Here is a 72089-nt window from a genome sequence, read left to right as displayed (position 1 = left end):
GAAGTACAAGGCAGGTTGACAGGAGGTGGAAAAACACTGAAGGTCTCTGAGTAGGGCTTTTCTAGCACTAGGAAAGGTATGACCACCTCCTTGAGATGACTTATAGGTACTAGAGAATATCTTCCTCTCTACAAAATCTCTCTCCTGAACATCTTTTTGTTGTTGTTGTTGTTGTTTGACAGTCTTATTCTGTCACTCAAGCTGGAGTGGAGAGGCACTATCTTGGCTCACTGCAACTTCTGTCAACCAGGTCCAAAGGATTCTCATGCTTCAGCCTCCTGAGTGACTGAGACTAAAGGCATGCACCAGTATGCTTGGCTAATTTTTGCATTTTTAGTAGAGATGGAATTTCAGCATGTTTGCCTGGCTGGCCTTGAACTCCTGACCTCAAGTGATCCAACTACCTAGGCCTCCCAAAGGGCTGGGATTATAGGTGTGCCATGCCTGGCCCTGAACATCTTTAACAGATGGTAAAGACCTTCTTCTGCACCTTATTGTGAAATTGGAAAGAGAAATAAGGATGCCTTTGTCAGAGGATGGTGTGAGTAATAAAAGCCACATACTTATCACTGACAAAATGACAAGCCTAATATGGTTTATATTACTATGAAAGCTCAATGAGTGAATTAATATAATCTCTTTCTATTGTGTAGAAGAGTATATAAAGCATATAGTCCCCTAACAATCCAAACTTTTGCCCCCAAAGTGAAGTCAAACATTCAAGTAAGGGAGAGGAGATATAGGACAAGGTTTTAATCTATACTCACACCAGTGAGGCTACCAACCCAAAGGGCTCTTGCGTACCTAATGAAGCTCCAATGGCTAGCATGGAGTTATTCTGGGAAGAGGGCATGCTGGTGGCATTGCTGTTAGATTCATCCTTTTCTCCAACAGATAGCCTCATTGTTTATTTAGATTGAATTACAACACTGAGACTAAACTAACAGAGATCTTAAAAATACCTTGGTGCTGCACAAAGATTGAGAACCCTGGCTATTTACCAAAGGGTTGCCAAGATCAAAGTCTTGTCTTTATAGAAATCCCCTGATATTCTAGTAGTCAGATGGAACCTTATGGGAAAGCGAGCACCTGAGGGGAGATGGAGACTGGAGCTTGAAACCCAGGAACGATTATAATTGCACCTCCAAACATATGGACAAGACTGCCAACATTCTTGGGATGGCTAGAACAGCTTGGGAAAACTGTTCAGGAATGATAATTATCAAGAATATTTCAAGAAGGCTCATGTCTGTAATCCAAGTACTTTAGGAGGCAGGGGTGGGTGAATTGCCTGAGCTCAGGAGTTTGAGGCCAGCCTGAGCAAGAAGGCAAGACCCTGTCTCTACCAAAAAGGCAAAAATATAGCAGGGAGGAGTGGCATGCACCTGTGGTCTCAGCTACTCAGGAGGCTGAGATGGGAGGGTCATTTGGCCTTGGGTTGTAGGTTGTGGTGAGCCGAGATCATGCCACTGCACTCCAGCCTGGGTGACAGAACAAGAGACCCTGTCTCAAAAAATACATATGTTTCAGGAAAGATAAGATGTCCCATTTTAAAGAAGGAGATCTGTTAAATGGATATGTACATGTGCGGCAGTAGTGGCAGAGAGTCTGCCATAATCTCTTCATTCTCTCCATTCTGGCCTGCTTTGAGTATGCCAGCTTGCAGATGCCAGTCTGGACCAGAGGGACTGAGGTGAGGACAGGAACAGAGCAAATTATCTGACCCATCAGGGACCTGTACTTGAGACTTGATCCCAGAGCTGTGTTCAGCCTAATCACATTTTTAAAGTGAATGTTTAGGGCCTGCCTGCAGAGAATAACATCTCTCAATTTAGACAGAAGTGGTGAGCATGTAGAATGTAGGAGCTACTGAGAGACTGATGGAGCTTTATTTTTCTTATCGAAGGAGCACTTACTGGCTATATCCACAGCAGAGGGGTCTTCCTGTGCATCAAAGAGGAAGGCATTGCTGCTGGGAAGCTGGTGGGAGTCATGGCAGCTGGAATGAGTCAAATATTGTTCATCTAGTGAGTCCTCCAGGACTTCATCCATTTCTTCCTCCTGGACCTCCCTCGTGAGCCAGGTGGAGTAGGCAAGGCAAGGGATTAAACCAAGGCAGCCTGGAACCACAGCTTCGTAGCTAGTTCTGATCTGAAGCTCATGGAAGAGGCACCAAAACCAAAAGGACCATCACATCAAAGAGAAAGTATACAGTCCACTTTTGACTAGGAGTAGAGTGTGCCTAGGCTTAGTATAGAAGTGAAAACAGCAAGTGATCAGTGCACTGACCTCAAGACACAGATAAGGCAGCAGACTCAACAACTACTCTACAATACACTCAGGGCACACAGGACACACAGTGACCCATACTATTGGCTTCAAAATGCTGCATTCAAATTTTATTTAATATTATGTGGAGTGGTCCATCATATTAAGTGCTCTTGAGACAATGCAACCTCCCAGGGCTTTTGCAGATTTTAGACCCCTAGCTCTAAATACTTGGTATGGTTTCAATTTATTTTTCTAGGTAAATTTCTGGCTATAAAGTATCTGCCAACATAATTCAGGACAACTGTAAAGAAACCAGATAGGCATCTCACTTTGTTTTGTAACCTGAGAGGTTTTAAAGATACAGAAACCAGGGATCCCTGGTTAGTTTACTTTTCGGTAAGACTGAATAGTTAACTAGTGTGAGAAATTACTAGCAACTAGGAACAAATACAAGAACTGCAAAGAGAACAGAGAACCATTTTTAAAAGGACACATTGTATAATCAGTCAACAAAAAAAGGAACAATCAGCAGTTTCTGCTTTTTCTAGATCGGGGACCTTTAACCTCTTGAGTCCTTGCTTCTGGAATCCTCTCTAGATTTGGTCAGTCCATTATCAGCCCCTTCATCATTTAGAGTTACCTGGGAGCCAGTGGCTTTTGCCTGTCTTCATTTTTCTTATCGTTGTGATTTTCTGCAAACCAAAATTAGAAAGAGCTAGTCAGAAATTAAGCAGGTCCCATTTCACACATTGCACACATGGGGCCTATATGATCAGGGACATAACACTTTACATGTGTGTTCAGAATGCTCAGTGAGAATTATTGCAGGGGGCCTCAGGTTGTGTCTTTAGAGAAGTGGCCTGGCAGGCTTACCTGAGCCCACTGGACAGGGTTTTCCTGATATGGTGAATCATCACCATGACGTCAGCTGCCTGAAGCAGAGCAAAAAGTTTAAAATGTCTTTTGTTCCCCAGCTCAAAGAATACTTGCCTGGCTGCCCTTTGGACTTCTCCAGTTGTAACCTTCCTTCCTGCCACAGGCTGGTTGCCAGACCATGACTGTTTGTCCCATAGCTACTCACACACAGAACCTGCTCCAGTCTCTGAGAGGACAAATAGCCCTGTCCTACCTCTACTCCAAAACCAGAGGACTGCCCAGGTACCTTCAAGTCTGTCCCTGTTGTGCTTCCTCAGATGTTCTTGGGGGTAATTCTTTTTTTTTCTATTCAGTTTGTTAGTGAGAATTGGGGTTGATTCTATGAAAAATATTCCAGTATAAATCAACTTTTCTAACACCAGCTTCTACTATATACAGTGCCTTAACTAACCCCAAAAGATTTGGACAGTTTATTGGGACCTGAAAATAAATAAATAAATAAATAAATAACCCTGAAAGAGAAATACAATCATGAACATTAAGATACTACTTCATGCTTCATGCTGTACTGATCTGTACAGCAGCCATGGAATTATGATTTGACCCACTTTACAAATGAGGAAACAGAAATTCAAGAAGGATCAATCATTTGCACGAAGTTAGTAAATACAGTGCTGAGACTAGAGCGTTGGTAATTCTGATTCTTAGTCCATGGGTCTTTCCATTCTAACTAGCTGCCTTCTGTCATACTGTTCTTTCTGACCACAAAGATTGAATGGAGACTTCTGCTTCTGGCCAAGTTGGAGTAATAGGGACCAGATTTGTCCTCCACCTTAAACAACTAAGAAACTGGAAAAAGTATTTTAAACTCTAGCTTCAACATTGGATATAGTGCAGTACTATAATAAATAAAAGAGGTGAGCCCTATGATTGCTCCAGTTTGCTGCCTGAGATTGTCAATTGCAGAGCAGGGAGGGAGGACCCAGGCAGAGCCTGGTAGTAAGTTTGAAGTCAGGGTGGCTAGACATCACAGGACAGACTAGAGAATAGGTTGCTGCACAGACAGAATGCCTTGGATATCTGTCTTCAATCTTCAGCTAAGTATTGATTAGTACATGTATTTGAGGAAATTATGCAAAGCAGGGCAAAGAACTTCCCAAAAGGAATAATCTCTGTAGCTCACACAGAGCTTGCAACACTTGGTGTTTCCATCAGCCTGAGTGAAAATCCCTTTTAATAGAGGGAGCACTGGTTAGAACAGGAGTCCCCAACCCCCAGCACTGGTCCACAGCCTGTTAGGAATGGGGCTGCACAGCAGAAGGTGAGCAGCCAGCAAGAAAGCATTACCACCTGAGCTCAGCCTCCTGTCAGATCAGCGATGGCATTAGATTAGCATTGGAGCACAAACCCTATTGTGAACTGTATGTGCCAGGGATCTAGGTTGCATGATACTCATGAGACTCTAACTAGTCTCAAAAAATAGAATAAAATAAAATAAAGAAGCTAGAGGAAAATATGAAACGATGAAGAGTTACATAGAAGAACTTAAAAAAAGACATAATTGAATTTAGATGAAAAATAAAGTTTGAGATGAAAATACATTGGACAGGATTAACAGCAGATTAGATGGTGCTAAAGAAAGATTAATCAATTCCAAGACATGGAAATAGAAAGAAACAAAGAGAGAAAAGAAAGATACAACAAAAATGAACAGACCATTAGTCAGCTGTGGTAAAATTTCAAAGCAGCTAATACAAATATAACTGGAGTCTTTGAAGGAGAGGATAGAGAAAAAGAATAGAATATACATTATACATATTTGATATATATATGCCAAATATAATATATTGTATATGCCATAGATAAGACTATATAAGTCATTATTATTCAAATTTGATGAGAACTATAAACATGCAGATGCAAGAAACTAAATAAAGTAAAACAATATGTAAAAGATACAACTATACAAGGTCTTATCTTAATCAAACTGCTTCAAACCAGTGATAAATAGAAAATCTTCTTTCCTTCCCTCCCTCCCTCCCTCCCTCCCTCCCTCCCTCCCTCCCTTCCTTCCTTCCCTCCCTCCCTGCCTCCCTCTGTGGACCAGGCTGGAGTAAACTCGGCTCCCTGCAGACTCCCTGCGTCCGGCTCCCGTGATTCTCCTGCCCTGGCCTGCGGGCTGCCTGGGATTGCCGCCGCGCGCCACCACCCCTCCCTGGTTTTTCTCCTTTGGCTGGAGGCGTGGTTTCGCCATGTCGGCCAGGTTGGTCTCCAGCTCCTGACCTCCAGTGCTCTGCCCACCTCGGCCTCCGGAGGTGCTGGGACTGCAGATGGAGGCTCGCTCATTCGGTGCTCGGGCTGGAGTGCGGTGGTGTGGTCTTGGCTCGCTGCAGCCTCCGCCTCCCAGCCGCCTGCCTTGGCCTCCCAGGGTTCTGGGATTGCAGCCTCTGCCTGGCCGCCGCCCCGTCTGGGAGGTGGGGAGCGTATCTGCCTGGCTGCCCATCGTCTGAGTTATGAGGAGCTCTTCTGCCCAGCCGCCACCCTGTCTAGGAAGTGAGGAACGTCTCTGCCTGGCTGCCCATCGTCTGGGATGTGAGGAACATCTCTGCCTGGCTGCCCATCGTCTGGGATGTGAGGAGCGACTCTGCCCGGCCACCTGTCTGGGAAGTGAGGAGCACCTCTGCCCGGCCGCCCCATCTGGGAAGTGAGGAGGGCCTCTGCCTGGCCGCCCCGTCTGGGAGGTCTACCACGGAGGCCAGAAGCAACGTGGGGGCTGGATGTGCTGGCTCATGCCTGTAGTCCCAGTACTATGGGAGGCTGAGGCGGGTTGATCACTTGAGGCTAGAAGCTCGAGACCAGCCTGGCCAACATGGTGAAACATATGAAAAATACAACTGTCAAACCAACCAACGAACCAAGTGACAACAAAACAGGTCTACCCTGGAGTCTTACTCTAATTTTTTCTATTTTCCTCCCTTTCTGATCCTTTATCCCACTTTTTTTTTCTTCCTCTTCCTTCTCCTTCTTCTTTGTCAAATAGAGGATTGAGTTATCATTGATCCATACAAAGTCCCTCTCTCATTTATTTTCTTTAATTCCCACCCCCCATTTCTATCCCCTGTCTTCCCATGTGCAACCTTCCTAATATGTTTGATATGCATCTTCTTGTTCGTATGTACTTTTAGAAAATGTTTATTATTTTGTGTGCAAAAAATAAAATAAAATAAAATTAAAAAAAAAAAAAGAAAATCTCAAAAGCGGCCAGAGAGAAAAGACATATTATGTACAGAGGAACAAAAATAAGAATTATGGCAGACTTCTTGTTGGAAACAATGTAAGCCAGAAAACAGTGGAATATCACTTTTCAAACACTTTTTAAAAACACGAACTGTCAACTAGAATCCTACATCCAGTGAAAACATCTTCCAGAAATGAAGGTGAGTTCTTATGCTCATCAAAATGAAGTAATCCACTATACTCTATCTCTCTTACTGATTGAAACTAAGAACTCTCAGGCCAGGCACAGTGGCTCATATCTGTAATCCCAGCACTTTGGGAGGCCAAAGCAGGTGGATCACTTGAGCTCAGTAGTTCAAGACCAGCCTGGGCAACAGGGAGAAACCCTGTCTCTACAAAAAATATAAAAATTAGCCAGGTGTGGTGGCACAGACCTGTAGTCCCAGCTACTTGGGAGGCTGAGGTGGGAGGATTGCTTGAGCCCAGGAAGCACAGATTGCAGTCAGCCAAGATCATGTCACTGCACTCCAGCTTGGGTAAGAGAGCAACACTCTGTCTCAAAATAAAAAACAAAACTCAGATCTCTTGAAAGAATATGAAAAGTGATCACCTGAGTGCTCCAAAGAGGAAACAACAGAATGCAGATTAAGGACCATAGTCAAAACTAAAATAAAATCTACAATGGAGATAACTTTGCATTTTTTCTCTCCACTTTGGGGCACTTGGGAGGAGCTAAGGGTCTTCAGAGCCTGCAGCCAACTTACCTGTGTCAAGTTTTCTGACAAGGATCTCTGTCAGCTGTCTTCCTTGCACCATTTGCTCACAGAATCTCTGTCTCTGGTAGTAGGCAATGCCAGTGTTCCTGAGAAGGCCCTCAAAATACTTGACTGTGTTCTTCATATGCTGGGTGAAAAGGTAGCAGACACCTCTCCCTTCCTGTATCTTCTGTCATAAGTGGTTCAGTTCTTCAGCCTGAGCTTGAATTAAGGGATCATGTATCCTAAGGTGGGAAAGAAGAGTAAAATGTATGAGGGAATGTAGTGAATAATAGATTATAGAAGTTTCCGTGGAGAGATGTCTTAGAATCCCTGTAAGGAACTCCCAAGTTGAATTCTTTTTCTTTTTTTTTGAGACAGAGTCTCACTCTGTCACCCAGGCTGGAGTGCAGTGATGTGATCTCGGTTCACTGCAACCTCTGCCTCTGCCCCCACCTCTGAGCTTCAAGCAATTCTCTGTACTCAGCCTTCCAAGTAGCTCAGACTACAGGTGCCCGCCACTATGCCAGGATAATTTATATATTTTTTGTAGAGATGGGGTCTTGCCATGTTGGCCATGCTAGTCTCGAACTCCTGACCTGAAATGATTCGTGCATCTCAGTGTTCCAAACTTCTGGGATTACAGGCATGAGCCACCGCACATGGCCCAAGATGAATTCTTGTACATGTTGTGTGACTTGCCTGTGGCAGAAGGAATGAAGAAACAGCCTTGGGTTTGTCTGTTATCTTACTAACTTTCCTTTAAAAAGATGCCCCTTTGGTTCCCCACTTTAGCCCAAGTACATTTCCATATGCAGTAACTGGCAGAAAAAAAAAAAGCCAGGTTCAAATGTGTTGGGCAGGTATCTCTGGTATTAATTGAAAGTTAAAAAGAAAAATCAGTGAAAAAGTCAAGAAGGGGAGTATTCTTTTGAATGACATGAGGATAGACTATAATCAGTAAGGAGACAGTTAAAACTAAAGTTCTGGCCAGGCGCAGTGGCTCACACCTGTAATCCCAGCACTTTGGGAGGCCAAGGCAGGTGGATCACCCTAGGTCCAGAGTTTTGAGACCAGCCTGGCCAACATGGCGAAACCCCATCTCTACTAAAAATACAAAAATTAGCTGGCGTGGTGGTGTGCATCTGTACTCTCAGCTCTTTGGGAGGCTGACCTAGGAGGATCGCTTGAACCTGAGAGGTGGAGGTTGCAGTGAGCTGAGCTCACACCACTGAACTCTAGCCTGGGCAACAGGGTAAGTCTCCATCTCAAAAATAAAGTAAAGTTCTGAGTAGTAATTTCATTACTCTATGGGGATTTCTTTTTTTTCTAATTATTGTTTAAATATTTCTCTTGGTGATATGGTTTGGCTCTGTGTCCCCTCTCAAATCTCATGTTGGATTGTAATCCAACCAGGGACCTGCTGGAAAGTGACTGGATTATGGGGGTGGATTTCCCCCTTGCTGTTCTCATGATAGTGGTGAGTTCTCATGAGGTCTGGTTGTTTGGAAGTGTAGCACCTCCCTCTTTGCTCTCTCTCTCTCTTCTGTTCTGGCCATGTGAAGACCATGCCTCCTTCCCCTTTGACTTCTGCAATGATTGTAAGTTTTCTGAGGCCTGCCCAGAAGCAGAAGTCTGTACAGCCCACAGAACCATGAGACGATCAAACCTCTTTTCTTTATAAATCACCAGTCTCAGATACATGTTTATAGCAGTGTCAGAATGGCCTACTACACATGAGTTCCAATGTAGAGTGTGAGCTCTGTGAGTCTAAAGACAGTGGCACCTATTACCCAACTTACAGCACCTGGTAGTATGTACACATACAAGTAGTTATTCAGTTAATGTTTAGAGCCATGTAATCCCAGAGCTGGACTGACCATTTACAGTCATCTACCCCATCTAATGCTTAAATTTTCTCCCTGCTATTCTTCTAAGTAGTATCTGCAGGTCCTCTTTCAAACTCTATTCCATAGAGTTACTAGAAAGTGTCAGGGGAAGTAAAGACACATGCTGGGGAGGAACAGGGGCTCCAGACCTATCCCCCCTTCAATCAAATATCTCTGCTTTGGTGAGTTTTACACATTTGAGCTTCTATGATTTAATTTCAACAAAGGATTAAAAGAAGTTTCAAATGCTACAATCTACCTTATGTCTGAAAGCCTCTAAGGATAGTCAATGCTACTCCTGAGCGAATTAATAATTCATTTTCCACACAACAGCTGCTCAGTCATCTATCTACCCAGTAGCCCTACCAGTTAATACTCCACCTAGTATAATACTTTTTTTATAAGTTTGGAAGACAAACATTCTTATCATGAAATGCACTTTGGAAAGTTTGGAAATATCTCTTATAGAAAATGTTAATGACAATCACCACATCTATAAATGGGAACAAACATAATAATTACAGAAAATAGTTGTTCAGAGTTTTATATGTGTTAGAGATGATTCTAACTACTTGCAATTGTGCATTTAATCTTCATAACCCTCTAAGGTAGATACTGTCAGTATTTCCAGTTTATAAATGAGGTAGCCTAGGTTAATCACGTGCAGAAAAGTGAAGTATATTTGACCAAGGACACACAAATAGAAGCCACATTGGTAGTATTCCAACGCAGGCAGCTGTCTCCATTTTACTAATATGCTATTTAATTGGAAACCCTAGAGACCTAACTAGACCGTAGCCTCATTGTGTCTTTATCTAGTTCTGTGCCTGTGTCACACATTTCTGCCCTTCTCCTTGCACACATTTGCTCTTTGTTCTACCTGTCTGAGTTGCCCCACTTCAAACAGTATTTATACACTTCCCACAGACCTACCTCCTTACCGAAGCCTTGCAGCTGGCCTTGGCAATTCAGCCAGCTCCCTCTCCTGAAACTGCAGCTCCTCCTCCAGCACAGATTCTATAAAGTCATTGCACTCTTCACACTCTGAGAAAAGACAGACATGCCTGCATCATGGAAGGCTGGACGTGCTGCTGTGGTCACTGCCTGCAGAGCAGAAGGCAGGGTCTATCTCAAGGATAAAAGTATCCCCAGTACCAGGCTTTACACTGGGATTTCCATATCTTTATTCCTCAGTCTCTCAACTACTTACTCCCTGTTTTAGAGATGAGGAAAGAAAAGCCCACAGGCCAATAAGGTAACTTGACAAGATGATTCAACTGCAATGAGGCAGTCAGAATTCACATCCCCTGGGGTCTGACTCCACATCTTTTTCTTTTCTTTTCTTTTCTTTTTTGAGATGGAATCTCACTTTTTTGCCCAGGCTGGAATGCAGTGGCACCATCTTGGTTCACTGCACCTCTGACTCCCGGGTTATTCTCCTGCCTCAGCCTCCCAAGTAGCTGAGATTACAAGTGTGCCCCACCACACCCTGCTAGTTGTTGTGTTTTCAGCAAAGACAGGGCTTCACCATGTTGGACAGGCTGCTCTCGAACTCCTGACCTCTAATGATCCACCCGCCTTGGCTTCCCAAAGTGCTGGGATTACAGTAAGTGAGCCACTGCACCCAGCCATGACTTCAAATCTTAAGGCCAATTTATGAAGCCTTACAGCCTTTTAAGTAAAACATGAACATAAGGACTTGCTCTGTGTTTGGGAAGATACTAAGAACTGTAGGACTGATGGTCCTCCTGTTTCAAGAGTTTCAATAATCCCAAGATATTTCAAAGATTTAAACATTTATCTGTATACAGCTGTGTAAAACTGTATATAGAGGAGAAAGATCCACATGATATATGCCCAAAAGCTAATAGGTGGTGTCTTAAAGGGAGAACCAACACATAGTGTTTTTCATAGTACTGTTGCAGTAGGTTTTTAAGAATTATCATCATATGATCATTACCACCATCCAAAGAGGTAGTTCCTACTCTATTACCATTACAGATGAGAAAACTGAGGCACAGTGACAATAAGTTAGATTTGAACCCAGGAAATTTGGCCCTAGGGTATATGCTCTTTAATCACTGCACAATAATACCTTTATACTAAGGTCTTAGGTAGTATCTTTCTTCTTCTCTAGCTTGAGAAATTTTTTCCCACAATTATAATGGGTGAAGGTTTTCTTTTTTAAACTAGTTTTTCCACACACCAAAGCTCATCTTTTCACTTCTTTAATAAGTGGGCTTTTGGCTTTACTTTTCTATGACAGTAATTTAGACAGCAACTTTTAGCCACCCCCCACACAATGATTTATTTAAAAATAATTGTAGAAATTGGAAAGCAAACTCAATTTCAATGTTAACCAGAATTCTCTTCTAATATCCTTGTTCCTCTCATGCCCTTGTTCCCATGTTTCCTTGTCATTACAGCTTCCCTTCCTTGACTATTAGTAACAGGTTTGGGATTTTACAGTGGATTTAAAAATGTGAGAGCTAACTGCAGAGAGGAAAGGGCCAGCCCCTAACCTGGCCTGGCCTTCTACTGAGAACGGCGGTCTGTTCCACTTGGCTTTGTTTTCATTTTGGCCATATGTCTCATAGCTCTGATCCTGGACGTCCACCTGCAGTTGCTTGCTGTCTGTAAAGTTGACACTCAGAGAGAGACAGAAAGGGTGTTACAAAGTCTCTGATTTTTCTGGAAATACCCTCAATCTAACCAGAACATGAGGAATGGCTTATCTGAACTTATGTGGGAAGAGAATCTTGATCCAGGTATCATAAAGACTTTTCTCCATGTCTGCTATTGAAGTTCACATCTCCACATATCTGTGACTCAGTTGAGAATAGGTAAAGTTCCTTCAAGGCAGATAGTGTATACTATAACTCCTTTCATCCCTGGTGCTGTGGTGCTGTTGGCACAGTGCTTTGCAAATGGGAGCTTTTAAAAAAGTTTAAATTGAATCCTGAGATGTTTTAACCAACAGTGATGTTACATGTTTGTAGAATCTGATATTCATTGCTGAGAGGGGAAAGACAGTTTCATGCTTAAACCAAGGTTTTAGTCTCTATTCCTCACTACACTTGCCCTGCAAACTTTACACCTTTGTGCCTCAGTTTTTCTGTCCTTGGCAAATTGAGAGTAAAATGCCCACTTCTACCTTTCTGAGAGTGTAGTTAGGATAAAATTAATTTTGATAGAGAATAAAGTCTGCAGTGTTTCATTTCACAGAGGAAAGATGGACAATCATTTATCACTTTGGTGACCATGCCCCTATGGGACCTACTGTATTTCTGCAAGTGATTGGCCAGGGAGTAAACAGTAGCTTTGAATGTCAGGAATTTCTCTGTGAGGTCTTGAAAGTTCTCTTTGCACTTTTCCAGTTCAGAGTGCAAGTACTGATTGGTTTCCAGGATGCTCATTTCTGCCCTTGGACCAAAACAAGTGGTGGGAGACACTGCCATGCTGAAGCTTGTGGAGGAAGTAGAATCAGAGCCTAGGGAGAATAAACCCAAACAAATAACAAATTAAAAACAAATGCATGGATTATGGTAATGGTTGCACTACTTGGGTAAATTACTAAAAATTATTGAACTGTACAATTATAATGGGTAAATTTTATAGTATGTACATTATACCTCAGTAAAGTTTCTTTACATTAAACAAAGGATTTAAACACATCAAAAGAAAGCAGATCTGATTCATAACTTACTTTTGGGATAAACTTCATCAGCATCCCACAACTCTGAGAATCCTTAGCCGCAAAAACAAGGCACAAGGTGCCTAAGCTTAGAGTCTAAGGTACTGTCTGTGGTTCAGGCTCTGATAGGAATGCCAGAGGTAAGACCCAGTGCCAGGGAACTGTCTGGAGTCACAATCAGAATTAGAAGATGGGAGTGTCATGGAATGTTAGGATCTCTGCCTTCCAGGTGTCTAGGCCATGTGGAAACACAGGTCTCTTCTGAAGGTCACCACCAATGGAGAGCACTGCCTCAGCAGTCATTCTCAGTATTTGTATACCCTTGTGACAATACCACAGTCCTATCTCTTTATAAAATTCAACCATATTTTCATTGTTTATTATTGCAAATGCATAGAAAATATCAAGGAATACATATTTCCCCAAGTTCTATTGTTGTCTTAAGGACTGTCATGAAGTCATTTTCTTTCTAATGAAAAATTTAACACTTTTAGATAGTCTTGACATTCTTCTTTGGTTCTCCAGTTTTCCACATCATTTATATTATAAGAAAAAAAATCCCGAATATTCTGCTCAGTGTGTGAATAATTGATTTACATGGATTTAGAGGACAGGTGCAGTGGTTCACACCTGTAATCCCACCACTTTGGGAGACCAAGGTGGTTGGATCACTTGAGCTCAGGAGCTTGAGACCAACCTGCGCAGCATGGCGAAACCCTGCCGCTACAAAAAAGTTTAAAAAATTAGCTGGGCATAGGCCCAGGCACAATGGCTCATGCCTGTAATCCCAGCACTTTGGGAGGCTGAGGCGAGTGGATCATGAGCTCAGGAGATCGAGACCATCCTGGCTAACATGGTGAAACCTCATCTCTACTAAAAATACAAAAAATTAGCTGGTCATGGTGGCGGGTGAGCCATGATCACTCACTGCAAGCTTGGGTCCAGGTGTTTTTTGCTGTAGTGAACCAAGATCATGCCACTGCACTCCATTCTGGATGACAAAGTGAGACCCTGTCTCAAAAAATCAAAGCAAAATAAATAATAGAAGGATTTTGGTCAATGTCTTAATATACTTCTTGCTTCAAACCCATGTTATACTGGCATCTTTTCCCCCACTGGGGAAGCATGTTAATTTTTTGTTGTTTTTGCTTTTTTTTTAATAGACAGGGTCTAGCTCTGCTGCTCAACCTGGAATGCAATGGTGTGATCACAGCTCTCCTCAGCCTCAAACTCCCAGGCTCAAGGGATCCTCCTGCCTCAGCCTCCTGAATAGCCAGGACTACAGGCACATGTCATCATACTCAACTATTTTGTGCATGTGTGTGTGTGTGTGTGTGTGTGTGTAGATGGGGTCTCACTATATTGCCCAGGCTGGTGTCAAACTCTTGGGCCCAAGTTATTCTCATACCTTGGCCTCCCAAAGTATTGGAATTACAGGTGTAAGCCACCACACCTGGCCCATGCTGGCTTTTCACTTAACTTGAGGACAAGCTTGATATTCACAACTCCTAACCCCACTCTCCTCTTCTATATGTGGGTTGCTTTGTGTTATAATCTCTATATACATATTTTCTGCTTGTCACTTATGGTTTTCATTCTAACTCCATATGATTTCTTTCCAATTTGTCACAATTGCTGAAATAATTTATGTATATCTCTTTAAATACATGTAGTTGCCACCTAATTTGGAATGACTTATAAACTGTTACTATTTTATAGTTTGAAGCAGTTTTTATGGAACACTAATGATTTGCATTGAGCCAAAGCCATTGGCCTGAGGATATATTCTCAGACAGAGCATGGTAAAAATCAAGTTAATGAGTCTGTGGCGGTGGTGATCAACAGTATTCCTGTGCAATAGGGTTTAGTGGGATAGAAACTGAGGTTTTAAAGACAAGCATAGATAGGCAGAAGAGAAGTCATCCCCTGATGTACCTCTTCATTTCCTATGTATCAATTCCTCCCTGGTTTTTTGAGACTGAGATAGGGAGACTCTTATGGAATATCTGTCCTTTCCCTTCAGCTGCCTGACTTTCCTGGGCTACTGGCCTACACATGTGTAATCATGGTCACTTCCACATTCATGACAAACAGTAGGAAGCAGGACCAACAAACTGCATACCCTACATGCTAACCTGAAACTATAGTGTGTGATAGTTTATGAGACATATCAGAAGCTATATGATTTTAGTCCTTTTAAATTTATTAAGATTTATTTTAAGGGCTAGCATATGGTCTATTCTATAGAACATCCCATGTGTACTTGAGAGGAAGTGTATTCTGTTTTTCTTGAGTGGAGTAGTCTATAGATGTCTGGTAGTTTATGTTGTTTAAATCTTTTATTTCTTTATTGATCTTCTGCATAGTTGCTCTATCCATTATTGAAAGTTGTGGTATTAAAGTCTCTGTCTACTATTGTTAAATTGTCTATTTCTCCATTCAATTCTGTCAGTTTTTGCTTCCTGTGTTTTGAGGCTCTGTTAGATGCATGTGTATTTATAATTGTACTCTCTTCTTGATGGATTAACACTTTTATCATTACAAAATAGCCCTCATTCTCTTTAGTAACTTTTTTTGTGTTAAAGTCTCTTGTTTATTTTGTCTGGTATTAGGATAGTTGTTACTGAAACACCAGAGGTTTGATTTAAGTCTTGCTGTTCACTGCACCGAAAGCCAATCACTGAGCCAACTAGCATTGCCAGGGAAGAAGGCTTTCATCCAGTACTGCAACTTAGGAGATGGGAGATCAGTCTCAAATCCATCTTCCTGACCAATGAAAATTCAGGGTTTAGATAGCAGGGAAGAAATGGAACTACATGCAGGAAAACAGGAATTAGGGAGAGGTAAGAAAGAGGAATTGGTCAACAGGAAGCAGGTGGTCACCTAGGCAATTATGATGGGATAAGGGGTCTGACATTTCATTGTCCAGATGTGGTACTCTGGTAAATTTCAGTTCTTTGATACTATCTGGAAGGCCTGATGGTTGGTTTCCTGAGAAAGGAACTCAGATAATACAAATGTAACTTTCTCAAATTTCGAGACTGAAAGGGTCAGTTTCTATGTTTATTCAAAAGAAATGAGAAACATCAGTTCTATGGGACAGTTGGGTTGGTTTAAAAGTCACTTCAGCTTTCTTATGGTTGCTAATTACAGAATTATGTTACATTGTATGGCAAAGGGATTTTGCAGATACAATTAAATTAACCTTAAAATGGGGAGATTATAAAAGTTGACTAATCTAATAACATGGGCCTTTAAAGTCTGGGTCTAAAGGTCAGAGGTCAGCAAACTAAGAAGTTAGAGAGATCCAAAACATGTTAGTGATTCAATGAGGAAAAAACTCTTCATTGCTGACTTTGGTGATGGTGAGAGTCACAAATAAATAAAGTCCTCAACTAATTATGAAGTCAACAACTTCATAATTAGTGCTACCTGCAAATATGGGCTAACAATATTTTTAAATGCATTTACAATACGTAGTGAACAGATTCACATTGTCTCTACCTACTCTTCTCTTTCACTTTGTCCCTGCATGCTACTATGACTGTCTAGAAGGGAGGACACAAACACCAGGGCTTTGTGCAGGCTTCTCTCCTTTCCTGGAATGCTATGGCTCTCTAGAGCCAGAGAGCACTGCTGAAGGTGGCTGAGTACAGGCAACTGATGGTGTTAGAAGCCACAGGCCCTTGATTAATCCAGGCTTTAACCTTCACCCACCTCAAAGTCCTAAGAGTCCTCCTTATAGCTTTCTATCAGATTTATACAGGTTATTACCCACAAACCTTGCTCCTCCTTGGACCCCTAAGGCCAGGGTTTCTAATATCTTCATCATTTTTGAGGTATCTAGTAACTCTTCTTCCTGGAGTTTCAGTTACTTCATCCCCACTGCCAAGTGAAAAGTTACCAGACGACCAGCACAAAGCCTCATATGCAAATCAGGGCTAAACAGCGACTGGTTGATATTTTGTCTAGATCAGCCATGGATATTGTCAAATGTGACAAGAATATTATTTCTAAAAGTTCCACACTACAGAAACACACTAGAACTTACTTCCCACATTAAAAGACAATCTGGAGGAGTGGCTATCACATCTCAGGCCAAGCATTAATCTTTCCAGGATTACAACTTGGCTCCCAAAGTTGGCAAGCTATTGCTTAGATAAATTATTTAATCTCTGTTATACCAAAATTATTGTCAGGCACCCACAATTTGCACCTGGCTGCTATACCTCTATGAAGACTAGAATTACCTATGAGTAAGAGTCCGAAATAAGCTTTCTTAATCAATTCAGACCTGTCTCACATACTTTTAGTTTTACAATTGATAACCATGAAGGAATTCTGAGTGGAGGTGCCCTGACCTTGAGCTATCTTTATTGCTCAAACCAATAGGACAATTTGCTGAGGCCTCAGAGATCCACTCCCTCCAGGGAATCCCTGATTTCCCAAAATTTGGTTGAGATCCAAGGTTTATTTTGCTGTACAACTCATTTTCTGGAGTTTTACTTGCTTCCAACAATGAAGGCAAGTTTTCCTGCTTCCATGATGATGGAGAGCAGGCAATTCCTTTCTGGGGTTTCAGTTCACTTCTAACAAGGAAGGAGAGTTTGAGTTTTTTCCTGCTTCTAGGATGGTATAGATCAGTCTTCAGCCTGGGCTCCATTCCTAGGTAACTAACTGAATCTGTGTTTTGTCTTGGAAATTCTCCTAAATGACTAAAGTTAAGATTGATCATAATTTCTTCTTACCATTAGAGTGCTAAGCAATCATATAAATTGTGTGATCATTAATTTTCTGAACTGTTTTTTGTTTGCATTTTTATTGTTGTTTCCTTCTTTTCCCCATTGGGTTTGACCAGTTCTATCTGACTTGATCAAATCCAAAGGAAAGTCCCAAATTATGAGGACAAGGCCTCTGAATTGGGTAATTCTCTGCAGAAAAATAAATAAATACATAATAAAAATTTAAAAAGAGGAAGAGCAGGGAAAGAAAAATAAATAAATAAATAAATAAATAAATAAATAAATAATAAATAACTAAGCAGCCATCAAGAAAATAAAGGTTTTCGCTGGGCACAGTGGCTCATGCCTGTATTTATTTATTTATTTATTTATTTATTTTTATTATACTTTATGGTTTTAGGGTACATGTGCACAATGTGCAGGTTTGTTACATATGTATCCATGTGCCATGTTGATTTCCTGCACCCATTAACTCGTCATTTAGCATTAGGTGTATCTCCTAATGCTGTCCTTCCCCCCTCCCCCCACTCCACAACAGTCCCCGGAGTGTGATGTTCCCCTTCCTGTGTCCATGAGTTCTCATTGTTCAATTCCCACCTATGAGTGAGAACATGCGGTGTTTGGTTTTTTGTCCTTGCGATAGTTTACTGAGAATGATGTTTTCCAGCTTCATCCATGTCCCTACAAAGGACACGAACTCATCATTTTTTATGGCTGCATAGTATTCCATGGTGTATATGTGCCACATTTTCTTAATCCAGTCTATTGTTGTTGGACATTTGGGTTGGTTCCAACTCTTTGCTATTGTGAATAGTGCCGCAATAAACATACGTGTGCATGTGTCTTTATAGCAGCATGATTTATAGTCCTTTGGGTATATACCCAGTAATGGGATGGCTGGGTCAAATGGTATTTCTAGTTCGAGATCGCTGAGGAATCACCACACTGACTTCCACAATGGTTGAACTAGTTTACAGTCCCACCAACAGTGTAAAAGTGTTCCTATTTCTCCACATCCTCTCCAGCACCTGTTGTTTCCTGATTTTTTAATGATGGCCATTCTAACTGGTGTGAGATGGTATCTCACTGTGGTTTTGATTTGCATTTCTCTGATGGCCAGTGATGATGAGCATTTTTTCATGTGTTTTTTGGCTGCATAAATGTCTTCTTTTGAGAAGTGTCTGTTCATGTCCTTTGCCCACTTTTTGATGGGGTTGTTTGTTTTTTTCTTGTAAATTTGTTTGAGTTCATTGTAGATTCTGGATATTAGCCCTTTGTCAGATGAGTAAGTTGCAAAAATGTTCTCCCATTCTGTAGGTTGCCTGTTCACTCTGATGGTAGTTTCTTTTGCTGTGCAGAAGCTCTTTAGTTTAATGAGATCCCATTTGTCAATTTTGGCTTTTGTTGCCATTGCTTTTGGTGTTTTAGACATGAAGTCCTTGCCCACGCCTATGTCCTGAATGGTATTGCCTAAGTTTTCTTGTAGGATTTTAATGGTTTTAGGTCTAACATATAAGTCTTTAATCCATCTTGAATTAATTTTTGTATAAGGTGTAAGGAAGGGATCCAGTTTCAGCTTTCTACATATGGCTAGCCAGTTTTCCCAGCACCATTTATTAAATAGGGAATCCTTTCCCCATTTCTTGTTTTTGTCAGGTTTGTCAAAGATCAGGTAGTTGTAGCTATGTGGCATCATTTCTGAGGGCTCTGTTCTGTTCCATTGATCTATGTCTGTGTTGTGGTACCAGTACCATGCTGTTTTGGTTACTGTAGCATTGTAGTATAGTTTAAAGTCAGGTAGCGTGATGCCTCCAGCTTTGTTCTTTTGGCTTAGGATTGACTTGGCGATGCGGGCTCTTTTTTGGTTCCACATGAACTTTAAAGTAGTTTTTTCCAATTCTGTGAAGAAAGTCATTGGTAGCTTGATGGGGATGGCATTGAATCTATAAATTACCTTGGGCAGTATGGCCATTTTCACGATATTGATTCTTCCAACCCATGAGCATGGAACCTTCTTCCATTTGTTTGTATCCTCTTTTATTTCATTGAACAGTGGTTTGTAGTTCTCCTTGAAGAGGTCCTTCACATCCCTTGTAAGTTGGATTCCTAGGTATTTTATTCTCTTTGAAGCAATTGTGAATGGGAGTTCACTCATGATTTGGCTCTCTGTTTGTCTGTTATTGGTGTACAAGAATGCTTGTGATTTTTGTACATTAATTTTGTATCCTGAGACTTTGCTGAAGTTGCTAATCAGCTTAAGGAGATTTTGGGCTGAGACAATGGGGTTTTCTAGATATACAATCATGTCATCTGCAAACAGGGACAATTTGACTTCCTCTTTTCCTAATTGAATACCCTTTATTTCCTTCTCCTGCCTGATTGCTCTGGCCAGAACTTCCAGCACTATGTTGAATAGGAGCGGTGAGAGAGGGCATCCCTGTCTTGTGCCAGTTTTCAAAGGGAATGCTTCCAGTTTTTGCCCATTCAGTATGATATTGGCTGTGGGTGTGTCATAGATAGCTCTTATTATTTTGAGATACGTCCCATCAATACCTAATTTATTGAGAGTTTTTAGCATGAAGGGTTGTTGAATTTTGTCAAAGGCCTTTTCTGCATCTATTGAGATAATCATGTGGTTTTTGTCTTTGGTTCTGTTTATATGCTGGATTACATTTATTGATTTGCGTATGTTGAACCAGCCTTGCATCCCAAGGATGAAGCCCACTTGATCATGGTGGATAAGCTTTTTGATGTGCTGCTGGATTCGGTTTGCCAGTATTTTATTGAGGATTTTTGCATCAATGTTCATCAAGGATATTGGTCTGAAATTCTCTTTTTTGGTTATATCTCTGCCAGGCTTTGGTATCAGGATGAGGCTGGCTTCGTAAAATGTGTTAGGGAGGATTCCCTCTTTTTTCATCGATTGGAATAGTTTCAGAAGGAATGGTACCAGTTCCTCCTTGTACCTCTGGTAGAATTCAGCTGTGAATCCATCAGGTCCTGGACTCTTTTTGGTTGGTAAGCTGTTGATTATTGCCACAATTTCAGAACCTGTTATTGGTCTATTCAGAGATTCAACTTCTTCCTGGTTTAGTCTTGGGAGGGTGTATTTGTCAAGGAATTTATCCATTTCTTCTAGATTTTCTAGTTTATTTGCATAGAGGTGTTTGTAGTATTCTCTGATGGTAGATTGTATTTCTGTGGGATCGGTGGTGATATCCCCTTTTTCGTTTTTTAGTGCATCTATTTGATTCTTCTCTCTTTTCTTCTTTATTAGTCTTGCTAGCGGTCTATCAATTTTGTTGATCTTTTCAAAAAACCAGCTCCTGGATTCATTAATTTTTTGAAGGGTTTTTTGTGTCTCTATTTCCTTCAGTTCTACTCTGATTTTAGTTATTTCTAGCCTTCCGCTAACTTTTGAATGTGTTTGCTCTTGCTTTTCTAGTTCTTTTAATTGTGATGTTAGGGTGTCAATTTTGGATCTTTCCTGCTTTCTCTTGTGGGCATTTAGTGCTATAAATTTCCCTCTACACACTGCTTTGAACGTGTCCCAGAGATTCTGGTATGTTGTGTCTTTGTTCTCGTTGGTTTCAAAGAACATCTTTATTTCTGCCTTCATTTCATTATGTACCCAATAGTCATTCAGGAGCAGGTTGTTCAGTTTCCATGTAGTTGAGCGGTTTTGAGTGAGTTTCTTAATTCTGAGTTCTAGTTTGATTGCACTGTGCTCTGAGAGACAGTTTGTTATAATTTCTGTTCTTTTACATTTGCTGAGGAGAGCTTTACTTCCAACTATGTGGTCAATTTTGGAATAGGTGTGGTGTGGTGCTGAAAAAAATGTATATTCTGTTGACTTGGGGTGGAGAGTTCTGTAGATGTCTATTAGGTCCACTTTATGTAGAGCTGAGTTCAATTCCTGGATATCCTTGTTAACTTTCTGTCTCGTCGATCTGTCTAATGTTGACAGTGGGGTGTTAAAATCTCCCATTATTATTGTGTGGGAGTTTAAGTCCCTTTGTAGGTCACTGAGGACTTGCTTTATGAATCTGGGTGCTCCTGTGTTGGGTGCATATATATTTAGGATAGTTAGCTCTTCTTGTTGAATTGATCCCTTTACCATTATGTAATGGCCTTCTTTGTCTCTTTTGATCTTTGTTGGTTTAAAGTCTATTTTATCAGAGACTAGGATTGCAACCCCTGCCTTTTTTTGATTTCCATTTGCTTGATAGATCTTCCTCCATCCCTTTATTTTGAGTCTATGTGTGTCTCTGCATGTGAGATGGGTTTCCTGAATACAGCACACTGATGGGTCCTGACTCCTTATCCAGTTTGCCAGTCTGTGTCTTTTGATTGGAGCATTTAGCCCATTTACATTTAACGTGAATATTGTTATGTGTGAATCTGATCCTGTCATTATGATGTTAGTTGGTTATTTTGCTCGTTAGTTGCTATAGTTTGTTCCTAGCCTCGAAGGTCTTTACAATTTGGCGTGTTTTTGAAGTGGCTGGTACCGGTTGTTCCTTTCCATGTTTAGTGCTTCCTTCAGGAGCTCTTTTAGGGCAGGCCTGGTGGTGACAAAATCACTCAGCATTTGCTTGTCTGTAAAGTATTTTATTTCTCCTTCACTTATGAAGCTTAGTTTGGCGGGATAGGAAATTCTGGGTTGAAAATTCTTTTCTTTAAGAATGTTGAATATCGGCCCCCACTCTCTTCTGGCTTGTAGAGTTTCTGCTGAGAGATCAGCTGTTAGTCTGATGGGCTTCCCTTTGTGGGTAACCCGACCTTTCTCTCTGGCTGCCCTTAACATTTTTTCCTTCATTTCAACTTTGGTGAATCTGACAATTATGTGTCTTGGAGTTGCCCTTCTCGAGGAGTATCTTTGTGGCGTTCTCTGTATTTCCTGAATCTGAATGCTGGCCTGCCTTGCTAGATTGGGGAAGTTCTCCTGGATAATATCTTGCAGAGTGTTTTCCAACTTGGTTCCATTCTCCCCATCATTTTCAGGTACACCAATCAGACGTAGGTTTGGTTTTTTCACATAGTCCCAAATTTCTTGGAGGCTTTGTTCATTTCTTTTTATTCTTTTTTCTCTAAACTTCCCTTCTCTCTTCATTTCATTCATTTCATCTTCTATCAGTGATACCCTTTCTTCCAGTTGATCGCATCTGCTACTGAGGCTTCTGCAATCTTCGCGTAGTTCTCAAAACTTGGCTTTCAGCTCCATGAGCTCCTTTACGCCCTTCTCTCCATTGGTTATTCTAGTTATCCATTCTTCTAATTTTTTTTCAAAGTTTTTAACTTCTTTGCTATTGTTTTGAATTTCCTCTCGTAGCTCAGAGTAGTTTGATCGTCTGACGCCTTCTTCTCTCAACTCGTCAAAGTCATCCTCCATCCAGCTTTGTTCCATTGCTGGTGAGGAACTGTGTTCCTTTGGAGGAGGAGAGGTGCTCTGTTTTTTAGAGTTTCCAGTTTTTTTGCTCTGCTTTTTCCCCATCTTTGTGGTTTTATCTACTTTTTGTCTTTGATGATGGTGATGTACAGATGGGTTTTTGGTGTGGATGTCCTTTCTGTTTGTTAGTTTTCCTTCTACCAGACAGGACCCTCAGCTGCAGGTCTGTTGGAGTTTACTAGAGGTCCACTCCAGACCCTGTTTGGCTGGGTGTCAGCAGCGGTGGCTGCAGAACAGCAGATTTTCGTGAGACCACAAATTCAGCTGTCTGATAGTTCCTCTGAAAGTTTTGTCTCAGAGGAGTACCCGGCTGAATGAGGTGTCAGTCTGTCCCTACTTGGGGGGTGCCTCCCAGTTAGGCTGCTCAGGGGTGAGGGACCCACTTTAGGAGGCAGTCTGTCCGTTCTCAGATCTCCAGCTGTGTGCTGGGAGAACCACTACTCTCTTCAAAGCTGTCAGTCAGACAGGGACATTTAAGTCTGTGGAGGTTCTTGCTGAGTTTTTGTTTGTCTATGCCCTGCCCCCAGAGGTGGAGCCTACAGAGGCAGGCAGGCCTCCTTGAGCTGTGGTGGGCTCCACCCAGTTTGAGCTTCCTGGCTGCTTTGTTTACTTAAGCAAGCCTGGGCAATGGCGGGCGCCCCTCCCCCAGCCTCGCTGCCCCCTTGCAGCTTTATCTCAGACTGCTGTGCTAGCAATCAGCAAGACTCCCTGGGCATAGGACCCTCTGAGCCAGGTGCGGGACACAATCTCCTAGTGTGCCGTTTTCCAGGCCCGTTGGAAAAGCGCAGTATTAGGATGGGACTGACCTGATATTCCAGGTGCCGTCTGTTTCCCCTTTCTTTGACTAGGAAAGGGAACTCCCTGACCCCTTGCGCTTCCCGAGTGAGGCAATGCCTCGCCCTGCTTTGGCTAGCACACAGTGCGCTTCACCGACTGTCCTGCACCCACTGTTAGGCACTCCCTAGTGAGATGAAACCGGTACCTCAAGCAGAAATGCAGAAATCACCCGTCTTCTGTGTCGCTGGGGCTGGGAGCTGGAGACCGGAGCTGTTCCTATTCAGCCATCTTGGCTCCACTGCTCCTCATGCCTGTAATCTCAGCACTTTGGGAGGCTGAGGCAGGCAGATCATGATGTCATGAAATTGAGACCATCCTGGCTAACACGATGAAACTCTACTAAAAATACATCTCTACTAAAAATACATCTCTACTAAAAATACAAAAAAATTAGCCGGGTGTGGTGGTTGGCAACTTTAGTCCCATCTGCTCAGGTGGCTGAGGCAGGAGAATGGTGTGAACCTGGGAGGTGGAGCTTGCAGTGAGCCCTGATCATGCCACTGCATTCCAGCCTGGGCGACACAGTGAAACTCCTTCTCAAAAAAAATAAAAAAGAGAGAGAGAAAGAGAAAATAAATGTTGTGACTACCTGAGGGGCTTTATTTATATAACAAAGCCACTTTTGCTAGCCAAACCAAACTAAAAAAGCAATGATTGTCACCTCATACCCCAGGCTGCAGTTCTGTAGCTAAGGTTCTGCCCCTTTTTTCACCATGACAACCTGGGTTCGGTTCCTAAATCAATTTCTTTCCAGTTTGATATTTGTGATACTTTTGAACATTTTTTATCCAGGGAGCTTTCTTAGCAGGATCTTTGTTGGCTTTCACTCCAGCTGTTACAGAACAGCTTGACTGAATTCAAAATCCAGAAGGTTAGACGGTATCCTGGGAAGATGGTGGAATGAGAAACACCTGGAATCTACACAACAACTGCATGGGCAGGATCTGTCTGATGTAAATATGTCAGAACTCTGGAGCCTACTGAAGGCTTGCAACTTCCAGAGGAAGGCCCAGATGGTAAATTGTAGGTAATTTCAGTCAATTTCAGTCCTTAGCACAATAACAGCTACCCAACACTACCCCCAAGGCAGTCAGCTTGTGTTCCTACAGTAAGCTGCTCACATCTTTCAGGATCCAGAATGGGCAAAAAAGATGCTGTCTCCAAATATTGGGGGTCAGGGCCGGATGCAGTGGCTCATGCCTGTAATGCTAGCACTGTGGGAGACCGAGGTGGGTGGATTACCTGAGGTCAGGAGTTCAAGACCAGCCTGGCCAATGTGGTAAAACTCTCTCTCTACTAAAATTAGCCAGGTGTGGTGGCAGGCACCTATAATCCCAGCTACTCAGGAGGCTGGGGCACAAGAATCACTTGATCCAGGAGGTGGAAGCTGCAGTGAGTTGAGATCACACCACTGCACTCTAGCCTGGGTGACAGAGCAAGACTCCATCTCAAAACACACACACACACACACACACACACACATTGGGGCTCTGTTCTCTAATGGCTGATTGCAGCACAGAGACAAAGAGGCTGGCAGCTACTGTTGTACCTTCCCCCATTGTAGCAAGCTCCTCACCCTAAGCTGAAGCAACTTCCAGAAAGTTTAAAGGGATGGTACCCTTTTTTCACCCTCCCTCAATTTTTTTCTTTTTCCCCTTTTGGGAGCCAGACATTAAAGGATAAAATATTCAAGAATAACTGCATATATAGGTAAAATTAGGGAGTGACCACACACCCAGGGAAAGGTTCAGGCTCAGAAAACATCTATGAAGACCACAAGTTTATACCTCAGGCTGATCTTTGGCATAGAGACAACCTACAATAATAATAATAATAATAAAAAAAACAGAAAAACAGCAAACCCTGAGGAAGGAAGAGAATCTAATTTCTAGAGTTAACCACACTAGTAGATTCAAATGTCCAGTTTTCAACAACAACAATAAAAATACATAAAAATTAAAAATGAACCAACAGAAACTCTTACTGAAAAATGCCTGATAGTCAAGTTAAGATTACGTCATGGGGGAAAAAATGAAAAGAAAAATAATAAATAATTAAAGAGAGAGAGAGAAAAAAACAACCTGCTGGATGTGCTACTTGAGAGACTTTGAAACAGCTGTCTTAAATGTGCCCAAAGAACTAAAGGAAGATGTAGCATAAGACAAGAAAATGATGCATGAACAAAATGAAAATATAAATAAAGGATAGAAAATCAAAAAAGAAAGGAAAAAGAAGTGCTGGATCTGAAAATTAAAATAAGCAAAATAAAAAATTAACTAGAAGGATTCAAAGTCAAATTTGAAGAAAGATGAGCAGGCAGAAGAAACAGTCAGTGAACCCGAAGATAAGGCAATGGAAATCATCCGGTTTGAGGAACAGAAATAAAAAAAGATTGAAGAAAAGTGAACAGAGCCTAATTGACCATCAAGTGGACCAACATATGTGTTGTGCAATTCCTTTTTTTTGTTGTTGTTTTGGGGGTGGGGAGTAGGGGTATGGAGTTTCACTCTTGCTGCCCAGACTGGAATGCAATGGCACGATCTCGGCTCACCGCAACCTCTGCCTCCTGGGTTCAAGCGATTTACCCACCTCAGCCCCCTGAGTAGCTGGGATTGCAGGAATGCACCACCATGCCTGGCTAATTTTGTATTTTTACTAGAGATGGGGTTTCTCCATGTTGGCCAGGCTAGTCTCAAACTGCTGACTTCAGGTGATCCTCCTGCCTCAGCCTCCCCAAATGCTGATATTACAGGTGTGAGCCACAGCACCCAGCCTTGTATTGTGGAATTTCTAAAGAAGAGGGAGAGAAGGGCAAGAGAATATTTGAAGAAATAATGGCTGAAAACTTCCCAAATTTGATGAAAGACCTGAATACAAACACAGTAGCCAGACAAACTCCAAGTAAGATAAACTTAAAGAGACCTATACCAAAACACATTATAATCAAACTTTCTTTTTTTTTTTTGAGACGGAGTCTCACTCTGTCACCCAGGCTGGAGCACAGTGGCACAATCTCGGCTCACTGCAAGCTCCCTCTCCCAGGTTCACACCATTCTCCTGCCTCAGCCTCCTGAGTAGCTGGGACTACAGGTGCCTGCCACCACGCCCAGCGAATTTTTTGTATTTTTAGTAGAGATGGGGTTTCATCATGTTAGCCAGGATTGTCTTGATCTCCTGACCTCGTGATCCACCTGCCTCGGCCTCCCAAAGTGCTGGGATTACAGGTGTGAGCCACCACACCCAGCCACTATAATCAAACTTTCAAAAGTCAAAAACAGAAAATCTTTAAATCGGTAAGAGAAAAGCAACTGATCACATGTAAGGAATCTTTAATAAGATTATCAACAGATTTCTCATCAGAAACTTTGGAAGCTGGAAGGACAGGAAATCAAAAGCTGCCAATGGCCAGGAGCAGTGGCTCACGTCTGTAATCACAACACTTTGGGAGGCCGAAGTGGGCAGATCACTAATGGTCAGTTCAAGAACAGCCTGGCCAACATGGCAAAACCCTGTCTCTACTAAAAACACAAAAATTAGCCAGGCATGGTGGTGGGTGGCTGTAATCCCAGCTACTTGAGAGACTGACGTTCAAGAATCACTTGAACCTGGGAGGTGGAGGTTGCAGTGAGCCGAGATCACACCACTGCACTCCAGCCTGGGTGATAGAGTGAGACTGTCTTAATAAACAAACAAATGAACAAAAAAAAGCTGCCTGTGAACAGGAAAAGGATCAATAAATGGGTATTCCAAAAAGTCAAAAGTCACACAAATATCAAGCCAAAATAAACTGGTTCCCTGACTGGAAATTGAACCCAGGCTATGGCAGAAAAACCACAGAACTTTAAGTACTGAACTGCAAGGTAGAGCAGATTTTATTGTGAATCCTGGAAGGGATCCAGGGCAGGCAGTTTGAGCTTATGAAGAATTTTAACTTTGTTTTGGGTCAAATTTTGCTGTTTCATTTAGTCAGGAGATTTTTTTTCCCTACACAACACATAATATTGTCAAGAGAATTCTTAAGGGTAGCCATGACACTAGTATGTGCCTTTCTTTTAATTTGATCTTCCTATCAACTGTTTCAAAATAAGACATCTCTAAAATCTGTTTTTTTTTTTTTTTAATTCAGGTGTCTAATTTAAGGGATCCATCTTCAGGACATTGGCAACTAGAATATCCAATGGTGTAATTATTCCAATGGCAATTCAACCAAATAGCCTCTTTGTGGAAAGCCCAGAATGTCATTTTCCAAGTTAACTTCCTGGGAAGGGCATAGAAGAGGCAATCCCAAAGATTCCCCTCCAAGAAAAAAGTTCAATGTAAGGAGTAGGCCACAGATGGTTAAGGATGATGTTTGCCTCCAGTAACCCACAATTTTATGGGGGCTTCCAGTCACAGACCTGTGAATCTGTGATACCAGGTAAGCCCTCTTGGGATTGAGCTTTCCTGGGACTAACCAGGCCACAATAATTGAGACAACAAAAGCCTCGAAGGGATGGGACTTCTTAAGACAAACCCCAAGAGCTTGACATAGTCAGAACAAAAAGTGTGTTAACCCAAACAGGGAACCCACCCAGCCATTTTCAGACAGTCCACCTAATATGACCTGAAAATTACCACCTCTTACCCGATAGTGGAAACCAAGAGAAAGTGCTCCTACTTGGTCACAAGTCAAGCTCTCAAGGACATAAAATAAGATGAGAAGGGGGTACACAACCAGTACCCCCTTTTATGACAGAATAACACACAGAGACAAAGACAAAGAACAGACAATTTCTGGAAAGAAAGGGATTAAACAATATGAATTGGTACCACAAAGTACCAAAAAGCACACCAGAGTCACTATACCCAAGACTAGTCACACAAATCCTTTTCTCCAATTAATCAAGATTTTGGAGAGGGAAAAGAAAGAAACAGTGATTTTTACTGTCCACTTAATCAGATTCCACACAGACAAGGAGGCCAGGAGCCTGGCTGGTAAAAAATATTCTTACCCTTAAGACAGCTGATCAGATCCTGGGTTCTTCACTGCAGCTTCTGTAGCAGGAATAGCCACAGACAAAACTCCTCAGACACTGAGTCAAAGAAGGAAGGGGTTTATTTGGCTGGGGGCATCAGTAAGATTCCTGTCTCAAGAGCTGAGCTCCCTGAGTGAGCAATTCCTGTCCCTTTTAAGGGCTCACAACTCTAAAGAGGTGTGTGTGAGAGGGTCATGATAGATTGAGCAAACAGGGGGTACATGACTGGGGGCTGCATGCACCAGCAATTAGATCAGAACAAAACAGTATAGGGATTTTCACAGTGCTTTTCTATACAATGTCTGTAATCTATAGATAACATAACCAATTAGGTCAGGGCTTGATCTTTAACAACTAGCACAGGGTGTGGTGCTGGGCTGTCTGCTTGTGGATTTCATTTCTGCCTTTGAGTTTTTACTTTTTCTTTCTTCGGAGGCAGAAATTGGGCATAAGACAATATGAGGGGTGGTCTCCTCCCTTGCTTCCAGAAAAGCAGAGCTTTGCTATCCTGCTTACAGCTCCAAAACTGTAGGGGCCAATGGAAACCCTCCCTCTGAACCCTCTGAAGTTTCTCTCAAAAATCAAGTCACAAAAGGCAGATTAATTGGAGAATATGTGTAAAATATACGAACATGTACATGGGGAGCACCACAGAGTGATTACCCTACCCTATCCACTGTCAGGCCTCTGAGCCCAAGCTAAGCCATCATATCCCCTGTGACCTGCAGGTATACATCCAGATGGCCTGAAGTAACTGAAGAATCACAAAAGAAGTGAAATTTAAATGGGCTGTTCCTGTCTTAACTGATGATATTCCACCACAAAAGAAGTGAAAATGGCCAATCCTTGCCTTAACTGATGACATTACCTTGTGAAATTCCTTCTCCTGGCTCAAAAAGCTCTCCAACTGAGCACCTTGTGACCCCACCCCTGCCCACCAGACAACCACCCCCTTTGACTGTAATTTTCCTTTACCTGCCCAAATCCTATAAAACGGCCCCACCCCTATCTCCCTTTGCTGACTTTCTTTTCGGACTCATCCCACCTGCACCCAGGTAAAATAAACAGCCCTGTTGCTCACACAATGCCTGTTTGGTGGTCACTTCACACAGATGCAGGTGAAATTTTGGTGCCGTGACTCAGATCAGGGGGCCTCCCTTAGGAGATCAATCCCCTGTCTTCCTGCTCTTTGCTCCATGAGAAAGATCCACCTACGACCACTGGTCCTCAGACTAACCAGCCCAAGGAACATCTCACCAATTTTAAATCCAGTAAGCAGCCTTTTTTTACTCTCTTCTCCAATCTCTCACTATCACTATCAGTGCAAACACTGTTTTTGTCCATTCTGCGAGTGGACATTTGGGGGCTCATAGAGACCAATGGCAAAAAAGTGAATAACCAAGGAAAAAAACTAGAAGAAAGCCATCTGATAAACTGCTTTGTGATGCATGCATTCATCTCACAAATTTAATCCTTTCTTTCATACAGCAGTTGGGAAACACTGTTTTTGCAGAATCTTTGAAGGGATATTTGGGAACGTTTTGAGGCCTATGGTGAAAAAGGAGACATCTTCAGATAATATAGAAAGAATCTTTCTGAGAAACTGCTCTGTGAAGTGTGCATTCATCTCAAGGTGTTAAATCTTTATTTTGATTCAGCAGTTTGCATACACTTTTTTTAATCCATTCTGCAAATGGAAAATTGGGAGCTGATTGAGGCCAGTGGTGAAAAACTGAATATCCAAGGATAAAAACTTGAAGGAATCTGTCTAGAAACTGCTGTGTGGTGGGTGCATTCACCACCCAGAGTTAAAACTTTCTTTTCATTCGGCAATTTGAAAAATTTCTTTTGTTGTATCTGCAAATGGGTATTTCGGAATGCATGGAGGCTTATGGTGAAAAAAAATCTACACATAAAAACTAGATGGAAGCTTTCTGACAAACTGCTTTGTGATGTGTGCATTCATCTCACAAATTTAAAACGTTCTTTGGATTCTGCAGTTTGGAAACACTGTTTTTGTCCGTTCTGCAAATGGACATTTCGGAGCTCACTGAGGCCAGTGAAAAAAAAGCAAATATCCCAGGATAAAAAGTAGATGGAAGTGGTCTGAGAAACTGCTTTGTGATGTGTGAATTCATTGTGCACAGTTAAAACGTTCTTTTCATTCAGCAGTTTGGAAACACTGTTTTTGTAGAATCTGTGAAGGGATATTTGGGAGTGCATTGAAGCCTATGGTTTAAAAGGAAACATCTTCAGATAAAAGCAAGAAAGATCCTTTCTGAGAAACTGCTTTCTGATGTGTGCTTTCATCTCCAATATTTAAAACTTTCTTTGTATTCAGCAGTTTGGAAACCTGTTTTTTTGCCTTCTGCAAAGGGAAATTTGGGAGCTCATTGAGGCCAATGGCAAAAAAGGGAGTATCCCTCGATAAAAACTAGAAAGAAGCTTTCTGAGAAGCTGCTTTATGATGTGCATATTCATCTCCCAGAGTTAAAATTTTCTTTGGATTCAGCAGTTTCAAAAAAATCTTTTTGTCTTTTCTTCAAATGGACATTAGGGAGCTTATTGAGGCCAATGGCAAAAAAGCAAATATCAAAGGATAAAAACTAGAAGGAAGCAATCTGAGCTACGACTTTGTTTATGTGCATTCATCTCACAGACTTAAACCTATATTTTCATTCAGCAGTTTGGTAACCCTGTTTTTGTAGAAACTGCAAGGGATATTTGGGAGTGCATTGAGGCCTATGGTGAAAAAGGAAACATCTTCAGATAAAAACTAGAAAGAAACTTTCTGAGAAACTGTTTTTTTATGTGTGCATTCATCTTACAGAGTTAAAACTTTCTTTGGATTCAGCTATTTGGAAACACTGTTTTTGTCCATTCTGTGAATGGACACTTGGGAGCTCATTGATGCCAATGGCTTAAAAGTGAATGTCCCAATATAAAAACTAGAAGGAAGATATCTGAGAAACTGCTTTGTGATGTGTTCATTCACCTCACAGAGTTAAACCTTCCTTTTCATTCAGCAGGTTGGAAACACTCTTTTCATAGAAACTGTGAAGGGTTATTTGGGAGTGCATTGAGGCCTACGATGAAAAAGGAAACATCTTCAGATAAAAACTAGAAAGAAGCTTTCTGAGAAACTGCTTTTTGATGTGTCCATTCATCTCACAGAGTTAAACCTTTCTTTGGATTGAGCAGTTTGGAAACACTGCTTTTCTCCATTCTGTGAATGGATGTTTGGGAGCTCATTAAGGCCAAAGGCTAAAAACGACTATCCCAGGATGAAAACTAGAAGGAAGCTATCTGAGAATCTGCTTTGTTATGTGTGCATTCATCTTGCAGATTTAAACCTTACTTTTCGTTGAGTGGTTTGGAAACACTGTTTTTGTCTGTCATGTGAATGGACATTAGGAGCTCATGGAGACCAATGGCAAAAAGCATAATATCTCAAAGTAAAAACTAGAAGGAACCTGTCTGAGAAACCACTTTGTGATATGTGCATTCATCTCGCAGAGTTAAAAGTTTATTTTCATTCAGCAGGTTGGAAACACTGTCTTTGTAGAATCTGCAAAAGGATATTTAGAAGCACATTGAGGCCTATGATGAAACAGGAGACATCACCAGATAAAAACTAGAAAGAAGTTTCTGAGAAACACTTTTGTGAGATGTGCATTCATCTCACAGAGTTAAACCTTTTTTGGAAACAGTAGTTTGGAAACACGGTTTTGTCCTTTTTGTGAAAGGGCATTTGGGAGCTCATTGAGGACAATGGCAAAAAAGCAAATATCTCAGGATAAAAACTAGGAAGAAATTATCTCAGAAACATCTTTGTGATGTGAGCATTCATCTTACAGAGTTAAACTTTTCTTTTAATTCCGCAGTTTGGAAGCACTTTTTTGTTAATTCTGTGAATGGACATTTGGGAGCTCTTTGAGGCCAATGGCAAAAAAGTGAATATCCCAGGATAAAAACCAGAAGGAAGCCATCTGAGGAACCACTTTGAGATGTGTGCATTCATCTCACAGAGATAAACTTTTCTTTTGATTGAGCAGTTTGGAAACTCTGTCTTTGTATACTCTATGAAGGGATATTTGGGAGCGCATTGAGGCCTACAGCAAAAAAGTAAATATCTTCAGGTAAAAACTATAAAGAAGCTTTGTGAGAAACAACTTCATGATGCATTCTTTCTTTTCACAGAGTTAAACCTTTCCTTTGATTGAGCCCTTTGGAAACACTGTTTTTGTATACTCTGCGAAGGGATATTTGGGAGTGCATTGAGGCCTATGGTGAAAAAGGAAATAACTTCAGATAAAAAGTAGAAAGAAGCTTTCTGAGAAACCTCTTCATGATGTATGAATTCAAATCACAGATTTAAACCTTTCCTTTGATTGAGCAGTTTGGAAACACGGTTTTTGTAGAATCTGTGAAGGGATATTTCAGAGTACATTCAGGACTATTGTGAAAAAAGAAATATCTTCAGATAACAACTAGAAAGAAACTTTCTGAGAAACAGCTTTGTGATATGTGCATTCATGTCACAGAGATAAACCTTTCTTTAGATAGAGAAGTTTGGAAACACTGTTTTTCTATACTCTGCGAAGGGATATATGGAAGTGCATTGAGGCCTTCGGTGAAGAAGGAAATATCTTCAGATAAAAACTTCAAAGAAGTTTTGAGAAACTGCTTTGTGATGCATGCAGTCATCTCACAGAGATAAAATTTTCTTCTGAGTGAGCAATTTGGAAGCACTGTTGTTGTAGAATCTTTGAAGGGATATTTGGTAGTGCATTGACTCCTATGGTGAATACGGAAATGTCTTCAGATAAAAACTAGAAAGAAGCTTTTTGAGAAACCACTTTGTGATGTTTGCATTAATCTCACAGAGTTAAACCTCTCTTTTCATTGAACAGTTTGGAAACCCTGTTTTTGTAGAATCTGTGAAGAGATATTTGGGAGCGCATTGAGGCCTATGGTGAAAAAGGAAATATCTTCAGAAAAAAACTAGAAAAAAGCTTTCTGAGAAACTTCTTTGAGACGTGTGAATTCAAATCGCAGGGTTAAACCTTCCCTTTGATTGAGCAGTTTGGAAACACTGTTTTTGTAGAATCTGTAAAGGGATATTTGGGAGTGCCTTCAGGCCTATGGTGAAAGAGGAAATATCTTCAGATAAAAACTAGAAAGAAGTTTGCTGAGAAATTACTTTCTGATGTGTGCATTCATCTCTCAGAGTTAAATCTTTCTTTTGATTGAGCAGTGTGGAAACACTGTTTTTGCAGAATCTGCAAAGGGATATTTAGGAGTGCATTTAGTCCTATAGTGAAAGAGAAAATATCTTCAGATAAAAAGGAGAAAGAAGCTTTCAGAGACACTTTTGTGATGAATGCATTTCTCTCACATTGTTAAAACTTTCTTTGATTGAGCAGTTTGGAAACACTGTTTACGTGGGACGTGTGAAGGGATATTTGGGAGTGCATTGCAGCCTACGGTGAAAGAGGAAATATATTCAGATGAAAAATAGAAAGAAATTTTCTGAGAAAGTGCTTTGTGATGTGTGCGTTCATCCCACAGTGTTAAAAGTTTTGTTTGAGTGAGCAAATTGGATACACTGTTTTTGTAGAATCTCCAAAGGGATATCTGGGAGTGCCTTGGGGCCTATGGTGAAGAGGGAAATATCCTCAGATAAAAACTAGAAAGTAGCTTTCTGAGAAATCCCTTTGTGATGTGTCCATTCATCTCATAGAGTTAAACTTTCATTTTGATCGAACAGTTTGAAACACTGTTTTTGTAGAATCTGTGAAAGGATCTTTGAGAGCACATTGAGGCCTACAGTGAAAAAGGAAATTCATCAGATGAAAACTACAAAGAAGCTATCTGAGACACTGCTTCATGACTTGTGCATTTGTCTCACAGAGTTAAATCTTTCTTTTGATTGAACAGTTTGTAAAGTGTTTTTGTAGAATCTGCAAATCAATATTTGGGATTGCATGGAGGCATACAGAGAAAAAGAAAATATCTTCAGATAAAAACTATAAAGAAGTTTTGTGAGAAACTGCTTTGTGATGCGTTCATTCTTCTCACAGAGTTATACCTTTCTTTTGATAGAGCAGTTTGGAATGACTGTTTTTGTAGAATCCGCAAAGGGATATTTGGGAGTGCATTGAGGCCTACAATGAAAAATTAAATATCTTCAGATAAAAACTAGAAAGTAGCTTTTGAGAAACTGCTTTGCGATTTTTGCATTCATCTCACAGAGATAAACCTTTCTTTTGATAGAGCAGATTGGAAACACTCTTTTTGTAGAATCCATGAAGGGATATTTTGGAGCACTTGAGGCCTGTGGTGAAAAAGGAAATATCTTCAGATGAAAACTACATAGAGGCTCTCCGAGAAATTGCTTTCTGATGTGTGCATTCATCTCACAGAGTGAAAAAGTTCTTTTGATTGAGCCATTTGGAAACACTGTTTTTGTAGAATCTGCAAAGGGGTATTTGGGAGCAAATTGAAGCCAATGGTGAGAGAGGAAATATCTTCAGATAAAAATTAGAAAGAACCTGTCTGAGAAAATGCTTTGTGATATGTGCATTCATCTCACAGAGTTAAACCTTTCTTTTTATTTAGCAGTTTGTAAACACTGTTTTTGTAGAATCTGTGAAGGGATATTTGGAAGCAAATTTGGACCTATGGTGAAAGAGGAAATATCTTCAGATAAAAATGAGAAAGAAGCTTTCTGAGAAACTGCTATGTTATGCATTGCTTGATCTCACAGAGTTAAATCTTACATTTGACTGAGCAATTTGGATACACTGTTTTTTAGGATCTGCAAAGGGATATTTGGGAGCAGACTGAGGCCTATTTGAAAAAGGAAATATTTTCTGATAATAACTAGAAAGAAGGAAACTGCTTTGTGATGTGTGCATTGTTCTCACAGAGTTAAACCTTTCTTTAGATTGAGCAGTTAGGAAACACTGTTTTTGTAGAATCTATGAATGATATTTAGGAGCACATTGAGGCCTATGGTGAAAAAGGAAATATCTTCACATAAAAACTAGAAAAAAGCTTTCTGAGAAATCGCTATGTGAAGTGTGAAGTCTTCTCACAGAATTAAACCTTTCTTTTGGTTGCACCTTTTGGAAACACTGTTTTTGTAAAATCTGTGAAGGGATATTTGGGAGCACATTGAGTCCTTCAGTTAAAAAGCAAATATCTTCAGAGAAAAATGAGAAAGAAGCTTTCTGAGAAACTGCTTTGTGATGTGTGCATTCATCTCACAGAATTAAACCTTTCTTTTGATTGAGCAGCTTGGAAACACTGTTTTTGTAGAATCTGTGAATGGATATTTGGGAGCAAATTGAGGGTTTCAGTGAAAGACCAAATATCTTCAGATAAAAGCTAGAAAGAAGCTTTCTGAGACACTGCTTTGTGATGTGGGCAGTCATCTCACAGAGTTAAACCTTTCTTTTGATTTATCAGTTTGGAAACACTGTTTTTCAGATTCTGTGAAGGGATATTTGGGAGCGCATTGTGGCCCAGAGTGAAAAAGGTAATATGTTCCAAGAAAAACTAGAAAGAAGCTTTCTGAAAAACCACTTTGTGATGTGTACATTCTTCTCACACTGTTAAACCTTTCTTTTGATTAAGCAGTTTGGAAACACTGTTTTGTAGAACCTGCAAAGTGATATTGGGAAGTGCATTGAAGCCTACTGTGAAAAAGGAAATATCTTCAGATAAAAACTGGAAAGAAGCTTTCTGAGAAACCATTTTGTGATGTGTACATTTATCTCACAGAGTTAAATCTTTCTTTTGATTGAGCAGTTTGGAAACAATATTCTTATAGAATCTGGGAAGGGATATATGTGAGCATATTGAGGCATATGGTGAAAAAGGAAATACCTTCAGATAAAAACTAGAAAGAAGCTTTCTGAGAAATTGCTTTGTGGCATGTGCTTTCATCTCACAGAGTTAAACCTCTTTTGATTGAGAAATTTGGATACACTTTTTTTGTAGAATCTGTGAAGGGATATTTGGGAGCCCAATTAGGCATATGGTGAAGAAGGAAATATCTTCAGATAAAAACTAGAAAGAAGCTTTCTGAGAGACTGCTTTGTGAGGTGTGCATTCATCTCACAGAGTTAAACCTTTCTTTTGATCGAGCAGTTTAGAAACATTGTGTTTGTAGAATCTGTGAAGGGATATTTGGGAGTGCATTGAGGCCTATGGTGAAAAGGAAATATCTTCGGATTAAAACCAGAAAGAAGCTTTCTGGGAAACTGCTTTGTGATGAGTGCATTCACCTCACAATGTTAATCCCTTCTTTTGATTGAGCAGTTTGGAAACCCTGTTTTTGTAGAATTCGTAAAGTACTATTTTTGAGTGCATTGAGGCCTATGGTGACAAAGGAAATATCTTCAGAGAAAAACTAGAAAGAAGCTTTGTGAGAAACTGCTTTTTGATGTGTGCATTAATCTCACAGAGTTAAAGTGTTCTTTTGATTGAGCAGTTTGGAAACACTGTTTTTGTAGAATATGCAAAGGATATTTGGGAGCGCATTGAGGCCTAAACTGAAGAATGAAATATCTTCAGATAAAAACTGGAAAGAAGCTTTTTGAGAACCTGCTTTTTGATGCGTGCATTCATCTCACAGAGTTAAACCTTTCTTTTGGTTGAGCAGTTGGAAACACTGTTTTTGTAGAATCTGTGAAGGGATGTTTGGGAGTGCATTGAGGCTTATGGTGAATAAGGAAATATCTTCAGAGAAAAACTAGAAAGAAGCTTTCTGAGATACTGCTTTGTGATGTGTGTATTCATCTCACAGAGTTAAACCTTTCTTTTGACAGCAGTTTGGAAACACTGCTTTTGTAGAATCTGCAAAGGGATATTTGGGAGCACATTGAGGCCTATGGGAAAAAAGGAAATATTTTCAGAGAAAAACTAGAAGGAAGCATTCTGAGAAACTGCTTTGGTATGTGTGCTTTCATCTCACAGTGTTAAACCTTTTTTTATTGGACAGTGAAGGGGGCAAGCCTCTCCACACCTGTGGGTGTTTCTCCTCAGTTGGGATGAGGGACTGAGAAAAGAAATAAGACACAGAGACAAAGTGTAGAGACAGAACAGTGGGCCCAGGGGACCAGCGCTCAGCATACTGAGGTCCCATGCTGGCAGTGGTCTCCGATTTCCCTTATTATTTATTGATCAGTATCTCTACCATCTCAGAGAGCAGGATGTGGCAGGACTATTTGGTAATAGTGAGGCAAGGGTCAGCAGGAAAACATGTGAGCAAAGATCTCTGTGTCATAAATAAGTTAAAGAAGTGTGCTGTGCCTTGATGTGCATGTAGACCAGATTTATGTTTGACTCTACACAAACATCTCAGCACATTAGAAAGCAGTATTGCCACGAGCATGTCTGATCTTTAGCCATAAGGCACTTTCTCCTATCTCAGTAAATAGAATGTATGATTGGGTTTTACACGGAGGCATTCCATTCCCAGGGACAAGCAGGAGACTGATGCCTTCCTCTTATCTCAACTGTGAAGAGGCCTTCCTCTTTCATTAAACCTCCTCAGCACAGACCCTTTATGGGTGTCAGGCTGGGGGACGACCCATGAGGCCATATTTCAGGCTATCACCTGGGGAGGAACCTCGGACAATACCTGGCTTTCTTGTTCAGAGGTCTCTGTGGACTTCTGCAGTGTATTGTGTCCCTGGGTACTCGAGATTAGAGAATGGTGATGACTTTTACCAAGCATACTGCCTTCAAACACATTTTTAAAAAAGCACATCCTGCATAGCCCTAAATCCATTAAACCTTGAGTCAACACAGCACATGTCTCTGCGGGCACAGGGTTGGGTCTAGGGTTACAGATTAACGGCATCTCAAGGCAGAAGAATTTCTCCGAGTACAGAACAAAATTGAGTTTCTTATATCTACTTCTTTCTACATAGACCCAGTAACAGTTTGATCTCTCTTTCTTTTCTTCACATTTCCCCCCTTTCTTTTTGACAAAACCGCTATCGTCATCATCGCCCGTTCTCAATGGTTGCTGTCTCTTCAGAGCTGCTGGTTACACCTGCAGACTAACAACAGACAGAACAGGCACACAAGGATTAATATGAAATTTACAATAGTTGAACTTCCAGTGGTCTTAACCCAAGTGACAGGGTAAGGATTTGCGAGGCCATCAGCAACTCCTGCAATTGCCTCAGTTCCTGGTACTAAATTTAAATGAGCTTTTGAGACTTCAAAAATTTGTTCTTTTAATTTGGAAATATCTAAAGTAAGATTATCTTCTCTTCCCTTTAGATGGCATCTAACCATGTCCCACTGATGTTCAGACTCATTATAAACTCTTGATGTAATACAAAAATCTGACATATTCCAGTCACACTGTAACTGAAAATGATGTTCCAAGCTCATGAGCCTATATCCCATCCAAATGACAGTTTGTCTAAGATTATTAATTTTATTTCCAATTTTTGATCAATACCAGATTGTGAATTCCACAATCTTGTAGAATTTTTTTGCCAATCATTAACAAATTTTACTGTTTGCACAGAAAAGTGTAATGCAACTCCTGCCACAGCGGCCACAGCTGTGACTGCAATTAATCCCATAATCACTGCAATTAAAGCAAAAATGAACCTTTTGGATCTATTTAGAATGACTTTTAATACTTCAGTCAAAATATGGACGGTTGACGAGGCCTCCCACGGTTGGACCGTGGACACAGGGATCCACATGCGTTCTCTTGCTCTCACTAGTAGAATAGGGTGCTGCCAATTAAAAGTCAAATCAATGCAAGTAAACAATCTGCAACTTTCACAGGTTATAGTTTGAGAGTCTGGCTTAATAACTGTGTTTCCTACAACTAGCATATAAGGGGGCTTTACACAACTTTGCATAGGAACTTTTAGACTGGAATTTAGGTGGATAGTATAAAATGGTTTACGATCTCTTGTTTCTATAGCTTGATTTCCAGACCAAATTCTAATGCGATGTGAGGCCACAGTAGGCCTTCATAATTCTGGATGTTCAGGATCAGAAACAGGACTTATTATTTTTGGTCTTGGAGTAGAGATTCCTTTTTCTCCCCATTCCCAAGGATAGAAATACTGTAATTTTTTGTGCTCATGTTTGTCTAAACTTTCTGTTAAGTCACTATTAACAGCTGGACTCACTTGTGCACTGGGACACAGTTCAGTTTGTCCTGTTCAACTGTGGTAGAATTGACCTCAAGGTGCCCAATCTATAATAGTTCCGAATTCATTGTTTTGCAATATCACTGCACTATTGGCCACACATTCTTCCCAAACTAAAACTTCTGTATTTTTTGATACTTTGGGAATTTCCTTGGGGCAAGGATTTCCTTTAGGCCTAAATTTTAATGATCTTTGATAAGAAAAGTCCTGTAAGTAATTTACCTGTGGCCTGAGTGACGTTCCCGTTACCATGTGATAAGTAAATCTACTGGTGGTACTAACAGTAAGTACTTCTACCAACCAATTTTGGATTGCAGGTATGAAACATCCTGGTGCTCTCCCTAGGCAAATAAGAGGATAATGATACCCAGTGGAAATATTCATTATCATTCCTCCTTCCTCAGGTTTGACAGGGCAACGATCATCTGTGTGGCCAGGAACCCATACACTATTATTAACTTACACTTCAATAGGGTTATCCACCCATCTGACTGCCCAAATTAAGGGTAGGAAAGGCACATAGGCCCAGTAGGTATAATTAGCTGCCGCTGCTCCTGCAGGCATGGGGAGACTTACCACCATTGACACAATCATCAAAGTTAGCTACAAGCAGCATATTCTGTGAAGTTTGTGTCACCTTTGTGGTCTCTAGGCATTTTTTAGCTAACTGTGTCAGCTTCTTTAATTGTGCCAGAGTCAGCAGCTCTGCTTTCTTGGTAGATGGCAACTTCATCTGTTCTTCTGACATCACAATTTGGTTCATTTTGTGAGTGAATGGTGCTCGATTGTGGTGTTTCCATCTCTGTGAAGGTGCTTTTCTTTGCATCTCCAATGGATTCATTGTAGAACTTTGAATGTCTAGAGGGTATCCAAACAGGAAGCTGATTTTCTTCTGGTGAAACACAAGCAAAACCTCTCCCCCACGTTATCACCTTCCCTATTTCCCATATCTTATTTTTGCTGTCTTTCTATCAAATCAGTTTTCCTTCATGTGGGCTGTTCTTTTCACCAGTGAGATGTGTTGTTCTGCAGAGGTAGTAGTCTAATTTCTATAAATGTTTAAAAAATTTAAAGTATAAAGCACTAGATTAAGTTGCATCTGAAAAGCAATACACTCCTTATGTCTCCCCCTTCTTTTTGTTTAACTGAGTTTTGAGTGTTCTATTAGTTCTTTCAACTATGGCCTGTCCTTGGGAATTATAGGGAATTCCTGTTGTATGTGTAATTTTCCACTGATTTAAGAAGTTTTGGAAAGCTTTACTACAGTATCCTGCTCCATTGTCAGTTTTAATTTTTTCTGGAACTCCATTACAGCAAAACAAGATAATAAATGTTTTTTAACTTGGAAAGTAGTTTCTCCAGTCTGGCAGTTTGCCCATATGAAATGTGAATAAGTATCAACTGTTACATGGACACATGATAATTTTCCAAATGAAGGTACATGCATGACATCCATTCACCTTAACTCATTAGGACATAGACTTCTGGGATTAACTCCTGCCTCTTGAGTCAGCGGGTATAGGACTTGACACTGGGTGCAGTGTTGTACAATATTTTTTGCCTGTTTCCATATGAAATCAAATTTCTTTTTTAATCCCACTGCATTTACATGAGTCAAAGCATGAAGTTCTTGTGCTTTTATGCATGCAGATGATATGAGTAAGTCAGCTTGTTCATTTGCTTTAGTTAAAGGCCCTGGTAAATTAGTGTGTGCTCGAGTATGAGTAATATAAAATGGGAAATTTCTGTTTCTCACAGTTTGTTGTAGTATATTGAACAGCTTGTTTAACTGATCATCCATGCTATATTTAATTAGAGTTGTCTCAACCTCCATCGTAGTCTGTACTACATATGCAGAATCTGATACAATATTAATAAGTTGATTAAAATCTTGTAAGACTGTAATAACTGCAACCAACTCTGCTCTTTGAGCCAATTGATATTGAGTTGTGATGACTCGCTCTTTTGGTCCTGTGTAAGCCGCTTTTCCATTGCTGGAACCATCAGTAAACACTGTCAGAGCATTTTCTAAAGGTGCATTTCTGCTAATTTTAGGTAAAATCCAAGTAGTTAATTTTAAAAACTGGAAGATTTTTGCTTTTGGGTAATGATTATCAATAATTCCTACAAAATTAGCAAGACCACTCTGCCATGCACCAGAATTGATAAAGGCTTGTCTAACTTGTTCTGTGTTTAAAGGAACAACTATTTTGTCTGGGTCATTTCCAAATAATTTTATTATTCATAATCTTGCCTGACCTATTAATGTAGCTATTTCATCCAAGTACAATGTAAAAGTCTTAATTATACTGTGAGGGAGGAATGACCACTCCACAAGATCAGTATTTTGAACAATGATGCCTGTTGGAGAATGTGTAGTAGCAAAAATCAAAAGTTGGAATGGGGCTAAGGGATCTATTCTATTTATTTGCGCTGACTGAATTTTTTCTTCCACGAATTTAATTTCTTTTGTTGCCTCTGGGGTTAATATTCTTTTACTATTTAAGTCTGAGTCTCCTCTTAAGATAGAGAACGAATTTGACATGGCATATGTAGGAATGCCTAGAGTTGGCCGAATCCAATTAATGTCTCCTAGCAATTTTTGAAAGTCATTTAATTTTTTTAATGTGTCTTTCTTATTTCCATTTTTTGTGGCTTAATTTTTCTATTTTCTATCTGCATCCCTAAATAATGAAAAGGAGTAGAGGTCTGAATCTTATCAGTTGCTATTGTCAGTCCTGTGTTAGCAACCTGTGCTTGCAGAAATGTGTAAGAGTCAATTAATTTGTCTCTCATTTCTGCAGCACACAAAATATCATCAACATAATGAATGATATAACAGTCTGAAAACTTGTCTCTAATTGGTTGAAGAGATTGACCTATGAAAGTCTGACAAATAGTTGGACTATTAAGCATTCCCCGAGATAACACTTTCCAATGAATCCTGGTGGCTGGTTTCTTATTATTTATGGCTGATATAGTAAAAGCAAATTTTTTAAAATCCTCCTCCTCCAGAGAAATGGTGAAAAGGCAATCCTTCAGCTCAATTATAATTAGACTAGTCTTTTGGGATTGTGGTGGGAGAGAGCAACCCACGTTGGAGAGGCCTCATGGGTTGAATTAGGGCATTTACGGCCCTTAACAGTTAACATACTCCATCTGCCAGATATTTTTCTGAATTACAAACACAAGAGAATTCCAAGGAGAAAATCAAGGCTCAGTATGTCCCTTTTCTAATGGTTCCTTTGCTAATAAATGTGAAGCCTCCAGTTTTTGTTTCGGTAGTGGCCACTGACTTACCCATATCGGTTTTTCTGTTTTTCAAGTTAATGGAATGGGTTTATGAGGCTCTACAGTGGCCACCCTTATAAAGGATACACTATTCCTTTTTTTTCTTGATTTTCCTCAGCCTCAATTGGGACTTTAATGCTGTTTTCACTCTTTTCTAGTCCCTTTCCTGGTACATATCCCATTTTAGTCGTGATTGTTTGACTTGTGGGGCTGTATAATGGAGTGGGCATAGTGATTTCCGCACCCCATTGTTGTAATAAATCTCGACCCCACAGATTAACAGAAATTGAAGTAATCATTGGCTGAACAGTACTTTTTTGATTATCCAGCCCTAAACAATGTAAAATCATAGTACTTTAATACACTTCTGAGGCAGTGCCTATGCCGACAAGTCCTGTAACAGCGTTTTGTTTAGTCCAATTTTTTGGCCATTTATTTAAGGCAATGATAGAGACATCTGCTCCAGGGTCTCCTAACTCTTCAAACTGTTTTCCTTGAATAATGGCCTTACACACAGGTCTGCTTTCTGAGACCTGACTTTCCCAATATGCAGCCTTTCCTGCCGTATCAGTACTTCCAAACCCTCTTGTTCTTTGTATCTCACTGTTTCCAACCTTAATATAAGGCAGGAGTAATAATTGAGGAATGCTGTCTCCTGGACTGGCACTGCAAGGAATTGAGGAGCTAATAACCAATTGAATTTCACCTTTGTAGTCTAAGTCAACTAAACCAGTAAGAATTTGAACTCCCTTTAGATTTAAACTTGATCTTCCTAAGATGAGTCCTACAGTCCCCTCAGGCAGTGGGCCATATGCCCCTGTGGGGATTTTTTATGTGGGTTCCCCTGGAAGCAGAGAAACTGCTTGTATAGTATATAAATCTACTGCTGCACTGCCGCTTGTGGTGGGGGACAATTGTATTGTGGTAACTGGCCCGTTCCTTGAGGCACTTGTGACAGCTGGGGTTGTTGTCCCTGAAAACGCTGAGGAACAAAGGGCTGAATTGGGAACGCCCCAGTTGGTTGCGGGGCCTGAGGCTGTCCCCTCTTCCCATTTCCAAACAACGGTTGCCCATTTTTATCAAATTTAGAATGACATTGATTAGCCCAATGGTTTCCTTTTCCACATCTTGGACATAGGCCAGGTGGCTCTTTATTTTTTGTTGTAGTAGTTTGAGTTGTTATATTTTGCTTATTTGAGACTGGACAATTCTTTTTTAGATGAACAATTTGACCACAATTATAACATTTCCCCCCAAATGTTCTAACTTGTCCTCCTAAAGCGACTCCAGTTATTGCTTGAGCCATTAGCATAGCTTTATGCATAGCTCCTCCAATCCCATCACAGGCTTTTACCTACTCTGAGATTATACCTGATCCTGCTGGGACCTTCGCTTTTAATAGCTTAATGGTTGATTGACACTCAGGATTGGCGTTTTCGTATGCCATCAACTCCTCTACGACCTTATGGGCATTCTCATCAGTAATTGACTTTTGAGCAGCATCTCGGAGTCTTGCCAGAAAATCAGGGTAAGGCTCTTTAGAGCCATGTCTTCTTGTATTGAATGAGGGGCTGGTGGTTCCCGGGTTTTGGATTTTTTTCCCAGGCCCCAAGGCAGATATCTCTAACTTGCTTAACGGCCTCATTTTGCATTACTGCTTGTTGATTAATAGTGCTCCAATTTTGACCTGTTCTTAATAGTTGATCTGCATCTATGTTAACTGGAGGATTGGCGGCCCTATTTTTTCGGACCTGTTCTTGTACCCCATCAATCCACCAGGTTTTAAATTGTAAAAATTGGGAAGGTGAGAGTGACGATTTGGCCAAAATTTCCCAATCATAAGGAGTAAGTCTATTTCCATGAGCAATGGAATCTAATAATATTCTCATATAAAGGGAGTTGGGTCCATACTGTTTTACTCCCTTTTTCATGTCTTTTAGCATTTTCATAGTAAAGGACTCATATCTGGCATCAGATCGGGGAGGCGCTCCCTCTTAGTCCCCTTCTCCAGGGGATATGGGCTCTAATATTACTGGGAACTGCCATGCTTCAATATCTCCTTGTTTTCTTGCCTTAGCAATAATTTCATGTAATGCACTACCCTGCCCACTAGGTGGTGATGTAGGATTAAGTCTCATAGTGGGCGGCTGAGGCTATATAACGCCTTGCCTTGCGGTGCTGGAAACATTTCTGGCTGTCCCTATTGATTTTCTGGGGGTGGCTGATACTAAATTTCGGCTGGCGGCCAGTATTAATAGGCTACCGGCGGTTGGATCTTATTTTCTACTGACTGATATTGTGGATACTGTATCTGGATTGGCATTGCTGTGATAGAGACTCAATCCTTTTCTATTTGATATTCTCTTGGGGTTTGTACTTGTCTAACCTGCGTTTGAGGTTGCAATGTTACAGGCATCTGAACCGCTGGAGGACGAGTTGGCCATCGTGGTTTAGACAGATGGCCCGAATAATTCTCGACCTTTTCCCCCCAGTTTTGATGGTTCAGAATATATTACCTCCTGTAATTGATTGTAGTCAACATTTTGCATTGACTGAGCCATTACAGACTCTGCTACATATTTACAATGCGAACTTTGCATTCCTTTCTAGAATTCTGTCCCTGCCTCTTCTTCACAATTTATTACACAGCTTTCAGGGGCATCAGAAACTGAAACTCTTCTCCTGTTTGAAACGGTTCCAAAGCTACTTCAATAATGGTCCAATCATTCCATACTGTAAGTGGGATGATTTTACCCTCCCTATTTGCTTGTTTTAATTCTTTACCAATATTTTCCCAGTCTTTTAGATCTAAAGTTGCCTGTTCTGGAAACCACGGGCAGAATTGTTCTATTGTTTGAAATAGCATGATTAGATTTTCTGTAGAGACTGTAACTCCTACTCTTCTTAAAATAATTTTAATAGAGCTGAGATAACAGGTATATTTACTTTCAGTTTGTCCCAGTGTTACCCTGGGTTCCCCCGAGTGCACAAGCTTACCGGAATCTCTTGTCAACTTGTCCTCAACGATCACGCTCTAGCGTATCTTCACCATAGAGAAAGGCACCCACATTGGGCACCAGATGAAGGTGGCCTCCCCTGCACACCTGTTAGTATTTCTTAAAAGGTGGAAATGAGAGACTGAGAAAAGAAATAAGACACAGAGACAAAGTATAGAGGAAGAAAGTGGGCCCAGGGGACTGGCGCGCTCAGCAAGTGAGGACCTGCACAGACACTGGTCTCTGAGTTCCCTCACTATTTATAGATCACTATCTCTACTAACTCGGTGAGGGAGTGTAGGGCAGGAGTGTAGGGCAATGGTAGGGAGAGGACAACATGTGAGCAAAGAACTCTGTGTCATAAATAGGTTTAAGGAAATGTGCTGTGCCTGGATGTGCACGTAGGCCAGATTTATGTTTGACTCTACACAAACATCTCAGTGCAGTAAAGAGCAGTATTGCCACCAGCATGTCTCACCTCCAGCCATAAGGTGGTTTTCTCCTATCTCAGTAAATAGAATGTACCATCAGGTTTTACACCAAGACATTCCATTCTCAGGGACGAGCAGGAGAGAGATGCTTTCCTATTATCTCAACTGCAAAGAGGCCTTCCTCTTTCACTAATCCTCCTCAGCACAGACCCTCTATGGGTGTTGGACTGTGGGACAGTAAGGTCTTTCCCTTCCCACAAGGCTGTATATCAGGCTGTCTCAGTGGGGGGTAAACCTTGGATAATACCCAGGCATTCTTGGGAAGAGGTCCGTGCGGCCTTCCGCAATCCACTGTGTCCCTGGTTAATCGAGACTAGAGAATGGCAATGACTTTTACCAAGCATACTGCCTGCAAGCACATTTTTAACAAAGCACATCCTACACAGCCCTAAATCCATTAAACCTTGAGTCAACACAGCACATGTTTCTGTGAGCATAGGGTTGGGGCTAAGGTTACAAATTAACATCTCAAAGCAGAACGATTTTTATTAGTACAGATCAAAATGGAGTTTCTTGTCTTCCTTTTTCTACATAGTCACAGTAACAGTCTGATTTCTCTCTTTCCCCCACAGCCACCCTGGCCTGGATGCCTGGCCCTTCGATTCTGAAACCAAATCTGAATCCTGGACTTCGAAAGACAATTTTTCTCTCTGCCTTCTTTTCTCTGTTTCTTGCGCCTTTTCTCCCTCTGTCCATCCTTCCTTCTGTTCTTCCCTCACTCCCCTGGTTCTTCCCTCCCTTTCTCCCTACCTCCCTCTTTCTCTCCCTTCCACGGTCCCTCCGTCCATCCAGCCTTTTCCTCCTCCATCCTTCTCTCCCACTCTGTCTCCATTCCTCTCCCCATCTCTGCCTGCCTTCCCTCTTGCCTGGAAAGGGCAGCACCCGGGTTTTGTGGTGTCTCGGGGTCTCCATTTAGTTGCAAGATGCTCCATGGTGCTGGCGAGGAGACTGGCGGGACACAGGTTGGTGAGTGACCATGGAGCGAAGAGGCAGAGGAATCGAGCCACTGAAAGGAGAGCAGGCCTGGCTTCTGCCCAGGACCAGTGTTTTGAGGGACTGAGGTCTCTGTCCCCCACTCCACTGAATAACCTAGCGGGGGAGAAAAGATGAGAGCTCCGCCTGGGCTGTCCCGAAAGCCTAGGCAGCTGTTTGTGGACCTGTGCATGCGCCATAGATGGCCCAACTCTCAGTATTAGGGCTGGCTCTGTGATCCCCAGGATGCTCAGGAAAGAATGACAGCCCTCCTCTGGACCTGGAACTCAGGGATCCTAGACAGGTGAACTGGAAGGGAAGACACCCTTTTTCATACTGGGCCAGAGGCCGCCGCCCTGCCCCCACCCAGCCCCAACCCCCCGTCCTAAAGCTCCTCCAGCAGAGCCCGGTATTATTTCTGGCTGAGGAGTGGTTCCAGCAAAGAGGGCTCTTCTCCGTCCCTCAGCTCCCCCAGTGGCTCCGGATCTAGGAAACGTTGTGCCTTTTGCTGAAACTCTGGGGTCGACAGGAGCTCATGTAATAGGCTGGAGGTGGGTGCAGATGAGCGCTGAGGCTCCTGGAGCGGTTGGGAGAGCACCTGGATGGCTTGTGTCTGTGCTTGACACACGGAGTTCTCTGGGGTCTCAGGCTCCAGAGGTGGAGGTGCCCAGGATTTGGGTTCCCATGTCACCCTGGCGAACTGGGGCTTTAGCCCCACCACGAACCCCGGTGGGACGTGTGTGGGGCAAGAACTCTGGTGGGACGTGTGTGACTCAGCTTGAGCGGGCCCAAGCTGTCCCACTGAGCAGGCATCCAGCAGGCCACCGTGCTGTGGGTCCTTGCCCCACTGGCATCTGTTCAGGTGCAGAAGTCACCGAGGAGTCTGAGGGTGGGACAGCCCCACTTCCGGGAGAATCAGGGCAGCGAACACAAATCTCCAAGTGTTGGTGCAGGTTGGGAGGTTCCTTCTCCCTGCACATCCTGGCTGGGCTGGAGGATGGGGACCGTCCTTGCTGCCTGGCTCACGAAAGCCTCCTGTGGTAGAGTCCCAGGCGCGCAGGGCATATGGGGTGTGAGAAGCTCCATTCCCCATGCCCTCCTGTGGGTGAAGAGGACCGAGGAGGGAGGAGGGTGACACCCGCCAGGGGCCGCGTTGCACAAACCGCCTGCATGCACGGGTGTCCTGCCACCCTGGCCTGGATGTCTGGCCCTTCGATTCTGAAACCAAATCTGAATCCTGAACTCTGGGAGGCTGGTCTCTCTGGCCAGCTTCTTTCTGGTGGTGATGCCTGGAAAGCGATCTTTCTCAAAGGCTCGGAGGAGTGCTGTGGTCTGAGATCAGGTGATGGCGGTCTGCTTTCGCCTGCCTTCTTGTGGGCTGCGTTTCCCAGGCCAGGGCCAAGACTGCAGCTGATGCTGCCTCAGCAGGCGTGATCTCTCCTGAAACCTTGGCTCCAGAATGCCAATCGCTGAGGCCAACTGTTCTCTGGTGGCGATGCCCTAGCTATGTGTTCCGTTCGAAGCACGCTCGCATCCCTTTGGCTCCGGGTACAAACGAGTCTCCTTCACTGTCCTCGTCCTTGAGCTTCCATGGGGAAAGGGTTGTGGGAAGGTGTGCGGAGAGCCGTGGCAGGGACACTTGGCTGTAATTTCATAGACAGGCATGGGCAGAGAGAGGCCGTCCGGCTAACATAGGCCTCAGTCAGTCTCTGTCCTGCAGGTAGGCCCAGGCAGGAGGCTAGCCCTGCCAGCGGCTCTTATAAAGACCTACCAACTGGCCGGGCATGGTGGCTCACGCTTGTAATCCCAGCACTTTGGGAGGCCGAGGCGGGCGGATCACGAGGTCAGGAGATCGAGACCATGGTGAAACCCCGTCTCTACTAAAAATACAAAAAATTAGCCGGGCGTGGTGGCGGGCGCCTGTAGTCCCAGCTACTCGGAGAGGCTGAGGCAGGAGAATGGCGTGAACCCAGGAGGCGGAGCTTGCAGTGAGCCGAGGTCACGCCACTGCACTCCAGCCTGGGTGACAGAGGGAGACTCCGTCTCCAAAAAAAAAAATAAAAATAAAGACCTACCACCTGCACCCCTTCATGAATATGCATGAAGTCTGGGACCCTTGAGCCCAGAGTAGCCCACCCTCCGATGCCAAAAACTGCCAGGATCAGGGCCTTGTGGGCTGGGTGGCTGTAGGGCCAGATTGGAGGGGAAAGATGGGCTTCCGGGGCTGGCTCTCTGGAGTTCTCCAGTAATTCTATGGAAACTGGAAGCCTCTCTCAGGGCTTGCACACATTTTCAGGGAGAAACCACCCTGGAAGGGTGGAGTGTGGAAGTGAACCTCCATGACAGTCTTGAGTTTCCCAGGCCCTCTCAGTGAAGGCAGCAATATCTGTGGGTGTCACCGTTGCCATGATAGTCGCACACACAAAGGTGTGTGGATGTCGTTCATTTTCATGTAGAAAACGAGAGCGAAACCACGGAGAAAAGAAAAGTCCCCAACATGATGGCCTGAGGATGGATTCCTGTTTCCTGAAACATGGGGAGTCTCCAATATGGCTTGTTTGGAAACTGGAAAGGAGAGCACCAACATGATGCTGATTTTCCACGCTTTCCTAGAAGTTTCTTTGTCCCCTCAGAGCTCGGGAAACAAATCGTCAATATGATCATGCTTTCGGGGCCCAGAGACACGTGAGCAACAGGCACCCTTGCAGAGGGCAAAGAAACGTGGAATCTGAAATCATGCTTCAGTCGGCCTGAGTGTGACTCCTGTGTGCATGGGACTACCCACCTCCCGCTCTGCTACAGGGCTTAACGTGGGGACATGTCATCTGTGAACCATGTGGATGAAAAACGGACTGCCACCTGATTCTCAGCTCATTGCTCTCTGGGGAATTCGCTCATTCCTTGGGAGATGGAATTCATCTGAATCGCTCTGGGTGAAGTAACCTAGGCTGGCAATCTGGAGGGCCAGTGAGCGCCCTGCTGGCTGATGCAACTGTGGGCCGAGTCCTTAGCCTGCACTGGGAGCCCCGCATTTTCCCGGAGTACGAGATCCTGCTGGTCCTGGCGGCAGAAGACCGCTTTTCTCTCTGTCTTCCTCTCTCTGTCTCTTGCTCCCTTTCTCCCTCTGTCCTTCCCTTCCTCCCTCCCACTTCGTACGTCCCTTCCTCCCCCTCTACCCCCTTTTCCCTTTCGAATATCACTCTGTCCATCTGTCCTTTTCTCACTCCATTCCTCCCTTTCTCTCTGTCTTGGTTCCTTTCCCCATCTCTATTTTTCAACATTATGTGATCCTATTGTGTGTATCTGTGTGATAACATTTTTTTAGCAATAAAGTTCATTTTCATTAAGGTATGTACGTTGTTATTTAGACACGTTATTTATGTATATGTATTTGTTTAATAGATATAAATTTATTTCAGAGTTATTCTACAGCATTGTTGACACTTACAAGCAGTGTCAACCTGAAAATTGTGTGACTCACATGACTATGATTCTTTTCTATTGCAGTGGTCGAGAACAAAATCTCTATATCTCCAATTTAGATCTGTGTATTACCACTAAATTGGCTCCATTTACTGGAGTGACAGAACACTATTTCCTGACCATGACAAGAGCTATGGGCTCTGGGGAGGTCAGGGTTAGGATGATGCAGAAGTGAAGATAAGACACTCTCTTTTTCACATCTTTAGTAAACACAAATTCCTTATAAAAGAAGGACAAAATTATCCTGAAATTTAAAATTCCAAACAACATTAATGTTTATTTCATTATTACATAAAATTAAAATTATAAAGCAACCAAACAAGTAATTAATACACTTAGATAATGAAAGATTGTATGATTTCAGTACAAAATACAAGTAGAATATAAGTCAAATATAACAAAATACACTGTATTGTAGTATGTGATGGAATCTCCATATCCTGCAATACAGTACAATCAATTGAAATGTATAAAATACAATAGAATTTAAATTTAGGATGTTTAACATGAAATGAAATCTGAGACAGGTGAATAAATAAGTACAATCATTTATCATTTAATATATCTTGACTTAAGTTTTATGTAGAAATATTAAAAGTAAACAGCTTGCATAGTAATTTTACTATAAACTGTAAAAATGTATAGACATTTTCCCATAGGGAGTGCTATTAATGGTTTGTGGATATTAGTACTCCATGAGTTCGGGCTGTAAGAGTGAGAGCCTACAACATTTTCTGAACTGAAAGAGGAGCAATTTATTAGTAAGGTGGCTCTTGCCTGTAATCCCAGCACTTTGGGAGGCCGAAGCTGGCAGATCACTTGAGTTCGAGGCCAACCTGGCCAACATGACAAAACTCTGTCTCTACTAACAATACAAGAAAAAAAAATTAGCCAGGCATTGTGGTATATACCTGTAGTCCCAGCTACTTGGGAGGCTGAGGCATCAGAATTGTTCAAACCCAGGAAGCAGAGGTTGCAGTGAGCTAAAGTTGTGCCACTGCACTTCAGCCTGGGTAACATAGCAAGACTGTCTCAAAAAAAAAGAGCATATAATTTTATATTTACTTTTCTATAATCTAAAATATGCAAATATGTATTATTACGTTCTAATATTTTTCTGATTATGTAGAAATGCATGACTGTTATCAGACATCCAAAAGGCATCAAATGTCTAACACGAAGTATAAAGTTTTTCTATAGCCTTAGCGCTCTGCCAAACGCAGCGCTCACCATTCTGAGTATATCGCTCAAATTTCTTTCCTATGACTTCTTCAGTTCTGTCGTTTATTAACACAATGCATCTAAAATTGTTGCTGCTGGTCATCTGGAGAATCTGAGGAGTAGCAGGTCCTTGTTCTCATTCCCAGAGCCGCATCCTCTGCTGAATAGGGTCAGGGTGCTTCCATCTCAGCCTCATCTGACCCACTGACAGGCTCAGTTCTCTCCTGCCCAGGGAAGGGATGGGCTTCTGTATCCAGTACTGAATCCCGAGGACCAGGCAGTGTGACTGGAACAAGTGAGCCCTCCGCAGGGAAGACATAAGCTGCCTGGGTGGCCATGGAATAGAAGGTCTGCACCTCGGCACACAGAGGCCCCCGAAGCCGAGGGAGCAGTGTGAGCTGCTCCCAGATTAGTGGAGAATGGAACTGCTGTGCCCACACCTGGGCTAGGTCTTGATAAATAGCCTCTGACATAGTTCGCACAGAGGTCACCATGCTTTTTCAAAGTGACAGCGATTGGACTCCTAGGGCCCGAGACCTGTGCCACTTGCTGTGCCCAGTGCAAACCCTTGAATGTCCCCTATGGTGGACATCACAGCTCTCCTGGATTTCACTGTGGTGCACAGCAGTGGAGGACTTCGATTTTTTTTTTCAACGACGAGCTGCACTCCTCTTCTGGACAGCTCCCTGCAGAGAAAGCATGTGAGAGACTCGCCAGAGCAGTTCCCACAGACCCTCATTTCCAGAACCTCCTGTGCACCCAGGTGAATCCCACTTGTCTCCCCCACTCCTTCCTGACCATCTCAGTACTGGAAGGAAGTGAAACTGAACCCCTTCTGAGTCACCAAATATATTCTGGATGCTAAGTTTGAAGGGGGCCTGCCCCTCCACACCTGTGGGTATTTCTTGTCAGGTAGGATGAGAGACTGAGAAAAGAAATAAGACTCAGAGAAAAAGTATAGAGAAAGAACAGTGGGCCCAGGGGACGGGCACACTCATCATGCGAGGACCTGCACTGGTGCTGGTCTCTGAGTTCCTTCAGTATTTATTGATGGCTATTTTCACTATCTTGGCAAGGGGAGTGCGGCAGGAGAACAGGGTGAACAGGGTGATGGCGGGGAGAAGGTTAGCAGGAAAATATGTGAGTAATGGAATCTGCGTCATAAATAACTTCAAGGAAAGGTACTGTGCCTGGATGTGGATGTAGGCTAGATTTATGCTTCTCTTTACCCAAACATCTCAGTGTGGCAAACAGTAACAGAGCAGTATTGCTGCCAGCATACCTCGGCTCCAGCCACAGGGCAGTTTTCTCAATCTCGGAATAGAATGAATAGTCAGCTTTACACTGACACATTGCATTCCCAGGGATATGAGGGAAACACAGGGCTTCCTCTTATCTCAGCTGCAAAGACGCCTTCCTCTTTTACTAATCCTCCTCAGCACAGACCCTTTACTGGTGTCAGGATGGGATACAGTAAGTTCTTTCCCTCCCCACGAGGCCGTATCTCAGCCTGTCTCAGTCAGGGGAAACCTTGGACGATACCCAGACTTTCTCAGGCAGAGGTCCCTGTGGCTTTCCGCAGTGCATCTTGTCCCTGGTTAATAGAGAATGGAGAATGGCGATGACTTTTACCAAGCATACTGTCTGCAAACATATTATTGACAAGGCACCTCCTGCAGAGTCCTAAATCCCTTAAACCTTGATTTAATACAGCACATGTTTCTGTGAGCACAGGGTTGGGGCTAAAGTTACAGATTAAGAGCATCTCAAAGCAGAACAATTTTTCTTTGTACAGCTCAAAATGGAGTTTCTTTTGTCTTCCTTTTTCTACATAGACACAGTAACAGTCTGATCTCTTCCTTCTCCCCACAAGATCTCAAAAAAATTTTTGTCACTAAGTAACTCCCTTCCTGCTCAAGCCTCATATAAAATTTTCCTATTTGCCTTTTGGAGCAAATCAAAAACAAAAAAAACCCACCACCACCACCATCAAGAACAAAAAACACCAAGATTCTACCTGCTCTGTCTTGGCAGCTCTCCTTGAAACTGATTTTTCTTTTCCTGCAGTTTCCCCAATGTGAGCTGGACTCTGGTCTGTGGATACAATGAGAGTTTGAGAAAGTGCCTTCAACTGAACACCCCGAAATTCCTACTTCATCCTGGACACACAGGAGCTGAGGTAACCACCAAACCCCAACTCTCTTCTGTTCTCCAGTGTCCAGGATCTGTACGACTCTGGCTGCCAAAGAGCTCCCAGTTTCCTTCCCTGGGGAGCCTGTGTTGCTGGCCCGTCCCTTCTCACCTGGAAAGAGTCAAATCTTACCTGATCTGGCAGTGCTTCATTTCCTCAGAATTCTCCTCCTCATTTGGATTGGTCTCCGGTCCTACTGCAGAAGAAAGTTCGGGTGACTCACCTCTCCCTAGGTAGAGTCCCATATTCTATCTCTGATGCATTTTTGCAGATCAGTCTTCCAAGTGAAGCCCTTCTGCCAGTATCATGCATGAACGCATTTCTCAAAGTCCCCTGATGATGCTAAGCCATTTCCCATCACCAATCTCAAAATAGAACCCTACCAAAGACACATAGGTCAGTATCTCTGATTCCATTACTCCTTCTAGCCTCCAGAGGAGCAGCCCAAGGCTTTACCTTGCTTTTGTTTGTGTTTCTCACTGGAATGGGAGGAGGCAGTCTTGCCTTTTCCTTTGAATGGTTTCTTCTCATCTGAGCCCTTTTCTGTAAAGGAGATCTGTTGGAAAGGGGGCTGGTCAGTGGAGCATTGGATGGAGGAGCAGTGGAGATCGAGGTCTTCATTTCCCTTTCCCATGTTGGAGCTCAAGAGACAGGTGCTCTCTCTTATTCCTCTACTACTTAAATAGCAGAGACCCTTCTCTACTATCTTACACATCCAAAGGCAGAGGGTGGGTTATTCTGCTAGACCTCCTTTTTATACATCCCTCGGCTGGGCCTGGCTTAATCTTCTTGGCTGAAGAGTTTTCTCCTTCTTGCCACTTATTAGAACCTCAGTAAGAAAAGTTTCTTGCTGTAGTTCTACTGGGGACCCACACACAGTTAAGGAGAGACATTTTCAGGATCCTGTCAACAAAGACCCTGGAGCACAGGGATCAGAAGATTGGGGAATCATTCCTTCTGATTTCTGTCCCAGTTCCTACCTGGAAGTGTTTATGACCCAGTTCATATGCATAATTAAACATATCTATATTGACATATATATTTTGCACAGAAAGAAAATGTATTATACATAGAGTTAACATTATGTATGTAGATATTATAATTTCTCAAATGCTTGGAAACAACAAATGTAAAATGATGGTTGATTGTATTAGATCCACACATATATGATGAAATAAAAATTCAGGGAAAATCTAAATACCAAATAAAATGGCCCTTTATACCTTAAAAATGGGGAAGATAATTAAATCAAAACACAAAAATTGAGTTGATTAGATTAGAGCCAATGCAAACCTAATCAGCCCCTGATTCCTAAGGTAGCAAAAAGTCTAGGTGGAAAAGCTTCCCCGCTTTCTCACCCTGCCTCAGTCTTCCCGGGAGCGCCACTGTGTTCTGGGGAATTTATTCAGCCTCTCTAGTAAAAATGGACTTGTTTCCAATGAGGTAACCCAACTGATCACAAGAAAAACAGCCTAGATTCTGAGCATTCAGCTCCTGTCTTTACACCACAGACACCACATGAATACCATCAAAGCCCACATTGTTTCTCAACACTCACCATCAAGACATATCCAGAACAGCCTCTCAAAATTGCCTCAGTGAGGCAAGACGAAGTGTGGTGGAGCTCCAGGTTCAGAACAGCTGCCTCATCCCTTCCTACTGCGGCAGAGTCTCTCTGTAGGTCAGAGCTCTCAAACTATAGAAGGGTTAGTTCATTTCCCAGCAAGTGTACCCTAAAAGGACCTTCTTGTCTCCCAGTCTTCTGAGGAAATCATTCAGGAATAAGACCTTCTAAGTTAGGGAGTACTCAGCTTCCAGTCCCAAATGACTGACTGATGAACTGATTCCCTGAGGAAGAGAAAGACTGTGTTGGGTGAGTCTGTGTTTTCCCAGCTGTGCTGTCTGTGCAAATAGTGGAAACAAAATAAAACTAGTGGTAGACAAACACTGCCTAGTGAAATTGTCTCAATGTAAATGGAACTTATCATAATATGGTTATATATTATAATATGATATCATAAAATTTATTTGGTATATAAATAAATTTTGATATATTCTGATATCATAATATCATATACAATTTTGTCAGGTAATTTTATGAGAAAATTGAGTTAAAATTTGTAACTACATTAACATATAAACTCAATAGAAAGCTAGGAAAATTATCTGCTCTTGTGTAAATGACTACTTTTTGAATAACTCTAAAAGATATGAAGGGGGATCTGCTACTTACTTGATAAATAAGTATTTGATAAGACATCGACTTCCAAATCTTTGCTGTTTTTAACCAGTGCGCTCTCAAGATATGAAAATGTTTTACTCTAACAAGTCATTTTCATAGATATCGTAACAGGAATTTTGTTCATTTTGGGTTAATAAATTATTATAACTTTTTTTGTTATTAGTAGTTTATGTCATTGCTAAAATATACTCCTACAGATAACACATTACACAAGTGTCTTGATTTGTCCTTTAATCTCATATAAATTATTTAAATTTTTAAATTAAATTCTATTTATTTTAGATAAAAGAGTCCTTGTAGCTGCCATATGCTGCACTTTGTTAGAAAGGCAAATTATCAGGCAAAACTCAGGCCTGGCTGGGTGCGGTGGCTCATGTCTGTAATCCCAGCACCTTGCAAGGCCAAGGTAAGCAGATCACCTGAGGTCGGGAGTTCGAGGCCACCCTGGCCAACATAAGGAAACCCCACCTGTACTAAAAATATAAAAGAAAAATTAGCTGGGTGTGGTGGTGCACGCCTGTAATCCTAGCTACTTGGGAGGCTAAGGCAGGAGGATCACTTGAACCCGGGAGGCGGAGGTTTCAGTGAGCCAAGATCATGCCACTGCACTCAACCCTGGGTGACAGTGCAAAAGTCCATCTCAAAAAAAGAAAAAACTCAGGCTTATTTTTATCAAAATCTAGATTTTAGGTAGCGTTTGTAGGTGTCCCCTTCTAATAAAAATCCAAACCAAAACAGACAAAACATTTCTAGGTAATTCCCATGACTATTAATGACTGTTAAATTGGTACTTTTATTTTTAAGAGAGGGATTGTTTATAAGGATGTGTTGATGTGTCAAACATGAACAGTTATGATTGTACCTTTGCTTGACATAGCCTCACTGTCATTCAGGGTAGAGTGTGGTGGTGCAATAACAACTCACTGCAGCTTTGACCTCCCCACCTCCAGGGATCCTCCTAAGTCAGCCTCCCAAATAGCTGGGAGTACAAGTGTGTGCCACCATGCCGAACTAATTTTTTAAAAATTGTTGTAGAGATGAGGTCTTACTATCTTGCCCCTGTGAGGTCTTGTTATATTGCCCAGGCTTGTCTCAAACTCCTGAGCTCTGGCTCCCAAAGTGATGAGGTTACAAATGTGAGCCACCATGTCCAGCCAAGATTAGACCTTTCAATGAATGCACATCTTATCTAAAAAAAAAAAAAACTGATTAAAACATGAAGTCTGAATTAAAAATTGGTTCACATTAATAATTTTTAATTTGGGTACTTCTATTGTTAAAAGAGGGATTGTTTATACGGGTGTGTTTATGTGTAAAAAGCTAGTTAAGATTGAACCTTTATTTTTATTTTTATTTTTTTTGAGACAGAGTCTCCTTCTGTCACCCAGGCTGTTGTGCAGTGGCACAGTCACAACTCACTGCAGCCTCAAACTCCTGGGAGCAAGGGATCCTGCTATGTCAACATCCAAAGTAGCTGGAACTACAGGTGTGCATCACCGTGCCTGATTTTTTTTTTAATTTTTAATAAAGATGAGGTCTCACTATGCTGCCCCGGCTGCTCTCAAACTCCTGACCTCAAATGATCCTCCTGCCTTGTCAGGAGGTATTACACAAGCTTAAGCCATTGTGCTCAGCCAAGATTTTACTTTCAATGAGCACACATTTTATACCAGAAAAAAAAATAATAAAGAATAAAGTCTGTGTGAGAAATGGGTTGAAGTAGAGATAATACAAAATTGGCATGTTATTAGTTGTGGTTGAGCCTGGGTAACAGGCCTATTGCACTGTTTCTTTTATTTTGTATATGTTTTAAATTTTCTGTAATAAAACATGTATAAGAATACAAACTTGATCTACAGTGTTAGCTCTTATGATCTTAGTGACTTTGGTGGAGCAAAAAGAAAGAAAGTGGTTGCCAGGGCATCAGTGAGGCTGGTTCTATTTCTAGGTTACACAAGTGTGTTCACTTTGTAATAATTGCTTAAGCTTTATGTGATTTCTTTGTATTTGTCTCTCTGCATGAATGTTACACATATATAAAAATTTGAATGTTACCTATTTGCACAAAATTTTAACTTAATATCTCAGAATAATAGCACTGTTTTGTATTGTTTTAAAGTGGGACATCTTTACTCAGGGCATCATCAGACGGATATTAATATTCCAAGGCATTTATTCATGTCCTAACACTTTGGTGACTTTCTAGGTCTTTCCATGTTTACATCAGTTTAGTAAGAAGGATAGTTTTAATTTTTTAGGGTAGAGGCCAGGCACTGTGGCTCATGCCTACAATCTCAGCTCTTTGGGAGGCCAAGGTAGGAGAATCATTTGATTCCAGTATTTTGAGTTTTTTTTAGGATGCAATTATTCTTCAGCAAAGTCCTCTTCTCATGGTGATGAGGTTCAGCTGTGCAAGGACACCTAGTGCATACTATGCATTTGGTATGAGTAGAACTGGATTGAACCAGGAACAAAATGTGTAGCAGAAGTGAGTCTGCAAAGAAAAGTAGGTAATTCAGGTAATATTGGAAGACCACAACTCAGCAGCAAATCTTTCCATTCATTTCAGGAAACCATTTGCCACTAGTTTGCCAGAAGAGGTGAATTTAAAGCAGCAGTTTGGGGGTTTGGTTGTAACCCATAGTCACCCAGAGAGCTGAATTAATTTATCTATTGCCTTTTGGTTTTAGGTAATTTTAAAAGCCTCTCTGGTGATTCCCATGTGCAACCACGGATAACAACCCCTGCTTCGGGGTGAGAATTGCATTTGCTGTGCATGCATTCCATGTGTGCAGTGGTGATTTGCCCCATGGCCACTCCTGAGTTTGGGGTCTTAGAAAATACACTTGTCCTGTTAAAAAATCAAAAAACAACTACAAGACACACTCAGTTGTTTGGCTAAAATGCAACGGGAGAAAATATCTTCTCAACAGATGTATCTGGATGACGCTTGCTTTCAGAGTAAAAGGTGGTTTCGAGCACAATATAGCACTTTTTCCCAAAGGCTTTCAAGGCCTTTTGCTATCATATCCTTATGAATCACAGGAATAAAAAAATAATAGTTATATAACTGTCAAATATTGTATTAGGAAAAAATTAAGGACATATCTTCCATGCTCGGGTACCCTGATTAAAATCAGTTGAGACCCATCTGCCTGGTGTGGTGGCTCACACCTGTAATTCCAGCACTTTGAAAGGCAGAGGCTGGAGGATCACTTGAGCTCAAGAGTTCAAGACCAGCCTGCCCAACATAGCAAAACCTAATCTCTGCCAAAAATACAAAAATTAGCTGGTTGTGGTAGTGTGCACCTGTGGTCCCAGCTACTCGGGAGGCTGAGGTGGGAGAATCACTGGAACACAGAATGGCAAAGCTGCAGTGAGCCACTGCACCCCAGCCAGAATGACAGGAAAAGAGACCCTGTCTCAGAAATAAAAATAAATAAAAGAGACCCATTCTTTCAGACACCCTCCTTCTTCTACATAAAACATGAGACTTTTGACCTGAAATGTTTTAAGATAAACTGAAAATTCTCCCATGTTCAGGAGCAGTAGATAGGGGTTGCTCAGTTCCTGCTATTTGAGTGAAAGCAAGGCAGAGGCCTGGAGAGTCAAACGGATGAATATATTAATTGCTTTCTTTTCATATGATGTATTAAGCTATTCTTGCATAGCTATTAAAAAAATCCTGAGACAGGGTAATTTATAAGAAAAGAGTTTGATTGGCTCATGGTTCTGCAGGCTGTACAGGAAGCATAGCACCAGCGTCTGCTTTTGGGAAGGCCTTGGGAAGCTTACAATCACGGTGAAAGTGGAGCAGGCATCTCACATGGTAGAAGAAGGAACAAGAAAGATGAAGGAGAGATGGGCCACACTGCTAAACAACTAGATCTCGCGAGTACTCACTATCACAAGAACCACACAGAGCCATGAGGGATTCACCCCGTGATTCAACCACTTCCTCCCCAGGCCCCACCTGCCACACTGAAGATTAAACTGCTCTATGAAATTTAGAGGAGATATCAAAACTACATCACATGTGCTCCCAAAAAAATCCCTCTGAACAGTTCACCTTTTTTTCTCTATCCTGCTCATCTGTTTATATAGTTTTTATTCTGCACATTTTCTTTTTCAGAGAAATAATTTTTAAAATGGGAGAAAAAATAGAAATGCTAGGCCCTTCACTTAAATCCTGAAAATTACAGAAAACTTAGCATCTAACTCCCAGGGTGCTATGAGGATTAACTCACATCATGTGATGTTTCCTGAACAGTGCTCTGTAACAGACTTCTGAACACATAGTATGTGCTCAATAAACATTGTATTAACTCATGTGTACATGTTTTCCAAATGCAGACTTACTCAAACATTGATGCATTCTCTAGGCTTTCTAAACTGTTAAGAGCCAGCAGAAAATGACATGTTTGAAAATGGTGATTGGTGGTTTCCATTCTGGCCCAAAGGATTTGTGTTGTGGAAGAGTATTGGGTGCCAGGAACTCTGTGCTGTGCCTACTTTCTCTAGCTGAGTGCTACTATATTGAATGTAGTGGGAGAAACATCAGCAGTAAGAGAAGACTTTTTAAAGAAGCCAGTTTATGGGCCCCTTCCAAACCTGCAGAATCACATTACCAAGAGAGAGGCCTGGAATAGGAAATAATTTATATGCACATTGAAACTTGAGAGGCAGCCGGGTGTGGTGGCTCCCACCTGTAATCCCAACACTTTGGGAGGTTAAGATGGGCATATCACCTGAGGTCAGGCGTTCAAGACAAGCCTGGGCGACATGGCAAAACTGTGTCTCTACTAAAACATACAAAAATTAGCCAGGTGTGGTGACTGATGCCTGTAATCCTACCTACTCAGGTGGCTGAGACTGGAGAATCACTTGAACCTGGGAGGCAGAGGTTGCAGTGAGCTGAGATCATGCCACTGCACTCCTGCCTGGACAATGAGCAAAAACTTGGTCAAAAAAAAAAGAACAGAGAGAGAGAGAGAAAGAAAAAGAAAGAAAGGAAGGAAGGAAGGAAAGAAGGGAGGAAAGAAGCAAAGAAAGAAGAAAGCAAGAGAAAAGAAAAAAGAAACAAAAGAAACTTAGAAACTTGAGAGGCAATGCTTAGCTAAGTGACTGTCAGCCCAGGCTTCCAACCATAATCACATGGCCAGCTTAAAGAAATATTATCACCTGTGCCCTCCCCAGAGACTCTGTCTATTGGTCTTGGTGGGAGCATCTATGTGGTTGTAATTAGAAAGTCAAATTTCCCTCTTTGATAATTGCATAATATCATATATACAAAAAATCTAAAGACCCCAAAAAACTCTTAGATTTGATAAACAAATGCAATAATGTTTCAGGATGCAAAAATTAATGTATAAAAATTAGTAGCATTTTTATACACTAATGATGATCAAGCTGAGAGCTGAATTAAAAAGTCACTTCCTTTTACAATAACTACTAAAATGTTTAGATGCCTAGAAATACAATTAGCCAAAGAGATGAAACGTATCTACAAGGAAAACTACAAAACACTGATGAAAGAAATTGTACATGACACAAATGGGAAAAACATCCCATGCTCATGGGTTGGAAGAATTTTGATCATTAAAATGGCCATAGTACCCAAAGCAATCTACATATTAAAGGCAATTCCTACGAAAATGCCAATGTTATTTTTCATAGAATTAGAAAAGAAATTCTAAAATTCACGTGGAACCAAAAATAGAGCCTTAGTAGCCAAAGCAAATCTAAGCAAAGAGAACAAAGCTGGAGATGTTACATTACCTGACTTAAAATTATACTAGAAGGCTTTAGTAACCAAAACAGCATGGTACTGATATAAATTGACACATAGATCAATGGTACAGAATAGAGAATCTAGAAATAAATCCACATACCTACAAAGAACTGATCTTTTACAAAGTCAACAAAAACATACACCGGAGAAATAACATCCTATTCAACAAATTGTGCTGGAAAAATTATATTGCCATATGCACAAGTATGGAATGGGACACATATTTCCCACCATATACAACAATCAACGCAATATGGATTAAAAGACTAAAATGTAGCACTTGAAACTATAAAAATGCTAGAAGAAACTCTAGGATAAACTCTTCTGGACATTGACTTGGACAAAGAATTTATGACTAAGATCCCAAAAGCAGATATAACAATAACAAAAATAAACAAAAGGAACTCAACGAAACTAAGAAGCTCCTGAAAATGAGCTTTTTAATTAACAGAGCGAGAAAAAAACCTATGGAATGAGATAAATATTTACAAGTTTTGCATGTGACAAAGAACTAATATCCAGGATACACAAGGAACTCAAACAGCTCTACAAAAATAAAACAAGGAACTTCATTAAAAAGCAGGCAAAGAACATGACCAGACATTTTTCAAAAAAAAAAAAAAAAGACAATGATGGTCAATAAGCATGTAAAAGATGCTCAACATTGCTAAAGGTCAGAGAAATACCGATTAAAAGCCACAATGGGATACCAACTTACACCATGCAGAATGGCTATTGTAAAAAGCAGAAAAATGAGATATCGGCAAGGATACAGAGCAAAGAGAACACTTATACATTGTTTGTGGAAATGTAACTTTCTACAACCTCTATGGAAAACAGTATGGAGATTTCTCAAAAGACTAAAAATAGAACTTCCATTTGATTCAGCACTCCCACTACTTGGTATCTACCCAAAGGAAAATATTTATTACATAAAGAAAATACACACGCTCATATGTTTATCACAGCACTATTGACGATAGCCAATATATGAAATTAGTTTAAATTTATCAATTAATAATCGAATAAAGAAAATGTGCTAATACATTTGTACCATGGAATACTACTCAGCCATGAAGAATAATAAAATCATGTCTTTTGCAACAACATGAATGAAACTGGAGGCCATTATTGGAAGTGAAAAAACTCAGAAATAGAAAATCGAATTCTGCATTTTCTCACTTGTAAGTGGGAACTCAATTATGCATACACTCGGATATAGAGACTGGAAAAATAGACACTGGAGATTCAGAAAGATGGGAGGTTGGCAGAGGGTTTAGGAATGAGAAAATAACTAATTGAGAAAATAAACAGCATTCAGATGACTGTCACGCCAAAAGCCAATATTTCGTCACTATGCAACATGCTTCCGTGAGGGAGCTGCATTTGTACTCTCTAACATATTAATAAAGAGGAAAAAAAAGGCCGGGCGCGGTGGCTCAAGCCTATAATCCTAGCACTTTGGGAGGCCGAGGCGGGCAGATCACGTGGTCAGGAGTTCAAGACCAGCCTGGCCAATATAGTGAAACCCCGTCTCTACAAAACATACAAAAATTAGCCGGGCATAGTGGAAAGCTCCTGTAGTCCCAGCTACTCGGGAGGCTGAGGCAGGAGAATCACTTGAGCCCAGGTGGTGGAGGTTGTGGTGAGCCGAGATTGTGCCACTGCACTCCAGCCTGGGAAACGGGGAGACTCCGTCTCAAAAAAAAAAAAAAGAGAGAAAACCACTTTGGCTTTTATAAAGTTGGCAAACTGAATAGACCTTATAATTTTCACAAATAATTAGATTAGGCAAAAAATAATTTTAATAAAAAATAATGTTTTATTATAAGAATAGTATAGAAAGATAATTTGGTGAATTAGAGTAGTTAGTACTTAGCACATAAAATATGTTAGGCAAGATTCTAAGCCACTTAGACATTTATGAACAAAATATCTAACAGAATAAAATCAATAACACAAAGATTCATTGGCAATGACAAATTGACATATTTTCAATCATGTTAGATGATATTAAAACCATTAACAAATTTACTATTTTGTTTCATAATAATAAAAAGTCAAATAACTTCATTAAAAAGATTGACTAATTAGGCATATAGATAAATGGGTGGCATTTTGACTAGTAGACAGAGGATACACATTTTCAAAGACCAGACAAAATTGTTTATTTTTTGTTGGGGAGAGAACAGTTTTATTATCTGGGGATATAGTGGGGTCCTCTCCCTGGGAGGTGGGGTCTTCCACTGGTTACCCACAGCAGTGCTTCAGGAGGCGCCATGCGATTCAGTGCTGGGCTCAGCTGGGGTCCGGGACTTGGAGAAGGCAAACTGTGCAGGGAAGCAGTAGCTGTGGGTTCCTCACCGCCAGCTCTGCCCGTCCGCACCAGGCCTCCTGGTGCTCCTTAGGCTCCCGCCGAGTCTGCAACTCTGTAGGACAGTGAACCATCCTGCCCAGAACTTTATCCTCGCAGCCAAGTTTGACGCAGGTCAGGCATTTCTGCTTCCTCCCCTTGGACTGGACTTTGCACTTGGGTTTCTTCCAGTCCTTCTTCGGGCCACTTGTCTGTCTGCCAGAGCTTAAATTCCAGCCTCACAAATGTTCCAGCTGGGAAGAGCGTGTCCATGGCACTGTTCACACTGGTCTCCCGGAAGGCCTGATGCACGGGCGGGTGCTTGTAGATTCCTCCACGGCCACATGCAGGTCCCGGCGCTGGCCCCGTGAGCTCGGCCCGCCCGCGCCCCCCTCGCACACCCACGGGGCCGGCGAGATCCGCAGCCGTCTCAGGCTTCCCCTGTCACTCCAGCCCTGCGAAGTGTGCGTGTCTCCCTTAGTTCTCCAAGCCCGCCGGGAGCCACCTCCTCCCCTGCCCTGCCTCTGGGGGGGGCATGCACGTAGAAACCTGGGCAGACGCGAAGGAACCGGGAAATGTCCCTTTCTCCACATTGACCTTGGGGTCCTCTCCACTCCCTCCCACCCTGCCCGCACTGTTCCCAGGGGCCCGCAGTTTCAGCAAAGTTCCCTTGCACGCCAGGAAGCAGTCCTATTGCCCACTCTCACCCTTATTCCTTTTCTGGCCCATTCTCTCTCCCCACTGGATCTCCGACACGACTCCCTCTCCTCCCTGCTGTCCCCGGAGCCCCTCTCGGCTTCCCCAGCTCAGTCCCCTCACTGACCGCTTCTCCCTCCCACCCCTCACCGAATCTCCTGGCTCCCACGGGGTGCCCCCAATCTCCGGGGCCCAAGTCAACCAGTCAAAATTATTTTAAGTGAGAAGATTGAATTCATGAAAGCAGGAATCCATCTGGTTATATTTTAAAGAATTTTGAAATGATAATAGCAACTATCAATTTAAAGTTTAACCGGAGTTCAGAATACCCACTATTTTACCAAAAACAAACAAACAAAAAACTGTTTTAGCTAACCAACTAATTCAGTAAATTTTCAGGATACAATATTAACATATGAACATCAGTTGCATTTTTTTTACAGTAACAACAAAATATCTGAAAAAGAATAAAGATAATTCCATTTACAATATTATCAAATTGAATGAAATACTTAGGAATGAGTTTAACAAAGAATATGAAAGATCTGCATACTGAAAAGTATAAAATGTTGAGGAAAGAAATTACAGTGTACAAAATAGGAAATATATCCTGTGTTCAGGGATTCTAAAAATTAATATTGTCAAAATACCCATAATACACAAAGTGATCTACAGAGTTAAATTTCTATCAAAATTTTAATGCCTTTTTATTAAAAATGTAGAACAAACAATTCTAAAATTAGTATGGAACCACAAAAGACCTCAAATAGCCAAAAACTGAGAAGAACAAAAAGGCGGGAAGCCTCACACTTCCTGATTTTAAGCTGTATTACAAAGCTATAGTCATCAAAATAGTACAGTACCTACATAAAAAACAATAGAACAGAATAGAGGACCCAGAAATAAACTCACAAATATACAATCAATCAATCCCACAGAATGGAGAAAGGATAAACACATCAATAAGTGGTGTAGGAAAAACTGGATATGCACAGACAAAAAGTGAACGTTTCTCTCACATCATCACAAAATGAATTTGAAATGAGATAAAGACTTAAACATAAGAATGGAAATCATAAATCCTCTAAAAAAATGGAGAAAAACCTCCTTGACAGTGGTCGTGGCAATGATGTTTTGGATTTGACACCAAGAACACAGTCAACAAAAGCAAAAATGAACAAGTGGAACTATGTCAAAGTAAAAAGTTTCTGCACAATAAAGGAAAAAAATCAACAAAATACAAAGGCATTATATGGAATGGGAGAAAATATTTTTAAACCATATGTAGGATAATATATTACTATCCAAAATGTACGTCATACTAAACAATACAAAAAAAGAACCCACAGCAGAATTAAAAGCAATTTCCTGATTAATAATTGGGCAAAATACATAAATAGCAATTTTCCAAAGATATACAAATGGCCAGCAGGTATATAAAAAATGCTCAACATCACTAATTATTAGAGTAATTAAAATCAAAATCACCATGAGGTGTCACCTTATTGTGGTGTTTGGATACCTATTATCAAAAAGTCAAAAGATAAAAAGTGTTACGGTGCAGAAAAAGAGAACACTTACACACTGTTGCCGAGGATGTCAATTGGTGCAGCTATTATGAAAAAGAGCATGGAGGTTCCTTACAATTTTTAAACTAGAAATACCATTTATTCCGGAGTCTATAGCCAAAGGACATACAATCAGTATCGTTAAGGGTATCTGCACTCCTCTGATACAGATAAATAGATAAACTGAGAGATATATAATTTTAGCTTTAATAAAAAATGAAATTCATTTACAACAATACTGATAAATCTTGAAAACATTATGCTAAGTGAAATAAGCCGAATACAGAAAAACAAACACTGCATGATCTCTTTTGTATGTAAAATCTAAAAAAGTAAATAAAAATTAAGAAAAAAACATAGAAACAGAGTAGAACGGTGGTTCCCATGGGCTAGCAAGTGGGAAAAGCAGGGAGATATCCATGGAAGGGGCACACCTTCAGTTATTAGGCGAGTAACTGCTGAGGACCTAATGTACAGAACGGTGACTATAGTTAATGTGTACTTGAAATTTGTTACAAAAGTAGATCTCAGGTGCTCTCACCACATATACAGAAACATATTAACTATGTGAGGGGATAGATATGTTAACTAGCTTAACTGAAACAATTTAAAGGTGTGCAGACGTCTCAAAACACTCTATTGTACACCCTAAAAATGTACACTTTTCAGTTTGTCAATCACAGCTCAATAAATGTGGAAAAAATTAAGAGTAACAAGCAGGTCATATCTAGCCACATGGATACTCAATTTAAAACACTGTTCGTCACTGTTTCCAGCTCAACTCGGGAACGGAGGGAGCGCTTCTGGCCCGTGGACTTCGACGCTCCTCCCGCTGTCCTCGTAGCTGGGGAAGGTACAATCATTCCCAGGATTCCATGCTGCACAGATCGGGCAGGGCCATCGCCATCCCCTTGCTCTTTGCCGCAGTCCCGTTAGGCTCCGCGTTTGGGAGCCTCCCGGCCAGGAAGGCTGCCTGTGACTGCTCGCGCGCCCCCATGGCCTGTGGCTCCGCGGCCTCCGCTTCGGCCCCGCGGAGCCCTTCCACGGACGCAGCCGTCTCGCGTCCGAACTCACGGCCTCGGAGCCTGGTCCCAGCCGCCATCGCCTTCACTATGGCCGCCCCTCCCACTCCCCAAGCTCGAGCGGGCCCAGCGGAGGCGGAAGGCGGAGAAGCTGAAACGCTAACGCGGAGCTGCACGTGGCAGGTGCGGGAATGGGAAAAGCTGGTCTGGCACAGGAGGGCTGCTCCGGAGCAACAAGAGCAAAGGCCAGGAGCTCCGCACGCAGCCGGAAGAACTCAGTAACGTACTCCACTGTGGGAGAAATGAAGACAATAAAAGTCTGATGTAGAAGTACTCACAGAAAACCATGCTCCTTGGTCAATCTCGGATTATTTTTAGTCCTACTCTAATGATGTTAGTCTTCCAAATAAAGTGAGTGACTGAACTGTCAGATCAGCAAGATCAGGATATTGAAACTCCTGCTTTGAATTCTAAAGACCAGTTATAAATAGAATATGATGCTCACCCTGGTACTGATAGAACAGCAAATGTTAAATGTAGACAAAAGGGTCATTTGCCTCAAATTCACAGGAGCCAGCATCTGCATTAGCAGCAAAAGATACGTCCTTAGAAGGTTCTTCGTTAGCTGGAAATTTGAGAGCTGCAGCAGAAGCGGCTGTATCAAGACTAGATTTAGTTATAATGAAAATACTGAACTGTATTTTTACCACAGCACTGGTTTCTATTAAGATTCTGAGAATTAAATATATTATGATCCAATTTATTACTACCGTGAGGTGGAAAGTGCGCGCTATCAGTTTCATTCTCAAGTAGGTTTGCAACCTTATCAGACTTATAGCATAAAACAAAGATTAAAAATTGAGAAAAGAGAGGATCCAGATTCTTCTACAAAAAAAAAATGAGGAAAAGGATTTGAATTCAGAGGGTCAAAAAGCCTTCAGTGTTGAACATACAAGCTGCAATGGGAAAGACAATTTTACAAATGTGAAAGAAAGGCCAAAATAGGCATTCATCACAAAAATAATCCTCCAAAATTCACTGTTCTAATTAGTGGAAATACTATGGCATCTCCTCTTAATGAAAACATCTCAATTCAACTTTATTTAAAGATGAGAAAGTCGTAGACAGTGATAGTGAATCAGAAGAAGGTGAAATCATAGACTCTCAGACCGAGGGTAGTTATGACGAAGACATTACCAGTGAAGGCAATGCAACTGCAAAAGATGCTGAGGAGAAAGATGAGGAATAACTGTGGCCCCCATGTATAAGAGTAATTGTCATTAGATTACCCCTGTTACAGACAGGATCACTCTTCATCATTACTGCTGTAAAACCTGCTACAATTGAAAGAGAAAATAACATGGAGCACACTCTTTGAATCCCTGCAGTTGGTGTCAGTAAGTTTCATGCACAAATTTATTTTGACCGTGACTTACAAAGTTATGTCCTTTTGGATCAGGCAGTCAAAATGGAACAATTGTTAATGAAAAACGGATTGTTCAGCTGAAAACTAAACGTGACCCTTATGTACTTGAGCATGGAGATAAAGCAAAAATTGGAGAGACTGTGTTATCTTATTATATTCACCCTGGCAGTAATAGCTGGGTTTGATGTGAACCAGTGCAGGTTAGATCTCACCTTTCCTTGATAAGAAAGATGAATCATTTGTTGGTCCAACATTAACTAAGAAGGAAAGGAGTTGGAAAGAAGAAAAGGATTTTAAAATATATTAGTAAATATGTAAAATATGCTTTACAGAATACAGACTACAAAGATGATACTGGAGAATCTAAAATATAAAGATAGAGCTGGAAAACATAGGGAACAGATTGGAAGTGAAGGAAATTTCCAAAGAGATGATGCTCCTGCATCTGCTCATTCTGAAATTACTGATAGCGACAAAGGTCACAAGATGTTGAAGAACATGTGTTGAAGACGTGTTGAAAACATTAGTAGGCCTGGGGAAGGATGGTGGGAGAATAAAAACTCTGATACAGCTTCAACTTCAGCAAACACAAGCAGGATTGGAGACAGACAAACCATCCTCAATTAAAGAGGCTCACCTTCTCCATACAAGAACAACAACAACAACAACAACAATAAAAACATTGAAAACTAGGACAAAGCACAGGAGAGGATTGCTGAAAACTTTCCAGAAACTAAACTTCCAAAAGATGACCTAGGAACCATTCCTTGGGTAAAAGGGACTGAGGAGTGAAGGTTAATCACAGAAGAAAACTCAAGCTTTTTTAAAAACAGAGTTTGGAAACTCTTATTTTATTGCAGAACGTTTCTCCCCCAAAAAAGTCAGTGGCACAAGGAAACTGTGTCACAGTTTATCCCTTCCTGATTCAGAAATGTGTAATAAAATGCAGTTTTTAAAAAAAACTTTTTAGACTAATTATTAGTGTCTGAATTAAGTTTTACAGTAAGTGAACTAAAGTTCACATGGCACTGATGAGTTTATCAAACTTTACTATTTTATCTTGTCATTTACAACATCCATATAAGCAATTAGCCATATAAGCAAAATTCATACAACCACTTAAATGTACATTTGTTTTTGTCTCCATGTATTCATACTAAGATGCACAGAAACTGAATATAGGATGCTCCATATATTCATACTAAGATGCACAGCAAAAGAAATATCGAAAGTCTACAAAAGTAAATCGGACAATATACATCCTTTTTTATGCCCTTAAGGACTTAGATAAAAAATTTTGAGAAAACATGGATAGTGAGGCATACATTTTCTTATATTTGGAATAGCCTAAATCATATTGAAGAACTAATGAACAGGTGACATGTCATAGAAAATTAGTCTTTTATTATTTTCTTCTGTGAAGAATCTGAATTTGTTGATATGTACTACACATTCAGCATTTGTAGTTGGTTTGTTTCATAGCTAATGAATATTTATACATGAACAACTGAGTACAGTATTGAAATAGTCATGTGCTGGCATTTATGTATTTTATAAGTACTATCGCAGGCAAAGAAGTTGTGCCAGAAAAATCTGATTTCTAGTACAAAAGGAATACTGAGCCAGGGACTCATATTGCAAATGTCCTAAATTGCCATAAAAACATTATAACGTTAAATAACTTATTTCAATAAATTATGAATTAAACAAAAAATACAAATGATATCTTTTATGGGTTAGGGAAGTGCTAATGAGACAGAATGGCAATTGAAGCCAAAAGATCTGAATTCAGGTAAATAACTTTACTCATATTAGTTTTATGTTAGAGAAAACAATACTTCTGACCATATACTATTTATTGCAGTGGAGTATTTCAAAAATATGTGCATAATATATAATTAATTTTCTAATGATATAAAAGTAATCACATTCTACGAATTATTACAATATGGTTTATTGATGGGAGGGGTGTTTCAAATGAAAAAACTTGGAATTTCTCATGAGGTGGTGATAGATGCCATAGAAAATCCATGTAAAAGATTTCACTAATATATGCAACTATTGATATTTCTGCTTTTCAGAAAAAAATATACTTTAAACACTTAATTACGACAATTAAAATCACCAAGAAGTTACAGGAATTCACAGAATGCCTAATATACTTGAAAGGAAATTAAAAAAACTTGCCAGGACTGGAAGTAAATAAAGATAATGATCCAGAGAAGTAATCAATCTAAGAGGCCCATGCTCCACTCAGGTGCGTCTGATCACAAGGATGTCAGGTCCATGTGGGTTGTTCCCTTCTGACAAGGCAAATGGAATAAACAAAGAGAAACTGCCTGCAGGTGTCAGAATGTGGTGTCTCCCATATGTGAGGATTAAA

General features: G+C 41.3%; 1 protein-coding gene and 5 pseudogenes across 1 annotated transcript; 1 reads left to right on the top strand and 5 right to left on the bottom strand.

The window, feature by feature from the left end:
* Positions 1-1866: 1866 nt before the first annotated feature.
* On the bottom strand, positions 1867-12486 carry LOC134734860 (neuroblastoma breakpoint family member 6-like protein). Its single transcript, XM_063628222.1, is given in 6 exon segments — positions 1867-2017; positions 2077-2151; positions 2912-2963; positions 7149-7384; positions 9970-10072; positions 12309-12486. Coding segments are annotated over 6 exon segments (795 nt in total).
* A 26215-nt stretch (positions 12487-38701) lies between these two features.
* On the bottom strand, positions 38702-40804 carry LOC129478733 (endogenous retrovirus group K member 6 Env polyprotein-like; annotated as a pseudogene).
* Positions 40805-44084: 3280 nt separating this feature from the next.
* Positions 44085-47549, bottom strand: LOC134734859 (endogenous retrovirus group K member 8 Gag polyprotein-like; annotated as a pseudogene).
* Positions 47550-48584: 1035 nt separating this feature from the next.
* On the bottom strand, positions 48585-49368 carry LOC134734858 (double homeobox protein 4C-like; annotated as a pseudogene).
* A 3219-nt stretch (positions 49369-52587) lies between these two features.
* LOC134734680 (protein FRG2-like) lies at positions 52588-55242 on the bottom strand (annotated as a pseudogene).
* Positions 55243-66782: 11540 nt separating this feature from the next.
* Positions 66783-70498, top strand: LOC129488755 (angiogenic factor with G patch and FHA domains 1-like; annotated as a pseudogene).
* Positions 70499-72089: the final 1591 nt, after the last annotated feature.

Source organism: Symphalangus syndactylus, chromosome 12 (genome assembly GCF_028878055.3).
Source record: "Symphalangus syndactylus isolate Jambi chromosome 12, NHGRI_mSymSyn1-v2.1_pri, whole genome shotgun sequence".
Taxonomy (NCBI): domain Eukaryota; kingdom Metazoa; phylum Chordata; class Mammalia; order Primates; family Hylobatidae; genus Symphalangus; species Symphalangus syndactylus.
This window is presented reverse-complemented; position numbering and strand designations above follow the sequence as displayed.